The sequence below is a fragment of the Bufo gargarizans genome, chromosome 2 (genome assembly GCF_014858855.1).
Source record: "Bufo gargarizans isolate SCDJY-AF-19 chromosome 2, ASM1485885v1, whole genome shotgun sequence".
In the NCBI taxonomy this organism is placed as follows: Eukaryota; Metazoa; Chordata; class Amphibia; order Anura; family Bufonidae; genus Bufo; species Bufo gargarizans.
Window position 1 is genome coordinate 678,009,955 of NC_058081.1, and position 60,948 is coordinate 678,070,902.

General features: G+C 44.2%; 1 protein-coding gene across 1 annotated transcript; it reads left to right on the plus strand.

Moving 5' to 3' along the window:
• The first annotated feature begins 20,861 nt into the window (after positions 1 to 20,861).
• LOC122926941 (interleukin-18-like) lies at positions 20,862 to 60,008 on the plus strand. Its single transcript, XM_044278464.1, has 5 exons — positions 20,862 to 20,959; positions 34,077 to 34,127; positions 40,346 to 40,483; positions 48,418 to 48,551; positions 59,564 to 60,008. Exons 1-5 carry the CDS (start codon positions 20,941 to 20,943, stop codon positions 59,774 to 59,776), a joined length of 555 nt encoding a protein of 184 aa, XP_044134399.1. The 5' UTR covers positions 20,862 to 20,940; the 3' UTR covers positions 59,777 to 60,008.
• Positions 60,009 to 60,948: the final 940 nt, after the last annotated feature.

Below are 60,948 nucleotides of genomic sequence, written 5' to 3' on the forward strand. Positions count from 1 at the left end.
TTACTTCCATCATTTATTGAGAGCCAAAACCCAGAGTCAAGCCTATACAGAGATAAGCTATAATTTAAAGATTTCCTCCTGTTCTGTGTTTTTGACCCGCATCTAGTTCTCAGTATAACCAAGTGCAAGAGGTGCAAGTGTTATGTTTAAAATACAGGTGAAACTCCAAAAATTAGAATATCGTGCAAAAAATTATTTCAGTAATGGAAATTAAAAGGAATTGCATTAATGCAGCTTAAAATTTTAATTTTGTGAAAAGGTTCAATATTCTAGGCTCAAAGTGTCACACTCTAGTCAGCTAATTAATCCATACCCCCTGAACAAAGGGTACCTCAAAATTTAAACTTTGGGGTTTCATAAGCTGTAAGCCATAATCATCCAAATTATAACAAATAAAGGCTTGAAATATCTCACTTTGTATGTAATGAATATATAATCCCATATATTAGTTTCACCTTTAAAGTTGCATTACTGAAATAAATGCACTTTAAACGATATTCCGATTTTTCGAGTTTCACCTGTATAACCAGTTAAAGGGGTTGTCCCGCCATTATATGTCATATTAATTTTATAGATAATAAAACAATAAAAATAAAACTAGATGGTGTTGTTTCTGAAGAAACCACAGGATGTTGGATTGAAATCTGATTGGCTGTTTGTGGCTCCACCCACTTTTAAAAATTTTAACCCAAGTCACCCAATGACTTAATGTGCCAAATTTGAGGACCCTGCCATTAACAGTCAAAGAGCGGCAGTAATTAAAATTTTCCCATATAAAATAAATGGTTGAAATGTGATTGGCTGTTAAAGGCTCCACCCACTTTTCCTAAATTCTAACCACACTCACCCAGTGACCCATGGTGCCAGTTTGGGGACTCTGGCTTTTATATTGTAAGAATAACAGCTATTTAAATTTTCTCATTGAAGTCAATAGGGAAAATCTGATTGATTGTTTGTGGCTCTGCCCACTTTTTAGAGTCCCCAAAATGTGACAGAAATTTTCAGGTTAACCCCATGACTAAGTGACCCAAGTTTGGTGAGTTTAACTTCAAAGCTGTTCAAGTGGCAAAAGTTTAAAATTTTCCAATGAAAGTCTATGACAAAAAGTGGGGTCTTTGGGGGGGCTTGTGGGATCAGTTAACAAAGCACAAGCAACCTATTCGGGTATGTGCCGAAGAAGTGTGCAAAGTTTGGTAATTATACTTCTAAAACTGTGGGAGGAGTAGCGTATAGAAAATAGCTACATTGTCATTGGCCGTTGCTAGCTCTGCCCACTTTGGGTGTCCCCTCAAAATTTACCATTTTATTCGGGTTAACACCAACAATATGTGTTCCGAGATTGGGGACTGTAGCTTCAAAACTGTGTGAGTGGGAGCAATTTGAATGTTTTCCCTTTCAAAGTCAATGGCAGAAAATGGGTCTTCGGTGGTCTGCCGCAGGGGCCCCGAGGGTGGGATCGCTTATTAAAGCACAAGCAACTTACCTCACTATAGGTCGAAGAAGTGTGGAAAGTTTGGCGTTTGTAACCCCAAAACTGTAGGGGAGTAGCGTTTAGAAAAAGGGGGGCGGAGAAGAATAATAAAACAGAATAATAAGCTGAAACAATCGAAAACACGATGTTACAGAAGAACAGTATGTTACAGAAGAACAGAATGTTACAGAAGAACAGTATGTTACAGAAGAACATGTGTTACAGAAGAACAGGATGTTACAGAATAACATGTGTTACAGAAGAACAATATGTTACAGAATAACAGTGTGTTACAGAATAGCGTGTTACAGAAGAACAATATGTTACAGAATAACATGTGTTGCAGAAGAACAATATGTTACAGAAGAACAATATGTTAGAGAAGAACAGTGTGTTACAGAAGAACAATATGTCACAGAATAACAGTGTGTTACTGAAGAACAGTGTGTTACAGAATAACAGGATGTTACAGAAGAACAGTGTGTTACAGAAGAACAGGTTGTTACAGAAGAAAAGGATGTTACAGAAGAACAGGATGTTACAGAAGAACAGGATGTTACAGACTTTTTCAAGCCAACATAATAACGTGCCCGCCCTTCCACTGAGCTGTTCGCTGCTGGTCACACATGCTCAGTCACTCTCCCCACAGCCAGATCTCTGCATATTGATCCTCTGTTCACTGCAATACAGTATCTTTAGAGAACCTAAACCCGTGTAAATGGGTTGTGAACAACAAATGGCTAAAATTGAATACGTTTTTTTTTTTTTTGCTTTCTCACTTAAAATATTCTGTGACGTAGACTGTAGTTTATACATGTGTTAATTATCTGATGTCACTATTATACCCTGCACAACTATCATGTAATATGGTTTCATGGCATGTTCTTCTTTTAGTTACATTGGTACCCTGTGTGGTAACCTACATACTGGTCCATACTGAATGTTGTCTTTTCTCATATTTATTTGGAAAAAAATCTTTAATAAAAGCAGAATTTATATATATTAAAAAAAAAGAAAATTAGACCCGAACATTCAGCCCTTTATCATTAACTTCAATATCAAAAGAAGAGATCATCATGTCTATGAGCCCCAGAAGCACAGAAAATTGAGGGATATGCTTCAAAATAGAAAGAGTGCATCGGTAAAACCACAATCTTCCAAGGACACAATGGAAATCTTTAGCAAACATCAGGCTGGTACACTTGCTGATGCAATATATCCCCACAAAGACCAATTATTTGGATCTAATTCATGCAATGAGAGAGCAAATGCCTGAAAAAAACCAAAGAAGTCAATGTAGTATGTCTGAAAATCCAAACAGATGGACAAAATAAGGGTATGTTTACACACTAGATTTTCCATGCGGAATCTGCTTAAAAATTGTGGCTAATTTATATGGCGTGGATTTTTCAAAATATAAGGAATTTAAATTTGCATTACATGCAAAAAGTTGCCATGGTTTCCAGTTGGAGAGCAATTCAATGAATAAATGGTTGAATGAATAAATGAATATGGTCAGGTATTTTAAAATGGATGAAGAAATTGCAAGCAAAGTACAAAACACTACAGTTAAAGGAGTTGTCCAGATTACAGATATTGATAACCTATCCTTAGGATAGGTCATCAGTTTCAGATTGGTGGGGTTCTGATGCCCTTGAGCAGTATTCATGTCTCCCCATTCTAGTTATGGTGGCTGGAATGCAGTTGGACACAGATGGAACTTGTAACGAAAATACTTGCTAGTCTTATATGGGGCCACAAGATGGCTACAACAGTCTTACAGTGGGCTGCTGGCTTAGTGTTTACAGAGTTTCTTAAGGCAACAAGCGTATGGTTATATCTGGTTTGTACATTCTGGCTGCCGCACATGGCCGAAACACATGCGTGGTCTATGTGACGTCTTTCTACAACTGCATCTTTGCACTTTTATGCCTAGTGTCACCTCTCCTGCTAGCTGTCTAGATACAAGATTCTGCAGCGATTTCCTGCTCGCACAAGTGTCGTCTCTCTCTCTCCAATGGCTTTCTTGTGTATGACCATGAGGCCTGCCTTAAAATTTCCTCTGGGAACATGCTAGTTTGCGCTAGGACACTGTCATTGTGACCCTGACTCTGATTTCGGACTCAGCCCAGTCTCTGCCACTAGGGATGAGCGAATCGACTTTGAATGAAACATCCAAAGTTGATTTGCATAAAACTTTGTTTCAATACTGTACGGAGGGGGTGCTCCGTACAGTATTAGAATGTATTGGCTCCGATGAGCCAAAGTTAGTACCTCGCAAAGTCTCGCGAGACTTCGCATAATAACTTCAGAAATTGATTTATACTGTAAAAAAACATTTCCCGAACTCGGGTTCGGTTCCAAAGTACCACTTGGAACCAAACCCGAGTTCGGGAATTTATTTTTACAGTATAAATCAATTTCTGGAGTTATTATGCGAAGTCTCGCGAGACTTTACAAAGTAAAATCTTCAGCTCATCGGAACCAATACATTCTAATACTGTACGGAGCGCCCCCTCCGTACAGTATTGAAACAAAGTTTTTTGCGAATCGATTCGCTCACCCCTATCTGCCACTGCTACCAATGGTTCCCATATTACAGTGTTTCCCTCTGGAACCCTTGAATCAGTATTCATTATGGACCCACTGCAAATTCTTCTCAACAAGGCGTATTACTCCAAGATGCTGGGCCACTATAGCAGTCTACCCATGATGTCACAGCTGTGCATCCCCACCATGGCGACAATATATACAGTACATTTCACCCACAACAGAGCACATCATCTCTGGTTACCTTTCTGGCATCTCCCACTGGCATAGGTACATAATATGGCATATCACTTAAAGGGGTTCTGCACTTTGTTTTAACTGATTATCTAGATAGATCATCAGCTTCTGATCGGCGGGGGTTCCGGGTGCGGCCGCTGCCTTCTCACTGTTTACCGCCAGGCCCAGTGACATCACGATTAGTATCTACTAGCGTGGGCGGGGCTAAGCTCCATTCAAGTGAACAGAGCTTAGCCCCGCCCACGCTAGTTGATACTAGTCGTGACGTCACTCGGCCAGTGGTAAACAGTGAGAAGGCCACGGCGCTGCTGGAGCGCCGCTGCCGTCTCAAACAGCTGATCGGTGGGGGTCCCAGGTGTCGGACCCCGCCGATTAGAAGCTGATGATCTAGCCAGAGGATAGATCATCAGTTAAAATAAAGTGCAGAACCCCTTTAATATATAAAATGTGACGTATTATACCTTGGTGTAAAAAAAGGGTGTCAGTCAGCACATCCCAATGTGCAGGTGCACGCTGCCATGGCTAGAATCATACAGGAAAAAAAGAACAATGCAGCAGTACTCTGCAAACAGAAATAAAGTACAGTAATGCCATAATTATAGAAAACATTCTGGTCCTAATGCTACGCTTATTTTGAAAATTAGAGACTCTTGGCAAATACATTTTGTACAAAATTATTTAGGGCCCGTCTGCCAAACGTCAAGGCGATCTCTTATCAGACGGGAACCTAACACTAAATGCTATCTGTTGGGTGCCATAATGGCCACCATAAAATTCAGGGAGTGCAGGTTCCACATGCATGATGGGTCCACTCTTCTTTTTACCATTTTTGGTGTCATAACGGCCTCCATTAAATCCAGGGATGCAGGTACCAATATGCATGCCGAGCCCACTCATTTGGTATTGCACTCCTGACTAGCCTGTCTGCCCCATAGGCTGATTTTAATTAGAGTAAGTATAAAGCTGTAGCCTGCTCTAATTGTATTTATTGGAAGCCATTTGACACCAGGAGAGGTACAGAGTGGGCTTATCATGCATGTTGGTACCTGCATCCCTGGCTTTAATGGAGGCCGTTATGGCACCAAAAATCGTAAAAGGCAGAGTGGAACCTGCACTCCCTGAATTTTATGGTGGCCATTATGGCACACAACAGGTAGGATTTAGTGTTAGGTTCCCGTCTTGGCAGACGGGCTCAAATAATTTTGTACAAAAGATATTTGCCAAGAGTCTCTAATTTGCAAAATAAGCGTAGCATTAGTGTCACGGATGTAGTAGGGGAGAACACCAAAAGACAATCAAGAAGGAAGGGGAAAGACACTAGGCCTCACCGCTAGGGAAGGAAAAGGGTCACCACCTATAAAACCCTGCTCCTGGCCCTAACTCCTATCCGTATGGGCACCTCTCGATGGTAGAGATACCCATACACAGGAACCTAGAAAACCCTGGTGACCCTCAGATGCACTAAAGATGATGGCAGGGCAGAGAGCACCCGTTCCTTCCCTGGTGAAGGAATTAGCAACTTACTGAGGCCTAGTAAACAACCAGGGGGGGAATACAAAACACGACAAGCGGAACACTTAACTTCAGAGGATGAAGGAAGAACAGGACTTCAACACGAACCACACTCCAGCTCTTCCAAGACCAAATGAAGCTATCCCAAGCAAGGAGTGATGGGAAAAGTCAGACTAAATAGGGCGAGGTAAAGGTCACATGATCCACACCTGAACAGGAGGTGTGGACATACCAGCAACACACAAACAAAGTGAAACCAAAAGAGGCTGTCAGATCACTAATGAGTCTCCATATTAGGCAAATAAATTAGTATGTCATAAAGGTATACAATGACAAACCTTCCCACCAGATGGTGAAAGATGTAATTGACAAAGTGCTAAAAACTGCAGGAGCATTGGTTAACCCAAAGGGCATGACCAGGTTTTCAAAATGACCCTCAGGGGTATTAAATGTGGTCTTCCACTCATCCCCCTCCTTGATCCTTACCAGATTATATGCCCCCCTTAGATCCAACTTAGAGAACACCTTGGCATTGACAATCTGACTAAACAAATCCGGAATCAAAGGAAGGGTGTAAGGATCAAGGACGGTAATACGATTGAGCTCACGGAAGTCCAGGCATAGTCTCAGGGTACCATCTTTTTTCTTTACAAAGAAAAACCCAGCAGTCACTGGGGACTTGGATGGTCTAATATGTCCCTTTGCCAAACTCTCGGTAATATACTCTCGCATGGCCTTTATTTCGGGTTCCGAAAGATTATACAACCGAGATTTGGGCAATTTAGCTCCAGGAATAACATTGACGGGACAGTCATACTCCCGGTGCAGAGGCAACTTCTGCCACTCTCAGAGAAAAGATCAGAAAATTCTGAAATGAACGAGGGTACAGTTTTAGTGGTCACCATAGAGAATGATGCATTAAGACAGTTGTCCATGCAAAAATCACTCCAATCAGAATCTCGCTTGTCAGTCAATGTTAGGGTTATGTTTGCTTAACCATGGTAAGCCCAACACCAATGGAGCAGGCAGACACTCCAATACATAACAGGAGAGAGATTCCTGATGCAAATCACCCACTCTTAAATGAATGTCATTCACTACCTGTGACAGGCATTTTTGGGTGAGAGGTGCTGAGTCAATTGCAAAGACAGAAATACTTTTCTCTAATGCATTAGTAGTCAACCCTTGAATGCGTACAAACTCTTCATCAATCAAGTTAACTCCTGCCCCACTGTTGATAAATGCTTAGATTTTCACAGTTTTGGACTCAAGCGCCACCTCGGCAGACAGAAGAAAACGGGTACTACCAGTAAAAGACAAAAGTAGGTTTTCTTGCTCCCCATCCACACCACCATTAGTAATTTCAGGACTAAAAGTTTTTTTCTTTTTGTTTACAACTTGATGCTGCAAGTACGGACAAATATTCACAAAATGTCCCTTCTTGCTACAATAAAAGCAGACTCCTTTCACATGACCCAAGCTTTTGCCAGGAGTAGCTCCTAACTGCATAGGTTTATTACAAGGCGCAACTACCAGTGTCTCTCCACCATAAGTGTCAAAGGAAGCAGTACCCTTATTGGACAGTACGTCCTGAAGGTGAGGACCCCTAGATCTCTCCCTCAGGCGTCTATCTAGACATACAGCAAGGGACATAGCTGCCTCCAATGACACAGGATTTTTATGAAAGGCCAACGCGTCCTGCAGTCTCTCAGAGAGACTCTGACAGAATTGGCTACGGAGAGCAGGATTGTTCCACTCAGTATTGGTAGCCCATCTCCTAAATTCAGGGCAATAGGTCTCTGCGGAACGTTCTCCCTGCCGCAAACTCCGTAACTTAGTCTCGGCCTGAGAGATCTGATCCGGGTCATCGTAGATGAGACTCAAGGCTCTGTAGAACTCATCTACCGACCGGAGGGACGGTGGTCCGGTCGGCAGAGAAAAAGCCCAAGATTGGGCGTCCTCTTTAAGCAATGAAATAACCATACCCACACGTTGACACTCATCCCCAGAAGAGTATGGACGCAGCTTAAAGTATAATTTACATGACTCCCTGAACCAGATGAAATTGTCACTACCCCCGGAAAACCTGTCTGGGCGAGCCACCTTCGGTTCAGGACAGGCCTGGGACCCACCACCGGAACCAGCAGCCTGTGGACTCTGAATCTGCAAGACAGTTGCACGGAGGTCTTCTACCTCCAAAGTCAGATTCTGCATCTGTTCGACCAGTGCAGACATAGTATCCATAGCTGCACACTAGGCCTCACCGCTAGGGAAGGAAAAGGGTCACCACCTATAAAACCCTGCTCCTGGCCCTAACTCCTCTCCGTATGGGCACCTCTCGATGGTAGAGATACCCATACATGGGAACCTAGAAAACCCTGGTGACCCTCAGATGCCCTAAAGATAATGACAGGGCAGAGACCACCCGTTCCTTCCCTGGTAAATGAACTAGCGTCTCACTGAGGCGTAGTAAAAAACCAGGGGGGTGGAATACAAAACACGACAAGCGGAACACTTAACTTCAGAGGATGAAGGATGAACAGGACTTCAACACGAACCAGAAGAACTCCAGCTCTTCCAAGACCAAATGAAGCTATCCAAAGGAAGGAGTGATTGGTAAAGTCAGACTAAATAGGGAGAGGTAAAGGTCACATGCTCCACACCTGAACAGGAGGTGAGGACATACCAGCAACACACAGACAAAGTGAAACCAATAGAGGCTGATCACTAATGCGTAGATAATCTTTCAGACTTTCTGAGACCTGTCACAGATATGACAATTAGGACCAGAATGTTTTCTATAATTATGGCATTACTGTACTTTATTTTTGTTTGCAGAGTGCTTCTGCATTGTTCTTTTTTTCCTGTTTTATACCTTGGTGTAGTCACATGACACACTGGCTATGTACATCTTCGGGGGCAATTTTTTTTATGATTGCATTTTACTCATTTTGGGCTAAAAATCATATTTTCAATTGGTCTTTATTAAAAAATATTCAGCTGTTCTGTCAGAAATGGTCTAGCTATGTGAATTGTACTTTCACTTTGTGCCTGGTAATCTAATAAACCTTATCTCTAATTTATTAAAAGGTCATGAACAAAGTTATTTAAGCCACATTCTTATTGGTAAGATAAGAATTTAGCTATAATGAGTGTTTAAGATGTCATAGATCAGAGATAAGCAGCTGAACTGCCTGACAGAACAGAGTAAAAATACAGGGCTTGCTACTAGAGAATCTGAAGGCTGTATAGAGAAAGTGGCTCAAAATTCTTAGTAAAGACCAATTGAAACTCCTGGACCAACTCCAAAAGAAAAACAACTTCCAGCATCCAGGCCATAGTAAAAGAGCTCAATATGTACCCAGCTAGCGGCAGAGAGGCGGACTTGGGTGGCTGCTTGGGGCATCGGTACACCTTGAAATTTCCCTGTAAGGTCTACGGCCAATCATCTGGGATAGGCTGTCCACACAGGCTACATACTCTTGCTTCCATAATTCAGCAGCCTGGCAAGTGCAAAGAGAAAGCGTTGGACACCAAACATTTAAGCTTCCCATCTGGTCTTGCGGGATCCCACCGACCTCGCTCATCTGAGACCTGAACTGACCACAGTCTACACCAAAATGGCCCCAGACAAGTGAGCTGAAGAGGAGTTTCTATGCAACTGAACTAGTAAACACAGAGATAACCTCTGAAATTAATATTGATTAAGGCACCTTCCCACACTACCGGAGAAACACTCTTTAGTCCAGAATATCAAAGGCAAGAACCACCTTTCATTAGTGAATATCGAGCACCAAAGTATTCGGGTGTTCGGCCCGAACACATTGCTATATTCGTGTGCTCGGCCGAGCACCCGAGTATAATGGAAGTCAATGGGAGACAACCAGGCTCCCCCTGCTCTGAAGAGGGGAGGGTGCCTGGTCCATTGGAAAAAGGTCAGAAAGTGACAGAAACACCACCGAAATGAATCGGGAACAGCATGGGGACGATGTCTGGATGCATCTTGAACTCCCAGGTCGCTGCTGGTAACCATGTTGTCAGAGTTGTACGCCACTTTTACAGACTGACAAAAATACCCACAAAACCCCCCAAAAAAATCATTTTTACATGAAAAATTGTTAGGAAACATTCTTTCCTGTATATTTACTTGTATGTAAAGTGCAAGTGCTGCCAAAAATTACACGGAAGAGGCACTCCGATACAACCTGTATATCACATAAAGGAGGGCCTCATTCACATTGTGGTACAATTGTTCAGGTAGGAAGACTCCTACACTCATAAAGCCTATGTACTAAGTGAAAGGGCTGCCAAAAATTACAAGGAACCGGCACTCCAAAACACCCTTTGTTACACATGAAGGAGGGCATTATACATACCCTTGAAAAATTATGATTGATGGCCTGTTGGTGACCCTCAAAAACATTTGGAGCAAGGGCCTGCTGATCTGATTATCTAAAACCTGCTGCCACATTGGTGACCCTAGATAACCTCTGGGCGATTGCATGTCCCCGTGACGGCGACGATCCATTTGGATGTCTGCTCTATCAACTTTCGATGTTCTTTTCTGCGCCTACCATGGTGATCACTGATAACGGGGAATCGGGTTTGATGCCGTAGAGGGAGCTTGAGAAATGGATACCACATCCAAGGGAGGTCAATGGCTGAAATCTGATTGGCTGTTGTTGCCTTGCCCCTTTTTTTTCCTAATTGTGAACCACCCAGAGAAGGTGGGTCAAGTTATTAAAGCAGAAGTATGCAAGGAAGGCAGCAGGCATGCGGCAATTACTCATTCCCGACTCGGGGAGGTAGTGACGATAAATAACAATACAGCACTCCTAAGCGGCCCTGTTATTGGAATGAGTACACTTTCCGTTAACGAGGATCTATTGAAGGGCAAGTCTGGTGCCAGCAGCTAACTTGCTCCCGGCCTCCACAACGTTCACCCAGTGTGCCATCATGGTCAGGATTGTGTTGACCAGACTCTTGGCTACTGAGACTGGACTTGTAGGTGAGGGTCTGCTGCCCCTTTGTTGACTCTAGATAACCTCTAGGCGATTACATGTCCCTATTAACTTTGGAGCAATTTTTCAACAAGGACCTTCTGGTATAGCATGGTTTTGCCTGTACTCTCGACCAGAGAAATGAGAGATGAGAAGTTCTCTTTGTAGCGGGGGTCGAGAAGGGTGAACAACCAGTAATCCGTGTAGTCTAAAATGCGTATAACGCGCGGGTCGTGGGAAAGGCAGCCTAACATGAAGTCAGCCATGTGTGCCAGATTACCAACAGGCAAGACTTCGCTGTCGTCATCAGAAGGTGAGCTGACCCTGTAAAAGATTGTAGGTGAGGGCCTGCAGGTGAGCTGACCCTGCAAAACATTATATGCGAGGGCCTGCAGTTGAGCTGACCCTGTAAAAGATTTTAGGTGAGGGCCTGTAGGTGACCTGACCCTGTAAAACATTATATGCGAGGGCTTGCAGTTGAGATAACCCTGTAAAACATTATATGTGAGTGCCTGCAGGTGAGCTAACCCTGTAAAACATATGCGAGGGCCTGCAGTTGAGAAGACCCTGTAAAACATTATATGCGAGGGCCTGCTGCTGAGCTGATGTTCTAAAACATTATTGTCACAATGCGCTCTGTGTGGAAGCGGGGACGGCCGGGGCGCCCACTCCCATGGTAACCACAATAGGGCTGAGCGCCGAGCTGCTCACTCGTCGCTCGGCCGCATTAGAACTCAGGAATCATGTGACGTCCTTCCTGCTAGATATTCACCTAGTTTGTTGTTCCTGCTTGGCTTCCAATTTCTCGTCCGTCTCATCCTTTGGTCTTGGCGTTCCCTCCTGGTTTTGACTTCGGCTTGTCCTGACGATTCCCTGCCTGCTCCTCCGGTACCTTTCTGCTCTCTTGGTTATTGATGCAGCTTGTTTTACTTTCCTGTTACTTGTGTTGTTTGTCTTCCCTGCACTATCCTAGCTAAGGGTTTTTCGAACAGTTGTCCCATGTCGCTAGGACTTGCAAGGCAAGTAGGCAGGGACAGGGGTGCGGGTGGAGTTCAGTGGTCACTACCCCACCCCCTGTGTGTGTGACAATTATATGCGAGTGCCTGCTGGTGAGCTGACACTCTAAAATATTATATGTTAGTGCCTGCAGGTGAGCTGATGCTGTAAAACATTATATGTGAGTGCCTGCAGGTGAGCTGATGCTCTAAAGCATTATATGCGAGTGCATGCTGTTCAGCTGACCCTATAAAAAATTTGAGTTGAGGGCTTGCAGTTGAGCTGACACTATAAAAAATTTGAGTTCAGGGCCTGCAGTTCAGCTGACCCTATAAAAAAAATTGAGTTCAGGGCCTGCAGTTCAGGAGGAGAAAACAAGATTCAACCATATACTCTTTTTTTGTGGGGGAAAAGGTGCATGGGAATACACTACAGTAGATTGAGTACATTATAAAAGAATGAAATTGCCTTTATGTTCATCATCAACTCAGCTCTCCTCTGGTGGAGTTAAGAAGTCAGGGGCCATCAAGGCCTTGTTCAGGCAGTGGTGTGACCTGCAGACCCAGATTGTGGAACCAGACGTTCGGCCCACTTATTAGGGTGCTTAGATGCCATGTGGCGGATCATGCTGGTGGGGGTGAGGTTGCTAGTGTTCACACCCCGGCTCATTTTGGTACGGCACAGGTTGCAAACTAATACTTTTTTGTCGTCTGCACTTTCCTCAAAAAAGCCCCATAGTGTTGAACACCTACCCCTTGGCAAGGTAGATTTATGCATTGGGGTGCTCGGTGTAATGGTTGCCGGCCTCTTTGGTGTGGGCCGACTTCTCACTTTTGCAACCCCACTGCCTCTTCCAGCCTGTTGAGGTGCTGCGGATCCCTCCCTCTCTGTAATGCTGTCCTCGCTCGGCTTTTCACCTTCCCATGTTGGATCAGTGACCTCATTGTCAACCACCTCCTCTTCCACTTCCTCACTCTGCTCATCCTCCTGACTTGACCTAACCACAACCTCAGTGATTGACAGCTTTGTCTCATCATTATCCACCTCGTGAACGAATGATTGCCGTTCACCACAGTCATCTTCTTGAGACTGTTAGGGCTCAAGAGGTTGGGAATCAGAGCACAATATCTCAGGTCTCTCTTCAAGCGTGCTGAGCAGGGCCGGACTGGCCATAGGGCAGACCGGGCATTTGCCCGGTGGGCCGGGCCGCCTCAGGGCTCGAGTGGGTGTGCCGGGTATGGCCTAATCACACCCCTGTGCTCCGCCTCCTGCTCTGCCGCCTGCCAGCCTCGGCCGCACAGCTTAATCATGAGTGACACAAAGAAGACACATACTGACTGTCTGAGTCTGTAGAGTAGAGACAGTCCACCCCCACTGCTCCGCCTCCTGTGCTCCGCCTCCGTCACTCCATCTCCCGGCGGCCGGCAGCGTAACGTCACTCACTCCGACGTCACGCGCCTGCTCCGCCTTCATTAATAAAGTGGGAGGAGCATGCGCATGCGGCGTTACGTAGTGAGTGACGTCACGACAAGTTACGCTGCCGCCGGCCGCCTAGTTTGAATGTTGAAGAGCGGGACTGGAGCCATCAGCTTCTGCCTGCCCGCCCCAGTAGTGCCCAACTGGCTGTGGCTGCCGCCTGCCCATGCCCACAGTGAATGGATGTGGTGAACCGTGAATGACAGTCTTTTGTGCACTGCAGCACTGACTACTGTCTGTGAAAAAGAAAAACTGTGAATTGAACTTGTACTTGTGAATACAATCGGAGTCCTGACTGTCCAAGGCAGTAAGTTAGTGATAGTGATAGATTATTAGATAGTAACTTATGTAAGTAAGCTATTGAGCTTGTAAATAAACTTGTGCAAAGTATATGAGTAGTTACTAACTACTCATATACTTTGCACAAGTTTATTTACAAGCTCAATAGCTCACTTACATAAGGAACGGCGGGGTCTGTCTTACAATAGGGCAATAGGGAGGGACACTGTTATGGGGGGGGGGGATATCTGTGGATCATGTGGATGATGACACATATATATAGCACAAAATGCTTGCGCTGCCATATATGTGTGTCATCCACAGATCCCCCCGGCCACCCATAACAGTGTCATCCACAGATGCCGCCATAACAGTGCCATGCAATCCACAGATATCCCCTTAACAGTCTATTAAGGGGATATCTGTGGATGATACTGTTATGGGGGGGGGGGGGTCTGTGGATGACGTACTGTTAATAACAGTGCATCATCCACAGATGCCCCCATAACTGTGTGTCATCCACTGATGCCTATAACACTGGGGTGTCCTCCACTGATGCCCATAACAGTGCGTCATCCACAGATGCCCCCATAACAGTGTGTCATCCACAGATCCCCATAACAGTGTGTCATCCACAGATCCCCCATAACAGTGTGTCATCCACAGGTCCCCCATAACAGTGTGTCATACTGTCATCCACAGATCCCCCATAACAGTGCGCCTGCGCACTGAGGAGAGACAGAAAGGAGGGCAAATAATCAGTGAAAGCAAGCAGAGGACGGCACAGCAGACGACTGAATAGCTTCTTTTGTAAGTAAATTGTTTTATTATAAATGTAGTTTATTGTTTTTGTCTTTTATTATATTCTGGCTTTTGCTTGGTTATGTATGATGCTTTTTGATAATATGTAAATGTAGTGGTGATATAATGTGGACCCCAGGCCTCTCTGATGTCCTGCAGGCTGGGCTGGTGCTGTGGCAGCATACGGTTGGTCAGGCAGCAGAAAGGCTCTGGGGCTGTCATTGTGCTCTGGAACTTTTCCCTTCACAGCCACAGCTATCTCTCTCTCGTACAGTGCAGACTCTGCAAGAGGCTTTCCGTTTGCTCTCCGTCCTCTTAAAAGTCTATGGGAATCAAAACGGATCCATCTGGTTCCTGTTATGCAAGACGGAAAACAAAGTCCTGTCGACAGGACTTTGTTTTCCGTCTTGAATAAGGGGACCCAGACGGATTGGTTATGCTTTCTCATAAACTTCTATTAGGACAGAGCAAAACGGAATGCCTCTTAAAGGTTTCCGTTTTGCATTCTATCTGGTTTCAAACGGAACCTATAACGGAATGGCATAACGCAGATGTAAACCCACCCTGTACGGAATAGGTGGTATTTGCCAGAGTTGCTGGAGAGTGCGTGCTGTGAGTGCTATTTCGGGGGCACTGACCTGTACAGGGTGTGGAGGATGGGGTGGTTGAGATCCACTGAGGATATTATAAGACTTTTCTGTAGCTTCCTATATTGTTGCAAGATCTGTATGTTGGTTGTTGCAAAGCTTGTGTGTTGGCTGAAGCCTTCCTATCTTACTGGTGGCTGGCCCAGCCCCTCAATTGTGCTTCCGGGTTTGGCTCCGCCCCTAGACTGCAAGGGGGTGGGGCCTGTTGGGGGTCATGTGATTGGGCTGCTCAGTCAAAAATGCCCGGGCCTATTTTTTGTCCCAGTCCGGCCCTGGTGCTGGGTAGAAGGGCCAAATGTAATAGTGGCGTTGGAAAGAGCTCCTCGGAATATCCGAGTGTGGGATCACTCGTTTGGCAAGCCTCTCTATGGTGGGAGATAGGATGATCAGAGTGGGGATTCGGTTGACCAGACTGGACTTGGTGGAAGAGAGGGTGCTGCTTAACCGACTAGAAGCATTATCTTCAGCAATCCAACCGACCAACTGTTCACACTGGTCCGACTTGGACAGTGTTGTCCTGCGCCACCCAGCTAAGTTGGACATGAAGCTGGGTACGGTGGATTTGTTTTGTTTTCTGGTGCACTGGCAGCAGGCACAGTTTCATTGCGCCCAGGGCCACGGCCTCTGCATGCACCATCAGCATCACGCCTACTTCCCCGTCCCTTAGTGCTCGCCTTCTTCATATTAATGGTTTTGTCACTAGATGTGGCACAGATTGTTTTACAGTCCGCTAAAGACACAGTTTTCAGATGCAGGACAGTATACAGGTCCTTCTCAAAAAATTAGCATATTGTGATAAAGTTCATTATTTTCTGAATTGTACTGATAAACATTAGACTTTCATATATTTTAGATTCATTACACACAACTGAAGTAGTTCAAGCCTTTTATTGTTTTAATATTGATGATTTTGGCATACAGCTCATGAAAACCCAAATTTCCTATCTCAAAAAATTTGCATATTTCATCCGACCAATAAAAGAAAAGTGTTTTTAATACAAAAAAAGTCAACCTTCAAATAATTATGTTCAGTTCTGCACTCAATACTTGGTCGGGAATCCTTTTGCAGAAATGACTGCTTCAATGCGGCGTGGCATGGAGGCAATCAGCCTGTGGCACTGCTGAGGTGTTATGGAGGCCCAGGATGCTTCGATAGCGGCCTTAAGCTCATCCAGAGTGTTGGGTCTTGCGTCTCTCAACTTTCTCTTCCCAATATCCCACAGATTCTCTATGGGGTTCAGGTCAGGAGAGTTGGCAGGCCAATTGAGCACAGTAATACCATGGTCAGTAAACCATTTACCAGTGGTTTTGGCACTGTGAGCAGGTGCCAGGTCGTGCTGAAAAATGAAATCTTCGTCTCCATAAAGCTTTTCAGCAGATGGAAGCATGAAGTGCTCCAAAATCTCCTGATAGCTAGCTGCATTGACCCTGCCCTTGATAAAACACAGTGGACCAACACCAGCAGCTGACATGGCACCCCAGACCATCACTGACTGTGGGTACTTGACACTGGACTTCAGGCATTTTGGCATTTCCCTCTCCCCAGTCTTCCTCCAGACTCTGGCACCTTGATTTCCGAATGACATGCAAAATTTGCTTTCATCCGAAAAAAGTACTTTGGACCACTGAGCAACAGTCCAGTGCTGCTTCTGTGTAGCCCAGGTCAGGCGCTTCTGCCGCTGTTTCTGGGGAATGCGGCACCTGTAGCCCATTTCCTGCACACGCCTGTACACGGTGGCTCTGGATGTTTCTACTCCAGACTCAGTCCACTGCTTCCGCAGCTCCCCCAAGGTCTGGAATCGGTCCTTCTCCACAATCTTCCTCAGGGTCCAGTCACCTCTTCTCGTTGTGCAGCGTTTTCTGCCACACTTTTTCCTTCCCACAGACTTCCCACTGAGGTGCCTTGATACAGCACTCTGGGAACAGCCTATTCGTTCAGAAATTTCTTTCTGTGTCTTAACCTCTTGCTTGAGGGTGTCAATGATGGCCTTCTGGACAGCAGTCAGGTCGGCAGTCTTACCCATGATTGCGGTTTTGAGTAATGAACCAGGCTGGGAGTTTTTAAAAGCCTCAGGAATCTTTTGCAGGTGTTTAGAGTTAATTAGTTGATTCAGATGATTAGGTTAATAGCTCGTTTAGAGAACCTTTTCATGATATGCTAATTTTTTTAGATAGGAATTTTGGGTTTTCATGAGCTGTATGCCAAAATCATCAATATTAAAACAATAAAAGGCTTGAACTACTTCAGTTGTGTGTAATGAATCTAAAATATATGAAAGTCTAATGTTTATCAGTACATTACAGAAAATAATGAACTTTATCACAATATGCAAATTTTTTTAGAAGGACCTGTATGTCACGGAAACCCACCCACAGAATATACCCACACTATTTTAGGCCCAGATTATTTAAATTTACGCTAAAGAAACAGTTTTCTGATTGCGGACTGTATGTGTCACAGATAGCCACACACTATGGACACTAGATTAGTTAAATTTGCCCTAAAGAAACAGTTTTCGGATGGCGGACTGTATATGTCACAGAAAACAACACACTATGGACACTAGATTAGGCCCAGATTATATATATATAAAATTTACGCTATAGAAACAGTTTTTGAATGGAGTACTGTATATGTCATGGATGTGTATTACACGCACATACTACAGAGACAGTAGATGAAGACTGGCCCCTGAGTATTTAAATTTACGCTAAAGAAACAGTTATCGGATGGCGTACTGTATATGTCACAGATGTGTATTAAACGCAGACACACTATAGACAATAAATGTGGTGCTGATTATTTGAATTTATCTAAAATATCTTGCTGCTGTCAAACACACACACAGTAGTCCTTAAAAGGACTTTGGGGTCTTTGAAAAGCTTTTGATAGTAAAAACAGCAAATATCTCTCCCTGCACTATCTGTCCCTTCCTCAGCACGGATGTCCCTGAGACCAGTGGCGCACCGACAGGGGTGGTCCAGCGGGTCTGGACCCCCCTTAGAACAACCAGTGCATAATTTATTTTTTTTTTTAATCCCCCAGTGCCGCACCGCCAATCACGACAGGCGGCGCGGGCCTGCTTCTAATTGCCGGCGGCGGGGGGGGGGGGGGCAGTAGGAGATGAGCGTTTCCATTGTGGAAGCGCTCATCTCCATATTCATTTGTTTCGCTGGACAGATGACTGTGCTGCGGCGGGGCAGGGGAGGGAGAAGCGTCTCTGTTCCCTGCTCTTCTGATAGGCCGCAGGCACTAATGCCTGCAGCCTATCAGAGGCCGGCTCAGGCGGCACGATGACATCATTATAATCGCGCTGCCTGAGCCGGGCAGCACACAGCAGGGACACAGGCCGGAAGAGGCCGGCATTGCATCACTGTTGATGAAGATAAGTATTAGTGTTTTGCTTTTGTTTTTTTGTAGTTTTGTTTTTTGGGAGGGGGAGCTGGCACTATGGGGACATCTGGTATTTCTTACAGCCCCATTTTTGGGGGGATGGCACTCTGGGTGTATTTATTTCTTGATCATTTTGGAGGGCACTATGGGGGCTTTTCTTATTGGCACATTATGGGGGGAACCATGGGGGAGAGGAGCACTATGGGGGCATCTGGGGGCTCTAAAGTTTTTTTTTTCATTATTGGCACATTATGAGGGGGCACAATGGCATCTGGTGGCACTAAGGGAGCATTTTTTACTGGCACATTATGGGAGGCACTATAGGGGAGAGCGGCACTATGGGGCATTATTTGGGGGCACTATGGGGGACTGGAGCACTATTGGGGCATCTGCTGGGGGCACTAAGAAGGGGATTTTTTTTAATGGCATATTATGGGGGACACTATGGGGAAGGGGGAGAGGAGCACTATGACGGCATTTACTGGGGCACTATATAGGGGTATTTTATACTGGCATACATTATGGGGACATTAGCTCAACTGCGGGCACTAAGCAGGGGTATTTCATGTACTGTCATATTATAAGGAGAATTATTACTACTAGGGGGTATTATGGGGAGCTTTACAACTACTGGGGGGCTATGAGGAACATGATTACTAGTATGGGCACTATACGGGCATTGATACTACTAAGTGTGCTCTGGCAGAGAATTATTTCTATTAGTGGGATTTTGGGGAGGATTGTTACTTTGGGGGGAACCCTGGCACAGTGTCAGCTGCCTTTCCCTTCCTACCCTCTGCTCTCCCTGACTATGACTGATCCGAGCACGTGTCATCGGGTGCTATATAGCACCTGATGACGCCTTCCGGCAAGCCAATCACTGTAATGCCAGCAGCCAACATGGCAACTGGCATTACAGTGATGGCAGCACTTACCTGTACATTTATTGGCTGCTTAGCAGCAGCAAAACGTGCGGGGAGGAGACTCATGCATGGCGCTCGAGCACATGCGGTACTCGACCAAGTACCGCCATGTGCCGAGCATAGCGATGCTCGAGCCGAACCGGTATTTGGCCGAGCATGCTTGCTCATCGTTACCTCTCATGCATGAACAATAAATAGGGACACTCCCTACTTAATTTAGTTTAGCTGAAGATCCAGGCAAACACTGCTACATAAAAGAAACAAACCCTGGACACACTCCAAGGGAAATAACATGCATTACCGGCTATGATGAAATACCCAGAAGGGAGCCATAAGGCCATAACTAGGAATCACTCCAAGTGTCAGACCATGCATTGCAGTAGCCAAGGAATGTGTGAGATCCCTGTGCAGAAGAAAAAAACAGGTCTGTTCATTGTGTGTGGGGGCTTTGATAGATAGACAGACAGATAGGATATGATAATCACATGCCGTGCCTGCACAGTCAGCCTCAGCAATTACAGGGAGTCAGCATGTCACAATTCTGGCCTGATGGGACCCGAAGTGGTGGGATTCAGAGGAGGTGAGTATTTTTTTGTTTTACTCACATACCATGCCTGGCCATCCCCAAATGAATTGAAAAGTGTGGCTCGACTGGTTCCATACCTCCCATAAATTGCAGTAGAGAGGGCCATATACATAAATATGAGGTTATTTGGGGCCCAGTTCCCATCATTTTTTTTCGCCCAAGAAAATGAAGGTGCGCAGCCTTCAACTCAGCACTTCTGTCACTTTATTTAAGCGATTGGTGAGGGGTTCAGTACAAGGAACCCCCATCAGAACTTCTGAAATGTCACAATGACATGTCAGGAGTTTGTTCAAATAATAGATACCCTTTAAAACAGGGGCCCGAGGGCCACATATAGTCTTCGATACAATTCTGTGCGGCCCCCAACCATCTGGTAACAGACATGTCTATGTCTTGTGGCTGCTCCCATGTATATTTCATGTATTTCATTAGATGGGAGTGCTAGAAGTGTAACTAGATATTTATGATATATACTGTATGTTCAATATGCCATAAATATAGTATTTCAGTTGGTAATACCCCTTTAGGTTTTATTTTTAGCCCTTGGAATTGGTTCAGGCTGACAATGTGGCCCCCGACCAGAAAAGGTTGTGTACACCTGCTTTAGAATTATGCCCATGTCTGGTCTGAGGCACACAGGATGGGAGTTTTATGGAGGGCTCTGCCTGAGACATAGGGGGACCTCTGGTTTATAATAGGGACTCTAGATGGGAGGTTTATAAAGAAGGGTTGTTACATGAGAGACCTCTCAGACTTTTAGAGGGGCACACTGGCTGGCTGAGGCTTTTATGAAAGAACGCACTGGCTGAGACTCATGTTCCTGTCCAATCTCTCCCAGTTTCAGAAGTTGGAGTTATGTGATAATAAAAACAATAATAAGAAAACACATAGCAATTTGCAGAAGTTTGTTTTCCTTTCCTTGCTGCTGTGGGGTATAGAAGGACTTCCCCAAAGAACGTGCTAGGACATAACCACGTGACATGACCTCATTTTGTAAATCAAGTGGGTGGCACTGCATACAGGTGCTATATCTGAATGTGACTTGTGTCAAACACAGTAGGCAGAGCTATGGAAATGACTGCAGCAGGTAAGTGTGACCTTGGAGCCGTGGGTAAGTCTAACTTATACTGTATGTGAATGTTTACTTCGATATATAGGAAGTCAATATAAAAAGCTGTAACTGATAAACTAAACCTAAAGGTCAGAATCTGCTCAGCAGCTTCAAGGTCTCATATTTGTATTCGTAGATTCCTCAGTCCCAACACATCCAGGGTCCTAAGGCTGGGATTCCACATTCAGGTTTTTTGATGCAGTTTCTGAAGCCAAAAGTAGGAGTAAATTCAAAGAGGGGAGAAAACTCAGTCTCTCCTTTACACATGCGGTCCAATTGTGATCTGTGAGCTGGTTCTTCAAAAAACAGAATGTGAAGAACCAGCCTAGCGGGACAACAGACCTAGGGTCTGCTGTAATGTGTCTGTACACGTACAGCGCGGAAGTATGCAATCGATAGTTCCCTTGTGTACTTGTGTGTTCTGCAATAAGAATTACTGACAAGAGCTTCTGAAATATTCCAGCTTCCTGTTCTCACCAAACTCTAGTTCTTAAGACCTACATGAACTTATGTGTGACTGGTATCAGCTTGTCTTCAGGCTACTAAAGGGTATTTTAAGTTCTTGCTTTAGTTATGCAATGTACAGTAAATATATGAAATGTTATAATTAGAAAACTGCCCTGTAGTTATAAACTCAGTTTTTGCCATAAATATGACTCAGTGACCATAATGTTAATCACAACATAAAATTAAACAAGTTGTCCAGCCAATGTCAATTTTACATAGGCATAACTACAGCTAAAGAAACAACCAAACAGATACTCACCTCCCCAATACCCCACCACTCCTGTTTTGATGCTTACCAGGTCCCCACTGTTTTTGGGTTCCTGGTCCCTTTGGACACACAGAACATAAGTGGGCTTTGGGTTGCAGTTTTGGCACTTGGTCTCTAAACGGTTCGCCATCACTGCTTTAGAGGGTAGAGTCCTGACCAAGTTTTCACCCCCAGTGAAGAGGAGATGATCCCAGCTGGGCCCCCTCTTGCCCTGGGCCCCATAGTCGAATGGTCTGCCGCTATGGTAGTTACGCCCCTGCTCATATAATGCACCATATAAATAATACCAATAGCTAAATGTATTGTGTAAAGTCCTCAGGTACCCTAGACCACATTGCATTACTACTAGTTGTTAGTACAGGTACCTGAGAACGAACAGGAAAATTGTAAATTCTTCCAATAGCTTCATTTTTGACAAGGAGTTTAGATGTTGTATAATTATAAAAAAACATGTGACGAATTAGCAGAAAGTGTTAGCGTTAGAGAAAAATCTTTTTTTTAATGCCTCGAATGGTTTAAGAGTCCAATTTCTAAAAAACTGAGCCCTGTAGAAAATGCTATGCTGAGACCAAAAGTGCTGGGAATCTTCTATCTGATAGGAATAAAGATTCAGGGTGTCATTTACTATCCAGAAATATGCCTAAAATAGGAGTATTTCTGGCGCAGATTGCGGATCAAAGATTATTTGCGCCGCAATCACGCCAGGTTTAAAAAAGTGGTCTAGACGTGGGCGGGAAAGGGGACGGGCTGGTAGGCCCGTCTTATTCATAATTTTCTATGCCTGTTTTAAGCGTAGAAAACGGTCTAAATGGAAGACAGCAGGAAAGTTGGCTTATATTTAGACTGGCAGTGGATGTGACCAAGTTATGTAGAGGGCGGCGTCTCGTCATAACTTCGGTTATAAGCTATAGGGGTTATTAAGACCGGCGTCTAAAAGGCCGGTCTTAGTAGTTGATCCCCTCAATTCCCAGATAGGTGTGAAAGAAAGAAAATCCCTTATCCCTTATATTTTATATATTATATATTTTTATTTTATACTCTTTTATATTGAGGACCTTTCATCTTCAGGATAAACCCCCTATATTTGATCAGTGGAGGTCCGACACTCTGGCTGCACCCCAGTAGAATAGCTATTTGGGAGTAGCTCCAGCACCAGTGGGGTGGGGTGTCAAATATTGTCTATCCTGGGGTTAGATCATCAATATAAAAGATGAGACAACCCCTTATTCCAGACTTCTTGTATCATGTGAACAGGTTATTTTTTCATTCTTACCCAATAGACCAGACTCTAGTACTGAGTAAAGACTAAAAGAACGATGACAAAGACTTTCTGCTTGCAAGACAGTGTGCCTCAAGATATCATATTTGCACCCGATTGAAATGTTGTAATTACAATGCATTATGGTAATATTTAACGTCAGACAGGCTGTGTCTGTTGGTCTGATGAATGAGAAGACTATACACTACGTGCAGAATTATTAGGCAAATGAGTATTTTGACCACATCATCCTCTTTATGCATGTTGTCTTACTCCAAGCTGTATAGGCTCGAAAGCCTACTACCAATTAAGCATATTAGGTGATGTGCATCTCTGTAATGAGAAGGGGTGTGGTCTAATGACATCAACACCCTATATCAGGTGTGCATAATTATTAGGCAACTTCCTTTCCTTTGGCAAAATGGGTCAAAAGAAGGACTTGACAGGCTCAGAAAAGTCAAAAATAGTGAGATATCTTGCAGAGGGATGCAGCACTCTTAAAATTGCAAAGCTTCTGAAGCGTGATCATCGAACAATCAAGCGTTTCATTCAAAATAGTCAACAGGGTCACAAGAAGCGTGTGGAAAAACCAAGGCGCAAAATAACTGCCCATGAACTGAGAAAAGTCAAGCGTGCAGCTGCCAAGATGCCACTTGCCACCAGTTTGGCCATATTTCAGAGCTGCAACATCACTGGAGTGCCCAAAAGCACAAGGTGTGCAATACTCAGAGACATGGCCAAGGTAAGAAAGGCTGAAAGACGACCACCACTGAACAAGACACACAAGCTGAAACGTCAAGACTGGGCCAAGAAATATCTCAAGACTGATTTTTCTAAGGTTTTATGGACTGATGAAATGAGAGTGAGTCTTGATGGGCCAGATGGCTGGATTGGTAAAGGGCAGAGAGCTCCAGTCCGACTCAGACACCAGCAAGGTGGAGGTGGAGTACTGGTTTGGGCTGGTATCATCAAAGATGAGCTTGTGGGGCCTTTTTGGGTTGAGGATGGAGTCAAGCTCAACTCCCAGTCCTACTGCCAGTTTCTGGAAGACACCTTCTTCAAGCAGTGGTACAGGAAGAAGTCTGCAAGGTAAGAAAAACATGATTTTCATGCAGGACAATGCTCTATCACACGCGTCCAAGTACTCCACAACGTGGCTGGCAAGAAATGGTATAAAAGAAGAAAATCTAATGACATGGCCTCCTTGTTCACCTGATCTGAACCCCATTGAGAACCTGTGGTCCATCATCAAATGTGAGATTTACAAGGAGGGAAAACAGTACACCTCTCTGAACAGTGTCTGGGAGGCTGTGGTTGCTGCTGCACGCAATGTTGAGGGTGAACAGATCAAAACACTGACAGAATCCATGGATGGCAGGCTTTTGAGTGTCCTTGCAAAGAAAGGTGGCTATATTGGTCACTGATTTGTTTTTGTTTTGTTTTTGAATGTCAGAAATGTATATTTGTGAATGTTGAGATGTTATATTGGTTTCACTGGTAAAAATAAATAATTGAAATGGGTATATATTAGTTTTTTGTTAAGTTGCCTAATAATTATGTACAGTAATAGTCACCTGCACACACAGATATCCCCCTAAAATAGCTAAAACTAAAAACAAACTAAAAACTACTTCCAAAAATATTCAGCTTTGATATTAATGAGTTTTTTGGGTTCATTGAGAACATGGTTGTTGTTCAATAATAAAATTAATCCTCAAAAATACAACTTGCCTAATAATTCTGCACTCCCTGTATTAATAAGTTGGCAAAATATAACACAACGTTTTGATAGCAATAGCAGCTGGACTTTAGCTAAAATCTTAACCCTGAAAAATCAATTAATTAATACAGTTTTATTGTGGCAGGTAAGGCCCCTTTCACACGGGTGAGATTTCCGCGCGGGTGCAATGCGTTAGGTGAATGCATTGCACCCGCACTGAATCCGGACCCATTCATTTCTATGGGGCTGTGCACATGAGCGGTGATTTTCACGCATCACTTGTGCGTTGCTTGAAAATCGCAGCATGCTCCTCTTTGTGCGTTTTTCACGTAATGCAGGCCCCATAGAAATGAATGGGGTTGCGCGAAAATCGCAAGCATCCGTAAGCAAGTAGGGATGCAGTGCGATTTTCATGCACAGTTGCTAGGTGACGATCGGGATGGGGACCCGATCATTATTATTTCCCCTTATAACATGGTTATAAGGGAAAATAATAGCATTCTGGATGCAGAATGCTTAGTACAATAGGGCTGGAGGGGTTAAAAAAAATAAAAATAAAAATTAACTCACCTTAAACCACTTGTTTGCGCAGCCGTCATCTCTTCTGTCTTCTTTTGTGAAGAATAGGACCTTTGATAACGTCACTACGTTCATCATATGGTCCGTCACATGATCCATCACCATAGTGATGGATCATGTGACGGACCATGTGATGAACGTAGTGACGTCATCAAAGGTCCTATTCTTCACGAAACAAGACAGAAGAGATGCGGGCTGCGCAAACAAGTGGTTTAAGGTGAGTTAATTTTTATTTTTATTTTTTTTAACCCCTTCAGCCCTATTGTACTAAGCATTCTGCATCCAGAATGCTATTATTTTCCCTTATAACCATGTTATAAGGGGAAATAATACAATCTACACTACAACTAACCCAAACCTGAACTTCTGTAAACTTCTGTAAAACTGACTGCAATTGGGTTCCTACTCGCACGGGTTTGCCGCAATGCACCGGGATGCATCCGGACCTAATCCGTACACGCTCGTCTGCAAGGGGCCTAAGGATATTAACAGTTCTCTTTCATTCTGAATGTGGTTCTATAAGTTACAAACCTCATTTAGAGAAGTAACTCTAGGAAATGTTCCCACAACTGCTTGATTAGAAAAGCATGTTATGGTGATGCAATCACGACAATGATATATCCCCCAAATACAAAGAAAATAACCCCCCCAAAAATTATCATATCTGTTTAGGCATGCTTCAGAATCCGCAAGATCCGTTCTTTTACTGATACAGAAAAAACAACTTTTGCTTTCTCAGGTAAAAGGCTCATGCACACGACCGTATATATTTATATACACAGGCCTTTTTTTCTGGCGGAACACCCCGGAACGGCGTTCCGCCACCTATTTTCTCTGACTCGCCCCGCCCCCCTCATGGGCGTCCGCCCGCCGCCGCAAAGTTTAACTAACCCAGTACTAAGTTAAGTGAAATCCCCTGCGATCCTCTCCGTACTTACAAACTCAGTAGCAGGCAGGCTGGGCGGCAGCGTAACTCACGGACGTCACGCACCTGCTCCGCATGCTTCATTCATAAAGTAGGAGGAGCAGGCGCATGATGTCAGTGAGTTGCGCTGCCGCCCGGCCTGTCTGCTATGGGAGTTTGTGAGTACGGAGAGGGAGAGGATCGCAGAGGATTTCTCTTGTTTAATGCCTATTGTTGCCTACATTAATGCCTCAATATTACAGTGAGCGGGGCCCGGTGTAATAGAATACAGTGACTGCACCGGGCCCCGCTGCCATTACAACACCAGATGCTGGCCCCCAGACCCTGTATTGGGGATCATTACCTCACAGGGACACTGTTATGGGGGGATCTGTGGATGACACATATATAGCATAAGGTGATATACACTCACCTAAAGAATTATTAGGAACACCTGTTCTATTTCTCATTAATGTGATTATCTAGTTAACCAATCACATGGCAGTTGCTTCAATGCATGTAGGGTTGTGGTCCTGGTCAAGACAATCTCCTGAACTCCAAACTGAATGTCAGAATGGGAAAGAAAGGTGGGCTACAACAGCAGAAGACCCCACCGGGTACCACTCATCTCCACTACAAATAGGAAAAAGAGGCTACAATTTGCACGAGCTCACCAAAATTGGACTGTTGAAGACTGGAAAAATGTTGCCTGGTCTGATGAGTCTCGATTTCTGTTGAGACATTCAAATGGTAGAGTCTGAATTTGGCGTAAACAGAATTAGAACATGTATCCATCATGCCTTGTTACCACTGTGCAGGCTGGTGGTGGTGGTGTAATGGTGTGGGGGATGTTTTCTGGGCACACATTAGGCCCCTTAGTGCCAATTGGCCATCGTTTAAATGCCACGCGCTACCTGAGCATTGTTTCTGACCATGTCCATCCCTTCATGACCACCATGTACCCATCCTCTGATGGCTACTTCCAGTAGGATAATGCACCGTGTCACAAAGCTCGAATCATTTCAAATTGGTTTCTTGAACATGACAATGAGTTCACTGTACTAAAATGGCCCCACAGTCACCAGATCTCAACCCAATAGAGCATCTTTGGGATATGGTGGAACGGGAGCTTCGTGCCCTGGATGTGCATCCCTCAAATCTCCATCAACTGCAAGATGCTATCCTGTCAATATGGGCCAACATTTCTAAAAAATGCTATCAGCACCTTGTTGAATAAATGCCACGTACAATTAAGGCAGTTCTGAAGGTAAAGGGGGGTACAACACCATATTAGTATGGTGTTCCCAATAATTCTTTAGGTGAGTGTATATGTGTCACCCACAGATCCCCCCCCCCCACAACAGTGTCATCCACAGATCCCCACAACAGTGCCATCAACAGAGCCCCCATAACAGTGCCATCCACAGAGCCCTCATAACAGTGCCATCCACAGAGCCCCCATAACAGTGCCATCCACAGAGCCCCCATAACAGTGCCATCCACAGAGCCCCCATAACAGTGCCATCCACAGATCCCCCCATAACAGTGCCATCCACAGATCCCCCCCATAACAGTGCCATCCACAGATCCCCATAACAGTGCAGTCCACAGAGCCCCCATAACAGTGCCATCCACAGAGCCCCCATAACAGTGCCATCCACAGACCACCATTAGTTCAAAACCCACCAAAAGCACTCCTTTTGGTTCAAAATATCTTTTAATTTGGCTATTCCCCACCCCTCTTGTAATTGTTCCGCTACTTGTGGGCTGCGCGGGCATGAGTTCAGTCACTTCGTGTGCAATGCCGTCCTGCAGCGAGTGACCCGCCAAATTTTACTTGCATCCCTGTTCTCTAAAGGGGCGGTTTTAGAGGGCGGTCCTAGGGGTGGGTAGGGGCGTGGCCAGGGGAGGGGGGGTGAGTTCCACCACCTTTTCTCTGAGAAAAAAAGCCCTGTGTATACAGATGTAGTCCGTGTGCATTCCGTATTTTACGGAACAGCTGTCCCCTAGAACAGTCCTATCCTTGTCTGTAATGCGAACAATAATAGGACATGTTCTATTTGTTTGAGGAACGGACATATGGAAACGGAATGCACACGGAGTAACTTCCATCTTTTTTGCAGACACATTGAAATGAATGGTTCCGCATACGGCCCACACACAAAAAAAAAAAACAGACACAAAAAGAAAATACGCTGAAAAAAATTTGACCAAAAGCTGAAATCCTGTACAGCCTAAGACATCCTCATTCATATTTATTTTATTTTCAAGCATATGGATGAGAGAATCGTACCCAGAAATGATCTTCTTCAGAAAGTCATATTCTACAGGTGAAACTCAAAAAATTCGACTATCGTGCAAAAGTCCATTTATTTGAGTAATGTAAATTAAAAGGAAATGCATTAATGCAGCTTAAAATTTGAAATTTGTGAAAAGGTTCAATATTCTCGGCTCAAAATGTCACACTCTAGTCAGCTAATTAATCCATACCTCCTGAGCAAAGGGGACCTCAAAATTGTGACTTTGGGGTTTCATAAACTGTAATCCATAATCATCCAAATTATAACAAATAAAGGCTTGAAATGTCTCGCTTTGCATGTGATGAGTCCATCTTATATATTAGTTTCACCTTTTAATTTGCATTACTGAAATAAATTAACTTTGCACGATATTCTAATTTTTAGAGTTTCACCTATACTCTACAAACCTCTATAAAGCCCTCTGTTATAGCAATCTAAGGCTTAGTGCACATTGTGTGTCAGCCTCATGTTATATAGGGCATAAATATAGGGAAAATCCCCCACGGAATACGTCAAACATATTCATAGGGCACCATCAGATGGAGGCCAAAAGAACGTCCTTTTAGCTTCTGTTGGTATAGTATACGTTGCACCGAAAGAGCTTTCCTATACAGAGCGCCACCACAAGAAATGGCAAAATCTTTCTAACATATATCAATGAAGAAACACTCAGATTCAGTTTGTACAGAGTCAAAGACATGAAGGGGGTATTGGCTATCTGATGTCTGACCCCATCTAATACTCACCTGCCCCTTTTCCACCAATGCATCCCCACCCAGAACCTCGTTCCCCTTAACCTTAATAAAAACTCGGACACCAGGCTGGAATGAATCGGCCACAGCAGCCGCTTTTATTAACAACATAAATATATATATATATATATATATATATAAAACCATAAACTCTAATAATGAATTCCTTGCAAGGAGAGGTCCACGAAGCCCCAAATAACTGAATTACCCCACCGGGGTGCCATCTTGCCTCCAGCCGTTGCCCGCCAGCTCGGAAGTACCACTGAATGGCCCCCTCTTCAATTCCGCCACAACTGAGAGTCCAGACCCAACTGCGGAGCCCTCCCATCATCCTTACTAAAAAATAAAACCAACTTCAAGGACCTCCCCCCGCCACGAACACACAGACTTGACCCCTTAAGTCTGTGCGGCCCTCCCAAAGCCGTCTCGATACCTTCCTGTGAAACCAAACTCCACATGTCTAACCCGACTGCATTTAAATGTTCTCCATCTGACCTCCAAAAACTCCCAACTCCATTCTCAAGCTCCGTATGCCTCACTGCCACCGCCCCATTCCAGGCCAAAAAACGACCCATTGCCCGGTTCAACTTCACTCTTGTCCTATTCACCCCTTCCACCGATCTAGCCCCTTTCCACACCATCCTCGGTACAATGTCCGACCATACCATCACTAACTTCGGAAACAAAGCCCACAACTGTAACAAATCAAATTTCATGTCACGCAGTAGCTCCTGCAATGGCTGCGCCACCAAAACGTTGCCGCCAAAATGCAGCACTAAAACATCAGGTGCCCTAGCAAAAATCACACAGACTTTCTTGGATATGGGAAAGCATTCAGGTCACTTGGATTCACTTTCCCCTCTCCTTTGTGAACCTCTGTGAAAGATCAAGGTTGCCACAAATAGTGAAGCACAGTCACATGGGTTGAACTGCGAATGTTTTATTGTTCAAAACAATTAAATAATTCTCTGTATAGGATACTGGCCCCTCAAGTGCTGCAAATCTAAGGACACTGTGAGAAGGAGAGTCCACAATATATAGTAATGAAAAAAGGATTGCGCTGCTAGAGAAAGTTCTTTTACAGTTTCAGTCAAATCTTCTACTTGTCTATTCGGAAAAAGCCTTCAATTAAATGGACCACATACAAACATCTGTCCCAACAATAGCATGGAAACCTGAAAAAAATATATGAAAACCGCACTCTGGTGTAGTATGCATGCAAAAAAAATTTGTCGCACCTTGTGATTAAGTTATACTCACAAGACTCCACTACAAGTGCGCATGGATAGAAGTCCGGTCGATGTCATCCACAGGGGTGCTTCACAGGTGCAATGGGCGTGCGCCTCCAGCCGTCGGTTAGGTGGATATTACTCTACACCACGATAGAAGGGGGTGGATCAACTCTTAGCTTTCACTTCCAAAGGTAAGATCCCGAGAATATGCCACACTATATACTAGTTGAATGCTCTGTGTGTATAATTAACCCAAGCCAGGAGCCGTCAAATCAATAAGGTTCCGAACCGAATTGCAATCCCATCAGTAAAAGGCAGTCGTCAGGGGTAACACCAGATTCACACTTCCAACGATCTCAAGGGAAGGAGGTCACAATAGTGAAATACGTACCAATATATCACATAAAAGGTATTTATTATACTCACAAAAATACAGTTTTAAAAGCGTGTTTAAAACATTTATTAGTCAATAGAGCCCGGTTTCGCCGTGATGCTTCGTCTGGGGCGTTAATTACCAAATGGATACCACTGGATTTAAGTTATTGGAGAACCCCTCCCCTATCACACGTCATCTTGAGCTCTAATGCGCTCTTTTTCTTTAAAAAGGAAAAGTCTTCAAACTTCAGAACTGCTAGCAATTTGAAACCAAATGAAACAGTGTCTCTACCTATCTTAAATAAATGGGACATGACGCAGGACCTAAGTCTGAATGACCTGGGATCAGTGTTTAAACTATACAAGCATTCACATCGCATTCTATATTTAACCCCTGAGGCTGGATGGTGTCAAGTAAAAACATCCACTCTACCTCCTTTCTATTTATTAACGCAATGAAATCTCCTCCGCGTATGGGAGTATGAACCAGCTCTATGCCGGTAAAACGGAGACCCCTCGGATTTTTCTGGTGGTGAATTTTAAAATGCAGAGAGACGCTATGCGTCTCTAGCCCTTTCTTGATATTACGAATATGTTCCTGGACTCTGGTCTTAAGGCTCCTTGTAGTCCTGCCCACATACTGGAGGCCACATGGGCACTCCAGCACATAAATAACACCCACATTATTGCACGAAAAATTCCCTGTTTTATTGTACTTACAGGATAAAAGAAGGTAACAAGCAGAGTATAAAAATCAATCACCAGACCCGGGTTTCGCTTCAGAAAGCTTTGATAGGGGAATCTCCTCTGCCCACTTTAGGGCGGTCTTTATAAACCCACAGGTTGGGATCCACCACACCTCCATAAAATCGTCATAGCCAATACGGCGCATTACAAAAGTTAAAACCCTTATAAGGTACATAAAATACAAACTCATAAAATTTATCTCACATAAAAACCTCCTTTAAATCGCCTATTTCCATAATTCACAGGGAATCTACCTAAAAACCAGTTACATAGTAATCTCCCATTCAGAAGTATCCACCTCCCCACGTGACCCATATTCCATAGTGCCTGCAACCTATCAGAGGAACGGGGAAGTGAAACGCATATCCCCTGTCCTGCCACAGCAATCAACTGTTTTGCTGTCCTGAGGACAGCGATACAGATGAATGTAGAGAGATGAGCACTTCCACAATGGCCCTGCTGCCGCCCCCCACTTATCTCCAGGCCCGCGCCATCCGAGGCGATCTCCTCACCTTGCCTTATAGTCGATGCGGCCCTGACTGTATAGTGCTTCATTTGCCCTGTGATGGTGCTGTAGAAAAATAAAATCCAAATACTAGATTACCCCTTTAAGGTGCCCATACATTAGATGTTGTATAAACATATTGACAGCACTCCAAAGTTGCAGGTGAAGTATTATGTGATTTATTCAGCCGGACATCACTTTAGGTAACAAAAGATAAATCAATGTAAGGCAGCTCTCACCTGTGATAGTTCAATCACCCTCTGTGCACTGATGCCGCACCTGGATGCGGAAGGATAAAATCCAGCAAATAAAGAGAAGTAATCCAGCTCAGTTCAGGTGAAGCAATCTAGACTTTTATTCCAGCGATAAAAATTCCGTATAACAAGTGTATAGTTACTAGTTTCAGACCTCTTAAATATATGGGTCCTTTCTCATGACAAACATGGGGGGCTCATGTTTGTCATGAGGAAGGACCCATATATTTAAGAGGTCTAAAACGCGTAACTATACACTTGTTATACAGAATTTTTATCGCTGGAATTAAAGTCTAGATTGCTTCACCTGAACTGAGCTGGATTACTTCTCATCATTTTAGGTAACGTTTCGAGCTATATGTAGCCCTTCATCAGGCCCAATGGATATGAGCAGGTGATTGAGGAGCTGTGATCAACCGTATTTGACATACATATTAGATGAACGTTGGCTGAACCTGCTGATTTTGACAGGCCTGACTAAGCATTTTATGGAGATGACCAGACTCTTATGCAGGGGAGGACTGGACTATCCTACGGAGAATTTTCCCAATGGGTCCCTGCCCAAGGGGGCCGCCTGAACCCAACTCATCGCCAGTGGCCAGGTACATAAAGATCTGATGCTCTTAATGCTTGGAGCATCAGGTACTTATGCACCTGACCAGCAGCTACAGGTGTCCTCCTGAATTCAACTGTACCACTGTCCTCATTATTGTGGTAGAGCAGTATTTTATGCTGCACTACTGTATTTATGGTCCCGCCCACTTCAGTTGCCCTGCCTTCTGTCAATTTGGACTCTTTTATTTATTTATTTTTCCAGGACCTGTTTAAGTTCCCAGTCCACCCCTCCTCTTAGGCTACTTTCACACTAGCGTTTTAGTTTTCCGGTATTGAGATCTGTCATAGGGGCTCAATACCGGAAAAAAAGCTTCAGTTTTGTCCCCATTCATTGTCAATGGGGACAAAACTGAACTGAACAGAATGGAATGCTCCAAAATGCATTCCGTTCCGTTTAGTTGCGTTCCCAGACCGGAGAGCAAACTGCAACATGTTGTAGTTTGCTTTCCGTCCTGGGATGCAGAGCAAGACGGAATCGGCATGACCCCAATGCAAGTCAACGGGGACGAATGCGTTTTTTCTGCCACAATCTGCCACAATAGAAAACGGATCCGTGTCCCATTGACTTTCAATGGAGTTCATGACGGATCCGTCTTGGCTATGTTAAAGATAATACAACCGGATCCGTTCATAACGGATGCAGATGGTTGTATTATGAGTAACAGAAGCGTTTTTGATGAATCCTTCCGGATCCAGCAAAAACACTAGTGTGAAAGCCTCATAACGGATTCAGATGGTTGTATTATGAGTAACAGAAGCGTTTTTGATTAACCCTTCCGGATCCAGCAAAAACACTAGTGTGAAAGCCTTACCCAAAATTTTTAATCCCGACATTACCAGTCCTTTGTTTTTATCAGTATTAAGTAGCTAACGGTTAAGCACAACAGTGTATGGGAGGAAGGAGGGGGGGTGAGGAGAAAAAATTGTCAACCAAAAGAGCATTCAGCCAACAGCTATGAAAAGTGTAAAGCCACCTTTACTTACAAGTCTTCCCATGGAGGTCTCAGTAAGACGACATTTTGTGTTCAGCCGACTTTCATGAGACCCTTCTAACAATTATTTTCTATTTTTTTGCAGAAATCGACTTTGATATATGTAAGGTACTGGATGGAGTCTTACATTTTGAAGGTAAGTTTAAGTCAACAGAAACTTCACTATAACAATGGTCCAGAGTAGACTGCCACCCCAGTAAAGTTATGGCCGGGCTGGGGGCCGAGCCTTAGGGGAGGCCAGCATGACGGGGGGTTTGGCTCAGGGAGACCCCAGAGGTTAGGGATAGGCTAGTTAGTCAGGGGGGCGGGTTTAAGGGGATCATGGGGGGACAGGGATTGGGTAATTTGAGTTTAGGGGTGGGGGTCGAGGGGTTAAAAGACTGAGGCCAGGAGAAGAAAGGTGCCATTTTAGGTAGAGCAGAAAGGAGTAAAGAAGTCCACACTGTTCAGTACAAGCTTACCGGAATGGAGCAACTGGAGGATACCATTAGGAGATTGAGGGAGGCTGCGGAGGTTCGGGGCCCCGGCTGGGTTCAGGACCAGCTGCAGCAGCACCTCTGCGGACCAGACCGCCGGCACACTTAAGCCCACAGTCCTCCCCCGCGAAGACAGAGCCCTTCAGAGGACCCTCCACGCCGGGAAAAGCTTCCTCCCGCACTCCCCGTCGTGGGAGGAATCCGGCATGCAGGAGCGCAGCTAGGGGACAGCTGGTGGAAGCGTTTGGGTCTGAAGCTGTAGGATCAGCGCAGAGGACTGGACACCCGGACTCAGGATCTTCGGCTGATGGGGTCACAGCACCTAGGCAGCCAGGTGAGATTTCGTGGAGACCCTTAGTGCAGGTAGCGCCGGGTAATGGAGGGGGCGGTGGGCCCCCGGCAGATTTAGGTAGGGGCTTAGGGCAACTGTTGGGGGGATTAGTGGGCTTTTTAGCAGGTTGGGGTATGGGGAGGGGTGTCCCCGTTGCCGGCATGGGGGGTGGCGGGGGCCCTGGAGGGTGCAATATGGTGAGGGGAGGTAGTTTAGGGTTAGGGGGTAATGTGGCGTCAGTGCAAACGCAGGCATGGGGTGGCGGACGAAGAAACGGTGCGGTTGGATGACAAAGCAAGAGGGAGGCATATGTCTGCTTTGAGGGTCCGTTGGGAGCCCATTTAAAACAGGAGGTAAGGGACTGTATTTGGAAAGGTGAATATGTGGAGATTTTTTCTTTGCTCCAGTTGGATACGTTTAACCTGCATAGGTTACGGAAGGGAGAGGGTAAAAAAGAGAAAGAAGAGAAGCGTAGATATTGTCTAATACCGCAAACCTTTCAGAAATGGTTACAGGCGTTTGCGATATTAGCGAGTTTGATAGGGGAGAAGGTGCCGGAGTTCTGTTCGGCGTTGTTTTGTTATCTGGACGCAATCGGTGAGGCGTATCAGGTATTTGATAGGATAGCGTGGCTGCGGTATGACGAGCAGTTCAGGCAGCGAAAAGCGGTGCATCCAGAGATGAGGTGGGACCACAAAGATATAGCTTTGTGGCTGAAGGTGACTGCGCCCATTAGGTCAGGGCAGTCCTTTCGGGGGGAATCAGGAAGTGGGTGTCAATCCAGTGTCGCCGTTGTGTACGCAAAGGGCCTGTGCTTCCCATTTAATGATGGGCACTGTAAATTTGGAGCTAAGTGCAAATTCAAGCACAAATGCTCCGTTTGTGGGGGATCTCATGGAACAGCGCTGTGCTTTAGGGGAAATACACAAAAAGGGGGGTAGTAATAACTAAGGGGGAGATGCAAGTTTGCCTGGAAAGGATGGAGCCGTTCCTAGATGGATACGGGGGTGGCGGCATTGTTGTGCGGGGGTTCGCTGGGTTTTAAAATTCTGTTTGTTCCCGGGGATGCAGTGTTATTGAAAAGGAATTTGAGGTCGGCCAGAGAGCATCCGGAGGTAGTGGCAGAGAAACTTAAAAAATTAATTATGTTAGGTAGGATGGCGGGCCCGTTTTTGGATCCGCCATTTGTAAATTTGCGAGTGTCTCCACTGAGGGTCGTTCCGAAGAAGGAGGTGAATAGGTTTCGGCTTATTCACCACCTGTCTTTCCCAAAGGGAACGTCGGTCAATGACGGTATTGATCCGGCCTTGTGTTCCGTGGTCTATACCTCATTTGATGTGGCAGTTGCGTGGGTTAAGAACTTTGGGAGAGGGGCGCTGCTAGCAAAGACAGTCATCGAGGCGGCGTTTAGGTTATTGCCAGTACATCCGGATTGTTTGCACTTATTGGGGTGTTTTTGAGATGGGGGATTTTTTGTCAATAGGTGGTTGCCTATGGGCTGTTCCTTGTCATGTGCATACTTCGAAGCGTTTAGCTCGTTTTTGGAATAGACGGTGGTGGATTTGTCTGGTTGTGAATCTATCATTCACTACTTTGACGATTTTCTTTGTATCGGCCCTCCGGATTCGAGAGTGTGTGCAATTTTGCTGCATACATTGAGTATGCGTTTGGAATTCCATTGGGAACGGAGAAGACGGTAGGGACGGTCACGTAATTGAGTTTCCTGGGGATTGTCATTGATACCATTGAGATGGAGTGTAGATTTTCGAGGGACAAGTTGGAAGATTTAAAAGGGGAGGTAGTGAGGAAGGGTTTTTTTGTAGGAGGTTAGCAGGGGCGACGACGGGCGTTGTTTCACCACATCACTACATTTGTTTGGGTAAGAAATTGAGAGTGGACTTGCAAGTTTGGAGTTCTTTTTTGGAGAATTATAACGGTCGCTCGCTATTCATGGGTGAGGTGGTGAACTCGTTATACGAGCATTTCGCTCATTCATCGGATAATTGGCGACATCTTTTTATCGTCAGATAATAGCTAACGAGTTTTCCTATGAACACTTGTTAGTGATTATCTGGCCGATTCCCAGCATGTGTAAAGGGCCCTTAATTCCACCACTAAGCAGTCACCGGTTGATGTGCAAATTTGATATTTCAGTTTCAGAAATCTTTCAGTTTTTGAGGCCAGCAGAAATGTTTTACTTATTCAGTAAGATCTTGTCTTGTGACTTAAAGGCAGTTTGCCACCAGGTATTTCACCGTTACACCAGAAACAATGCCTTGTAGTGCTAGCACAACTAAAAGTAATGATACCTTTCACTGTTGTTTTATTCTGGAAAAATTCTGTATGCAAATGAGCAGGTAAGTTCACTGGGGGAGGGTCCAAGCCACTCTGTGCACCCTTGCTCCTATTGTGTCCTCTGTCAGACCCCCCCTCTCCTCCTTCTTTATTGACAGGACCAGGCAAGATCACTATATAGGAACCTGGCCCTGTCAATCATGGAGGAGAGGGAGGAGTTGACAGAGAAAGATGGGGGAGCACAGGTGCAAAGAATGACTTGGGCCCACCCTCAGTGCACTTAAAGGGGTTCTCACCACCACTTCCTGAGCTGCCTACAAGCTGCACTACTCTATAATAGTTGGTAATGATAAGATCCTGACTATGATGTGACATCATGGCTGAGCAGCCAATATGTAGTATATGTAAGTGCCAGAGCATTGTGTCTAGTAAGGCCAAATCTCTTCACCACCTAGGCAGCTCTGTAAGTGGAGGCAAACAGTCCTGCCCACATTCTAGGACAGGTTGCTGGCAGCCTTTTTAACTCATTCCAAGAGAACCCCCTTTAAGTGCTCATTTGCATATGGATCATATCGGCTGTTGTTATGCAGCAGCCTCAGGTTATTGTGCATATTCTAGGCAAATAATGCAAAAAAATATCAGTATATAAAGTGGGATGGAGTATATTACATAGAAAAAACTATTTGCAGGAATTTTCACTCACACACAAAAGCTATCATCATTGATTTCCTTCTCTATTAGGGCTCATGCGCACGGCCGTAGTAATTTTTGCGGTCCGCAAAACATGGATACGGGCTGTGTGCGTTTCACATTTTGCAGAATGGAACATCCGGGCCAAAATAGAACAGTCCTATCCTTGTCCGTAATGCGAACAAGAATAGGACATGCTCTATATTGTTGCGGATGTCACACGGTGTGCTGTCTGCATCTTTTACGGCCCCATTGAAGTGAATGGGCCCACATATGACCTGCAAAAATTGCAGATCGGATGCGGACAAAAAAAAAAAGTTTGTGTGCATGAGCCCTTAAGCTCTCAGAGTTCATGAATTACATTTTTTATGACCCTATTGGGATATATGGCTTATTTTATTTATGGCTAGTAGTGAGGGTTAAACATTCATTTTGATGGAGACGTTTATTACGTGTAAGTGTCAATACTGATAAATTCAGTGTAAATGATTTCTTAGACAGTCACATCTGGTTGTATATCTGGACTGCACCAGACGTAATAGCTTGGAGTTTCCAAATCAGTGACGGATAATGACCTATAATTCACTGATATGGAATCTCCAAGGTGTTATGTCTGGTGCGGTGCAGATATACAACCGGATGTGACTGTGTAAGAGATAAAACACGTATTACTAGATGAACCTGACAAATTGCCATCTCTCCAGATCACTGATTAGATTTCTACTATGCATAGTACAAAGGCATAACTAGTGGCCCTATTACACAGATAGATGAGCTATCCATTCATTTGTCTGTTACAATTATCAGGAAGGATTTGAATGATTGATCATTCATGCAATGATTTGTGCCCCTATACAGTATTACACCTGTATTACACTTGACGATTCTTCGGCAGATGATGGCTAACGAGCATTCGTATTAATGCTCGTTAGCGATCATCTGGCAGTGTAATACTGCCACCAATTGCTTGTTCATCGGGCATTCCAAATCTTTTGACATGTTAAAAACTCATTGTTTGCAGGCGGCAGATCGTGGTTTGCCGCCGGAAAACCACTATACAGCATGGGGTTTGGCCTAGCGATCACCCCTCCATACTGCGGAGGAGATCGCTGCATGTAATAGACGTGGTCTCCTCCCGACAATCGTCTGCCACATCGGGCTGTGTAATACCGCCTTTACATTCGTGCTGGCAGGATGCCCCCTATGTAATGACATTACACAATAATGAGTGTTTTGATCGAGGACAAACATGATCATTTGAATGATCATCACCTAATGTAAAACGACCCTAAGTCAGTCTACATATTCATTTTCCAGACAGGAACGCCAACAATGTCATTAAAGTGGCTGTCTTACAGCAAACATTTTTCATATGTCCTATCAGGGCAAATAGACATCATAGGGCAGCTGCTTTAGACCTCCCCCTATGAGTGAATATGGAGAGCTGCCTTGCTGTGACAGACCAGGCCCGCCTATGTATTGCATAGTCATCCATAGTATGAAGCAGAGGAACCGGCAAAATAAGCTGCTCACTGTGTGATTCAGAAGCTGTACATCCAAGGGTCAATTGTTCGCTGGGCGGACTTCAAATAAAACAGGGCTTGTCTAAATGAGACATCTCCTTTTACCACATACAAATGATAATACAATATGATTCAAAATGTATAGATAATAAATCCTACACAGGTACTTTGATAATCCTAATAGACTATTTGTAAAAAGAGCCCCAAAAAGAGCATTGCCGTTTATTCTGTGAAAGCTGTGGGCTCTGCTGCCCCCTATCTTCCTAATACCTAATAGTGGATTCTGGGATACAGGAATAAATAGGCTCAAGCAAAGGCTAAGTGAATAAGTAAATTACTGAATAATGGCAGTGATAGAAGACGCATACAGATACAGCAGCAGTTACACCGTATAAAGTAAAGCAACAGTCACTTAGCTCGAGTCAAATCTTGGTAAGGTCTTGTTTTACGCGCCACTGCCCAAAATGATGGATAACAAAGAGACAGGGTAGCGTGTTCAAGAGACATCCTATCTAGTGCTTACCCTCTGTGACATGCAGAGAGTCTTTATACCTTTAGTGCCCACACTGGGATGGGCACAGAATGTTTACAAAAATTGCTTGCAGGGCACATGTTCTAAATTATAAATTAGGAATGTGGCATAATGTCTATCTGCATTAGGTATAGATGTGAATAGTGATAACGTGTTAGAACCACTAAATTAACCCTTCCATACACATACAGGAATCAGTCTTTTATATACATGAGCCCGACACATAACACTGGTAGGGAGCCAGTGTTAAGGCTACGCTTCCCTAAAAATCAGCTGAAAACAATCGTTGGATCTGAGGTTAGGGCACGATCTGGGGACAAGTTCCTTTTGAAGAGTTTCTAATTCTGGGGAATATGGGTCTTTTGATAGTTCATGGCATAGCACTACATGACAGCAATATGAACAGTAAAATGCACAGATATCTCCATCGATCTGGGAATTACATGCAATGTTAGTTGTATACAGTATATTTATTGATTTGTAATATCTAATGCATTGATTTTACAGATATATGTAGCTTACAGACAGATGCATGGAAAAAGTCAAAGAAAAGTATAACAGGAGTTATTGAGAACTTTTTTAAGCAATGCTTGGAAGCTCATCCTGATGACCCTGATGGTGCAGTCTTTGGTAATCCAGGATCAGGTAGTGTGTCAAGTGCATTCGCCATGTTAGATTTTGTAGTGATCAAGTGGATTTGGTCCTTACTTCAAGTGTCTACAATCATAAGCTTGGCCCCTTGATGCATTATCATGTACATTTACGCCATTTGCGTGGGTTGTATGGAGCTGGTTCACACGCAGGGCTTCCTCCATAGACGGCAGGTGCGGGCTGTATAATACAGTTGAAACCTACCGGCAGTGACCACAGATTACCACAATTTTGGTAATTTAGTCCTTCAGATGCCTCTGTCAATAGCAACTGCAGCATCTGTGGGGTAAGACAGAGGGTGGGGGCTCCCTCTGTCCTCTGATCAGAACCCCCATCAGTTGCTATAACAGTCTGGGACCTTGTGGAGGCTCCCGGGACTGTCATAGTGAGCTACCCATGAAGCCGAAGCAATTGTACACATAAAAATAAACAATAAAAAAAAAAACATAATTGCCACATCTGAAAATGTCTGAACTATTACAATATAAAAATATTTATTGTGCACAATGATAATAATGGAAAATGGCAAAAGGCAAAAGGCTGTCATTTTTAGGACACATTGAATGCCATAAAGACTAAACAAGAAAAACATGGCTGAATTTTTTCCCATTCCCCAATACAAACTATGGTCAGAGCTGAACCCGGACATAACCCCTTCTTCCCTCATTCAGCATTTCATGCTCCCCCTTACCCTGCACTGTATCGCACAGGGCTAGTGCCTTTTCTTTAGATCCGGTGATGTACCGGGTCTCTATATGGGGAATGCTAGGGCAGCGCTATAGGTAGTGATGTATCTCTGTTTTGTGCTGCCCTAGGCGAGACTAAACTCGGGCAGCCCCCCTAATATAAATTTGACCCTCCTCTTATTTTTAGAATAATGATACAGGCAGCTATTTTATTTAATACATTTGTGCTCATTTCTGTGTTGGTTGGAGGGGGGTGAGGGGCAGTATTACACAATCACAATCTGTATATGTATAAAAAAATATATAAAGATTGTGTGATACTGCCCCTCACCCCCTCCTCCAACAGCATAGAAATGAGCACAAATACGTTAAATAAAATGGCTGTGTCATTATTCTAAAAATTAAAAAAGCACAACTTCTAACACAAATGTATTTTATAGATTACTTTTATTTTATTTTTTTAACAATGTGCAGCTAGAGATAGTACAGTATTAACCCCTCCCTAATTCTCCCCCCTCTTACCACCCAACGGGTCCCAACCCACTTACCCCATAAAACAACTAAGTAATAGATTTTTTTGTGAATTACTGTAATTTAAGTACTTACAGTTTTTGAAGACAGCAGGCTCAGGGATCAGTGCATTGGTGGCCGGGGCCTGGCCTCAGTGTTCACGGTGACCGTGTGCAGGATCCGAGGAGATAAGGCTCACCCTAGCGTTGCCGGCCCGTGACTCCACCTCCGTGTGACGTCACGACGACAACGCGCGAACGCAAAAGGCAGGGGAGGTCAGGAGGAAGTCAGGAGGAGGAGGAAGTAAGTCTTTCAACTCCTTCTCTATGCGGCGCCGGCGATGCCACTCGCATAGTGAAGGATCGGATCGGACAAGGGGCAAAAAAATATTTAGCATATTGTGTAACTATCACTAAGCAAACAAGGCATTTTGCCACCCCATTGGCAAGTGCCGCCCTAGGCAAATGCCTTGTTTGCCTCGTGATAGATACACCCCTGGCTATAGGCCACCAAGTAGTGCCGGTAACGCCACCGGGATCACTGCTAGGCAGAAGCCTCCACCTAGCATTGTAAAATTGTAAATAAAACAGCCCTTCCCCTGCGTGATGCAGCACAGGGCAATGAGGAGTATTGGAGCATGAAATGCTCCGATTCTCCACTCATAAGGGGTGAATGGGTGACGAAGGGGTTATGTCTGGGCTCAGCTCTTTATCCCTAAAAAAGGACAATTCATTATAAATCTGTCTACCTCGTGTGGTTCAAGCAACAAGAACTGGGGGGGATCAACACAAAGGAAGGAGGCAGAACAAGCTACTAAACTGCATAATATTCTTGCTCAAGTTAAGGGGCTCTGCCTGATTACATAGCAGTTACTAAACTATCGGCAACAAGCAGCAGGACCCTCAATTTCACTTAAACAGGAAATTTTATTTTGTGGCAAATTTATAAAGTGTGGTGTAACATATTATGACAGTGGTCACTTAAAGGGGTTGTCTTACTTCAGCAAATGGAATCTATTGTGTAGATAAAGTTACAAGGTACTTACTAATATATTGTGTAATGACCCAGAGTGTCATTACCACTCCGCACCCCGCTACTGTCTCCTATTGGTTAACCTTATGTCATCATGTGTATTTATATCAGGTCCTAAACACTGTGTATGTTTATTTCTTGTAACTGTTATTGTTCATGTAATTTACCTGGTTCACCAGAAGGTGGCAGCAAGCGTGGCAGAGCTACATTTGCAGAGGATGGAACCTTCTTTCCATTCTAGTTAGAGGTCAGTGGAGAGTACCCCTTGCTTGGGGAAGGAAGCAGGTCCACGTCTCTGCTGGACGTGTCCTGCCTAAGCCGGCTAAAGCACCTTCAGCTCTGCAGGACACAGAGGCCAAAGCCTGACGTCTCAGAAGCCAGAAGGAGTTTTCCCTGGACAAATCTAAAGTCAGACTACAGAGAGAAGTTACAGCATAAAGTAAGAAGCAAAGTTCTACAGAAAGCTTGTCAGCACAGCAGAGCCAGAGAGCAACAGATGTAGCAGAGTTGAGTTTGTTTGCCTGCCAGAGTTAATGCTAACGCCTGCTGGGAACCAAGACAAAGCCTGAAACTGTTGGAGAAACGTTTATTCAAGTAAAGCTGATATTGAACTTCATCATAAGGTCTGGACTAAATTTATTTCTTCAAATCCCTTGATTATTCCCCCTATTTGCTTTGCTTTGGACGACAACGCCTGGGTTCCAGCGTACCCAGGTAGGAGCACCGTGACACGTGCACTAACATAAAGGGACATTTAGGCCACCTTACACCACTCTGGCATTCCTACACCTGGGTACCATCTACTACATCACTAAAAGGGGCCCTGTGCCCTTGTTGCTTCACTGCAACTGGCATCACGAAAAACATTTGCTTTAAGGGACCCATGGCCTTTGCCGTGCATCACAATTGTGATTGTCCATATTGCTTCCTTTGCTTGCTAGACTCATTTTTCCATCGCATTATACACTGCTCATATCGAGGGGTTACGGCCACCCTGCAATCCAGCAGTGGTGGCCCTGCTTGCACACTATAGGAAAAAGCCCTGCCAGCCTATGTGCACTCCTTTGGTCCAGGCCACCAGAGAGGCTGGCGCTTTTTCCTATAGTGTGCAAGCACGACCACCATTGATTGACTGCAGGGTGGTTGTAATCCCTGGGAACAAGCCGTGTATAACGTGATGGAAAATAGGCAATACGGACAATCACAATACATTAGTAAGTGCCTTGTATTAACTTTATCTACACAATGGCTCATGCACACTAGCGCATCCATTTTGCAGTCCACAAATCGCGGATCCCAGCCGTGTGCATGCTGCCATTTTGTTTCACACTCCTCTAGAAATGTCCTATCTTAATCCACAAAATGGACAAGAATAGGACATGTTTTATCTTTTTTGCGGGGCCACAGAAAGGACATATCTGCGTTTTTTGTGGATTGGATGCGGACCTGTTCATTTCAATGGGGTAGCAAAAGATGCGGACAGCACACGGTGGGCTGTCCACATCTTTTGCGGCCCCATTGAAATGAATGGGTCCGCATCCGATCCACAAAAAATGCAGATTGGATGCGGACAGAAACTACGGCCATGTGCATGAGCCCAAAATGCTATTTGCTGAAGTGAGACAAACCGTACTGTCCATACATACATGCTACAGACATAGTGCACCAATCAGTAATATCTACTCAGACCTGCTAAAATATGAAGTTGCACATATTGCGCAAAAAATATGCACATCATTAGCGCTGATTTGAATTTATTGCGAATATTATGTGAAAAATTAGAGAAATATTGCGAAAACGAATATTGCCTATGCCGCTCATCACTACTCCACGCACCGTCTCCACTGTAGCAGCCGCGTAGTATATTTACAAATACTTGCTCCATTCATTTGAATACAAATGAATGGAGCGAGTACTCGTCATTACACTGCACTTCCGAGACAACGTGCGTGGTGATGAACAGGAAGGCTCCTCTTCAAACAATCAGAGGGGTGTCGGATGTCGGACCCCACCGTTCAGATACTGATTACTTATCCTGACGATAGGTCATCAATATATATGGCAGGACAACTCTGTTAAGTCTCAGAAAACCCCTCTAAGTGTTTAAACCAGTTTGTAGGAGATGGGACTAATTGCAAGTTACTAATATATTCTTATTATAAGCTCTACACCAATGTCTTTGTTAACAGTGATGGCCAGTTTGCAGTGTTCGCCAGCGAACACATGTGGGCTGCCATCTTTAGTAAGGTAGACTCACCCGTCTGGCCATGCACAGGCAAACCCTTACCTGTGCCTGTGCCGCGAGCCGGTCTGAAATCAAATGCACTCACCGGGAGCAGGCAGTTCCGAGAACAACCGCCGGGGGCCTTTATCGGGCTGTTAACAGAACTGCCTGCTCCCGGTGACCGCATTTGATCTCAGACTGGCTCGCGGCACAGGCACAGGTAAGGGCTTACCTGTGCATCGCCGGACGGGTGAGTCTACCTTACTAAAGATGGCAGCCCTCATGTGTTCGCTGGCGAACACTGCAAACTGGCCATCACTGTTTGTTAAGTCTGAGGAAAACTTCTCTGTGGCATTGGTCCAGTTCTCCTTGTTTTGTTGTTGACGTGTCGGGATATGGCATGTGACCGCTGCAGCCAGTGACTGTCCTCAGCGGACTACTGCAGACAATGGCCCTGGAGAGAGATATAACATGGTTTTTATTTTATTTCAAGCTAGTTTAGAGCTTGTCTGAATTTTTTTATTATCCCTTTAAATAAAAATCTATTAGTAAGGCCTCATGCACACGACCGTTGTGTGCATCCGTGGCCGTTGTGCCGTTTTTTTTTTTTTTTCGCTGACCCATTGACTTTCAATGGGTCCGTGGAAAAATCGGAAAATGCACCGTTTTGAAGCCGAGGCTGTGATCCGTGTATCCTGTCCGTTAAAAAAATATGACCTGTCCTATTTTTTTGACGGACAACGGTTCACGGACCCATTCAAGTCAATGGGTCCGTGAAAGAACACGGATGCACACAAGATTGGCATCCATGTCCGTGATCCGTGGCCGTAGGTTGCTTTCATACAGACGGATCCAAAGATCCGTCTGCATAAAAGCTTTTTCAGATCTAAGTTTTCACTTCGTGAAAACTCATATCCGACAGTATATTCTAACACAGAGGCGTTCCCATAGTGATGGGGACGCTTCTAGTTAGAATACACTACAAACTGTGTACAAGACTGCCCCCTGCTGCCTGGCAGCACCCGATCTCTTACAGGGGGCCGTGATCAGTACAATTAACCCCTTCAGGTGTGGCACCTGAAGGGGTTAATTGTACTATCATATCCCCCTGTAAGAGATCAGGGCTGCCAGGCAGCAGGGGGCAGACCCCCCCCCCCTCCCCAGTTTGAATATCATTGGTGGCCAGTGCGGCACCCCCCCTCCCTCCCTCTATTGTAATAATAGCTTGGTGGCCAGTGTGCGGCCCCCCCCCCCCTTCCTCCCTCTATTGTAATAAATCATTGGTGGCACAGTGTGCGCCCCCCATCGCCCCCCCTCCCTATATAGCATTACCAACATTGGTGGCCAGTGTGCGGCCTCCCATCTCCCCCCCCCCCCCCCCGATCATTGGTGGCAGCGGAGTTCCGATCGGAGTCCCAGTTTAATCGCTGGGGCTCCGATCGGTAACCATGGCAACCAGGACGCTACTGCAGTCCTGGTTGCCATGGTTACTTAGCAATAGTACAATAGTAGAAGATTCATAGTTACCTGCTGGCTGCTGCGATGTTCGTGTCCGGCCGGGAGCTCCACCTACTGGTAAGTGACAGGTCTGTGCGGCGCATTGCTAAATGAACTGTCACTTACCAGTAGGAGGAGCTCCCGGCCGGTCACAGACATCGCAGCAGCCAGCAGGTAAGTATGAATCTTCTACTATTGTACTATTGCAGTAGCTTCCTGGTTGCCATGGTTACCGATCGGAGCCCCAGCGATTAAACTGGGACTCCGATCGGAACTACGCTGCCACCAATGATCGGGGGGGGGGAGATGGGAGGCCGCACACTGGCCACCAATGTTGTTACTGCTATAGAGGGAGGGGGGGCCGATGGGGGGCGCACACTGTGCCACCAACGATTTATTACAATAGAGGGAGGGAGGGGGGGTCCGATGGGGGGCACACACTGTGCCACCAACGATTTATTACAATAGAGGGAGGGAGGGGGGGGGCCGATGAGGGGCGCACACTGTGCCACCAACGATTTATTACAATAGAGGGAGGGAGGGGGGGGCCGCACTGGCCACCAATTATATTCAAACTGGGGAGGGGGGGGTCTGCCCCCTGCTGCCTGGCAGCCCTGATCTCTTACAGGGGGATATGATAGTACAATTAACCCCTTCAGGTGCGGCACCTGAGGAGTTTATTGTGCTGATCACGGCCCCCTGTAAGAGATCGGGTGCTGCCAGGCAGCAGGGGGCAGTCATGTACACAGTTTGTAGTATATTCTAACTAGAAGCATCCCCATCACCATGGGAACGCCTCTGTGTTAGATTATACTGTCGGAAATGAGTTTTCACGATGTAACTCATATCCGACAGTATATTCTAACATAGAGGCGTTCCCATGGTGATGGGGACGCTTCAAGTTAAAATATACCATCGGATTGGAGAAAACTCCGATCCGATGGTATAAAAGGGACTCCAGACTTTACACTGAAAGTCAATGGGGACGGATCCGTTTGAAATGGCACCATATTGTGTCAACATCAAACGGATCCGTCCCCATTGACTTGCATTGTAATTCAGGACGGATCCGTTTGGCTCCGCACGGCCAGGCGGACACCAATCATGTCCGTGGATCCTCCAAAAATCAAGGAAGACCCACGGACGAAAAAACGGACACGGATCACGGACCTACGGACCCCGTTTTTGCGGACCGTGAAAAAATACTGTCGTGTGCATGAGGCCTAACTTACATTTCCTTTTCTTTTTTTTTTCCTCCCTGTTTTTCAAGAGCCATAGCTTTTTACCGGCACCATTTAATGTTCCATATAGTAGATAAAAATGAATTATTTGAGGAATGGAGATGGGGAAAAAAACTTGCAGTTCTTCCAATGTTTGTAGGGTTTTGTTTTTATGGGGTAAGTGACCTTTTTAAGCTAAGCACTGTTAGGGCATACGTAAGATTGCTTCTGGGGTCGGACAACCCCTTAATGTAAGAATTAGGCCTCATGCACACGACCGTTGTTACATTCCGTGTCCGTTGTTCCGTTTTTCATGATTTTCTGCAGACCCATTGACTTTCAATGGGTCAGTTGAAAACTCGGCTAATGCACCATTTGTCATCCGCATCTGTGATCCGTGGTTCCAGTCCGTCCCAAAAATATAACCTGTCCTATTTTTTTCACGGAAAAAGGTTTGCAGACCCATTCAAGTCAATAGGACCGTGAAAAAACACGGAGGCACACAAGATTGTCATCCGCGTCCGTTTTTTTCCAATCATTTGCATGGCAAACTTGACTTAGACTTTTTTTTTACTTTCCTTCATGTCTGGTGATCCTCCAAAAATAAAGGAAGACACACGGAAACAAAAACGGAAACGGATCACGGAACAACGGAACCACATTTTGCAGAACGGAACACAACAACGGTCGAGTGCATGAGGCCTTATTGTATGAACGACCCCAGACACTAAGATGTGTGTGCTCTGTTCTTTCCTTCAGACTGTCAAATCTTTCAGCTTCAGATCTATAAAACCACTAGTATAACTGATGGACTTTCTGTGGCTTTCACTATAAAACGTAAGGATGAGAAATACTACATGTGCTGTACAGAAGACATGAAGCTTTACTTCAAGGTAAGACGTATGAGAGAGTCGTATGAGCCGCTCCTAAATCGGCTACCCACGGATAAATTTGGGGGTCATTTATCAGACTGATGTAAAGTAGAGCTGGTTTAGTTGCCCGTAGCAACCAATCAGATTCCACCTTTTATTTTGCAATGGAGCTGTCCAAAATGAAAGGTGGAATCTGATTGGTTATCTGCTTACTTTCAAGAATCATTTTCAGGCAAAGGACACTTAAAGGCCAAACCCCCATAATGGCCAAGGTCCCCTCCAATAAATAGTGCTAATAGACTGCCCCCTCCCTCATGAACACTGCACAATGCCCCTTAAACCACGCTGCCAGCAGAGTGTTCACCATAAAGACCTGCTCTTTACACAGCCATAGGGAAGAGATGGCTTTATGGCCCCCATAGGCTATATTAACCGCCTCCGGACCGCCTAACGCAGGATCGCGTTCCGGAGGCGGCAGCTCTGCGCACAGTCACGCATATACGCGTCATCTCGCGAGACGCGAGATTTCCTGTGAACGCGCGCACAGAGGCGCGCGCTTTCACAGGATCGGAAGGTAAGCGAGTGGATCTCCAGCCTGCCAGCGGCGATCGTTCGCTGGCAGGCTGGAGATGCGATTTTTTTAACCCCTAACAGGTATATTAGACGCTGTTTTGATAACAGCGTCTAATATACCTGCTACCTGGACCTCTGGTGGTCCCTTTTGCTTGGATCGACCACCAGAGGACACAGGCAGCTCAGTAAAGTACCACAAAACACCACTACACTACAACCCCACCTGTCACTTATTAACCCCTTATTAACCCCTGATCACCCCATATAGACTCCCTGATCACCCCCCTGTCATTGATCACCCCCCTGTAAGGCTCCATTCAGACGTCCGTATGATTTTTACGGATCCACGGATACATGGATCGGATCCGCAAAACACATACGGACGTCTGAATGGAGCCTTACGGGGGGGTGATCAATGACAGGGGGGTGATCACCCCATATAGACTCCCTGATCACCCCCCCTGTCATTGATCACCCCCCTGTAAGGCTCCATTCAGACATTTTTTTGGCCCAAGTTAGCGGAAATTTTTTATTTTATTTTTTCTTACAAAGTCTCATATTCCACTAACTTAAAAATAAAATCTCACATGAACTCACCATACCCCTCACGGAATCCAAATGCGTAAATTTTTTTAGACATTTATATTCCAGACTTCTTCTCACGCTTTAGGGCCCCTAAAATGCCAGTGCAGTATAAGTACCCCACATGTGACCCCATTTTGGAAAGAAGACACCCCAAGGTATTCCGTGAGGGGCATATTGAGTCCATGAAAGATTGAAAATTTTGTCCCAAGTTAGCGGAAAGGGAGACTTTGTGAGAAAATACAAAAAAAAACAATTTCCGCTAACTTGTGCCAAAAAAAAAAATTCTATGAACTCGCCATGCCCCTCATTGAATACCTTGGGGTGTCTTCTTTCCAAAATGGGGTCACATGTGGGGTATTTATACTGCCCTGGCATTTTAGGGGCCCGAAAGCGTGAGAAGAAGTCTGGGATCCAAATGTCTAAAAATGTCTTCCTAAAAGGAATTTGGGCCGCTTTGCGCATCTAGGCTGCAAAAAAGTGTCACACATGTGGTATCGCCGTACTCAGGAGAAGTTGGGGAATGTGTTTTGGGGTGTCATTTTACATATACCCATGCTGGGTGAGATAAATATCTTGGTCAAATGCCAACTTTGTATAAAAAAAATGGGAAAAGTTGTCTTTTGCCAAGATATTTCTCTCACCCAGCATGGGTATATGTTAAATGACACCCAAAACACATTTCCCAACTTCTCCTGAGTACGGCTATACCACATGTGTGACACTTTTTTGCCGCCTAGGTGGGCAAAGGGGCCCACATTCCAAAGAGCACCTTTAGGATTTCACAGGTCATTTTTTACACATTTTGATTTCAAACTACTTACCACACATTAGGCCCCTAGAATGCCAGGGCAGTATAACTACCCCACAAGTGACCCCATTTTGGAAAGAAGACACCCCAAGGTATTCCGTGAGGGGCATGGCGAGTTCCTAGAATTTTTATTTTTTGTCACAAGTTAGCGGAAAATTATGATTTTTTTTTTTTTTTTTCCTTACAAGGTCTCATATTCCACTAACTTGTGACAAAAAATAAAAAATTCGAGGAACTCGCCATGCCCCTCACGGAATACCTTGGGGTGTCTTCTTTCCAAAAATTGGGTCACTTGTGGCGTAGTTATACTGCCCTGGCAATTTAGGGGCCCTAATGTGTGCGAAGTAGTTTGAAATCAAAATCTGTAAAAAATGGCCGGTGAAATCCTAAAGGTGCTCTTTGGAATGTGGGCCCCTTTGCCCACCTAGGCTGCAAAAAAGTGTCACACATCTGGTATCGCTGTACTCAGGAGAAGTTGGGCAATGTGTTTTGGGGTGTCATTTTACATATACCCATGCTGGGTGAGATAAATATCTTGGTCAAATGCCAACTTTGTATAAAAAAATGGGAAAAGTTGTCATTTGCCAAGATATTTCTCTCACCCAGCATGGGTATATGTAAAATGACACCACAAAACACATTCCCCAACTTCTCCTGAGTACGGCGATACCAGATGTGTGACAGTTTTTTGCAGCCTAAGTGGGCAAAGGGACCCACATTCCAAAGAGCACCTTTTGGATTTCACAGGTCATTTTTTACAGATTTTGATTTCAAACTACTTTGCACGCATTTGGGCCCCTAAAATGCCAGGGCAGTATAACTACCCCACAAGTGACCCCATTTTGGAAAGAAGACACCCAAAGGTATTTCGTGATGCGCATAGTGAGTTCATGGAAGTTTTTATTTTTTGTCACAAGTTAGTGGAATATGAGACTTTGTAAGAAAAAAATAAAAAATAAATAAATCATCATTTTCCGCTAACTTGTGACAAAAAATAAAAAGTTCTATGAACTCACTATGCCCATCAGTGAATACCTTAGGGTGTCTACTTTCCGAAATGGTGTCATTTGTGGGGTGTTTGTACTGTCTGGGCATTGTAGAACCTCAGGAAACATGACAGGTGCTCAGAAAGTCAGAGCTGCTTCAAAAAGCGGAAATTCACATTTTTGTACCATAGTTTGTAAACGCTATAACTTTTACCCAAACCATTTTTTTATTTTACCCAAACATTTTTTTTTATCAAAGACATGTAGAACAATAAATTTTGCGAAAAATTTATATATGGATGTCGTTTTTTTTGCAAAATTTTACAACTGAAAGTGAAAAATTTAATTTTTTTGCAAAAAAATCGTTAAATTTCGATTAATAACAAAAAAGTATAAATGTCAGCAGCAATGAAATACCACCAAATGAAAGCTCTTTTAGTGAGAAGAAAAGGAGGTAAAATTCATTTGGGTGGTAAGTTGCATGACCGAGCAATAAACGGTGAAAATAGTGTAGTGCAGAAGTGTAAAAAGTGGCCTTGTCTTTAAGGGTGTTTCAGCTAGGGGGGTTGAAGTGGTTAAAGGGGTTATCAAGGCTACAGGTATTGATGACCTATCCATAACCTGTTTCGGACATAGGGCGTACCGGTACGCCCTTATTTCCTGGTACTTATCGCCGCAAAGCGCAGGTCAATTCAGACCTGGGTTTGCGGCTTTTACCTTATGCGGCCGCGGCAATCGGCGGTGCCATCAGGTCCAGATGCGGCTGTAGGGGGGATCCGATGGCATGGAAGGCAGCGCGATGCCTTCCTTAGGCATCGGCACTGCCTTCCGGTGACGAGCCTGTGAGATCCAGCCCCCTGGATCTCACAGGCCGGAATCTGTATGAGTAATACACACAGTATTACTCATACAGCCAATGCATTCCAATACAGAAGTATTGGAATACATTGTAAAAGGGATTAGACCCCCAAAAGTTGAAGTCCCAAAGTGGGACAAAAAATAAAGTAAAAAGACTGTTGAAAAAAATAATGTTTTCCCTCCCAAAAATTAAAAGTTTCAAGTAAAAATTAACAAAAACTTAATTTTCCCCAAATAAAGTTAATTTTTTTTAAAAAAATAGGGCAAAAAAAATAGACATATTAGGTATTGCCGCGTCCGTATCACATGACCTAACCCCTCAGATAAACACTGTAAAAAAACAAACAAAAAAAAACTGTGCTAAATAAACCATTTTTTTGTCACCTTACATCACAAAAAATACAACAGTAAGCGATCAAAAAGGCGTATGCCCACCAAAAAATGAGCCCCTACCTAAGATAATCGCTCAAAAAATAAAAAAAACTATGGCTCAGAATATAGAGACACTAAAACATCATTTTTTGGTTTTAAAAAAGCTGTTATTGTGTAAAACTTAAGTAAATTTAAAAAAGTTTACATATTAGGTATCGCTGACCTAACCTTTCAGATGAACACCGTAAAAAAAAAACGGAGTAAAAAAAGCCATTTTTTGTCATCTTACATCACAAAAAGTATAATAGCAAGCGATCAAAAAGTCATATGCACCCCAAAATAGTGCCAATCAAACCGTCATATCATCCTGCAAAAATTGAGAGCCTACCTAAGATAATCGCCTAAAAACTGAAAACACTATGGCTCTCAGACTATGGAGACACTAAAACATGATATTTTTTTGTTTCAAAAATGATATTATTGTGTAAAACTTACATAAATAAAAAAATATATACATATTGGGTATCGCCGCATCCGTAATAACCTGCTCTATAAAAATATCACATGACCTTACCCCTCAGGTGAACACCGTAAAAAATAAAAATAAAAACAATGTAAAAAAAGTCATTTTTTGTCACCTTACATCACAAAAAGTGTAATAGCAAGCGATCAAAAATTCATATGCCCCTCAAAATAGTGCCAATCAAACCGTCATCTCATCCCGCAAAAAATGAGACCCTTCCTAAGATAATCGCCCAAAAACTGAAAAAACTATGGCTCTCTGACTATGGAGACACTAAAACATGATTTTGTTTGTTTCAAAAATGAAATCATTGTGTAAAACGTACATAAATAAAAAAAATTGTATACATATTAGGTATCGCTGTGTCCGTGACAACCAGCTCTATACCAATACCACATGATCTAACCTATCAGATGAATGTTGTAAATAACAAAAAAATAATAATAACGGTGCCAAAACGGCTATTTCTTGTTACCTTGCCTCACAAAAAGTGTAATATAGAGCAACCAAAAATCATATGTACCCTAAACTAGTACCGACAAAACTTCCACCCTATCCCGTAGTTTCTTAGATGGGGTCACTTTCTACTCTAGGGGTGCATCAGGGGGCTTCAAATGGGACATGGTGTCAAAAAACCAGTCCAGCAAAATCTGCCTTCTGAAAACTGTATGGCATTCCTTTCCTTCTGCGCCCTGCCGTTTGTTCGTACAGCGGTTTACAACCACATATGGGGCGTTTCTGTAAACTACAGAATCAGGGCCATAAATATTGAGTTTTGTTTGGCTGTTAACCCTTGCTTTGTAACTGGCAAAAAAATATTAAAATGGAAAATGTGCCCAAAAAGCATAATTTTGAAATCGTATCTCTATTTTCCATTAATTCTTGTGGATCACCTAATGTCTGAGAAATTTCAAGATTTACTTCTAAACTCCTAAGCCTTGTAACGTCCCCCAAAAATAAAATGTCATTCCCAAAATGATCCTAACATGAAGTAGACATATGGGAAATGTAACTATTTTTGTAGGTATTAATATGTATTATAGAAGTAGAGAAATTAAAACTTGGAAATTTGCTAATTTTTCCAAATGTTTAAAAAAAAATATATTTATTGTATAAATAAAAAAGATTTTTTTTTTTTACTCCATTTTACCAGTGTCATGAAGTACAATATGTGAGGAAAAAACAATCTCAGAACGGCCTGGATAAGTCAAAACGTTTTAAAGTTATCACCACTTAAAGTGACACTGGTCAGACTTGCAAAAAATGGCTAAAGAGTAAACTAGTAAACTTAAAGAGTAACTAAACTTTTTTACAATTATCATTTAAACAGTTTTAAATAGCCCAAAAATAATTTTGGTTAAATACTTTATTAATTCATTAGTGGTATAATTCAGAACCCAAAGTTCTGAATTATACCACTTTTTAAAATCATCATTCTGGCAGAGCGCTGGCTTGTTAACCCTGGACGGGTGTAGGCATTACTGGCTGCCGTGGAGAACGCTGCACAGGACGGAGCACAGATTGCTGCTCCTGGTAGTCTGGTAGGAGTACAAAACCCGGCATTCCCACTGATCAGGTTTTGCGGGCAGCCACAGTGCCGGAAACTACAATGTGTATGAAGCAGACAGCTCAGTACTCCCCTTCGGCAAGCTATGTGGTGTTCACTGTTTAGCAGGCACAGCGCTATACATTGTGTAGTGGTTGTACCTGGTATTGCATCTCAGTGCCATCCACTCCAAAATGTATGGAGCTGTGGCCAGCAAACATAAAGAGGCTGCAATACTCACTGCAGCACAGCAGCCCCTTTAATCAACTGACCGTGGGGTTCACAGGAGTCAGGGTAAAGAATAGGTAATCAATATTAACCTATTCAGGGCCAATTACATAGCTGGTAGGGGGCTTGTTTTTTTGCAGGTGAAGTTAGACAAATTTTTATTGGAACCTGTCGAGGGTCCGTGTGCTTGTGAGGGGGTCGGCAATGACAGGCACACACATTTCAAAGGTTAAAAGTACAAGCAGCTTTTATTTTCCATTTAACACAACGCAGTAGCATTTAAGTTCATTAGTCACTTAGTCACACATCCACATGTATGTGAAATAAACCAAAATAATTCACGTCGGCCATCTGAGCGCTAACTATACTTTAGCTTACGGCACTTACAGTAAATACTTCAGATCTAAACACAAGGGGCCAGATTTATCATTAGCTCAAGTCAGAATAATGGAGTGAAAAAGTCGCACATTTTTGCGCAATCACTAAAACTGCGCAAAAATTTGCGACTTTTTTCTGCTCTGCACTATGCTCGCCAGTTTTCTGAAAGTGGGCGTGTTTTCTTATGTAAATTAATCTCTAGACAGATTTACTATTGAGACTATTTAAAAAGTCGCAAAAAAGTCGCAAAAAAGTTGCAAAAAATTGCGCAATTTCACTCCAGTGAGGACCATGCTTATCTTATGAGACTTTTTAATAGAACATGCGACTTTATCGTAAAGACGTGCGACTTTTTCGTAAAGATGTGCGACTTTTGTAAAGCTGCTTACTGATGGATAAACTGCTACCGTCAAACCACATTTATTACAGTCTTAAAGGGCCAATAATAAATCTGACTTGGCTAAAACTGACTTTAGCCATATGTTAAAGTGGAGTGAGCTGTCAGAGTCATGATAAATCTGGCCCAAGGAGATTAGACTTTGCTCAGCCAACAGCTCATGCAGCTTCCAGGCATTGACACTGAATGGGGCTCTCAGCCCTGTACAGATCCCCACATTAATGAGCCCAGCAGGCACACCTAGGGTCATCTCAGGCTAGGGGAAAGTGCTGTACTGGAAGGGAGGGAATTGCAGGTCCCTCTGCCAACAGAATGCAACTGAAATAATGAGACAAAATATACCTACCAAAATGGAGCTAAGGACACACTGACATACCTTTCCCATACAAAGCTTCTTCTGGGGGTTTAATTTTTTTTAAATACATTTCATTACTTTACTTTTTAGTCCCTTTAGTGGACTTTAAAGGGGTTGTCTGACTTCAGTAAGTTGCATTTATTATGTATAGAAAGTTAATACAAGGCACTTACTAATGTATTGTGATTGTGCATCACTTACTTTGCTATCTGGATTCATTTTTCAATCACATTATACCCTGCTTGTTTCCATGGTTACAGACCACCCTGCAATTCATCAGTGGTGGTCGTGCTTGCACAATATAAGAAAAAGCATCAGACTCTCTGGTGGCCGGGAACATGGGAGCACACATAGGCTGGTGCTTTTCCTTATAGTGTGCAAGCACGACCACCACTGATGGATTGCAAGGTGGTCTGTAACCATGGAAATGTGATAGAAAAATAAATCCAGACTGCAAAGGAAGCAATATGGATAATAACAATATATTAGTAAGTGGCTTGTATTAACATTCTCTACATGATGAATGCCACTTGCTCAAGTGAGACAACCCCTTTAACACGGTCTTCTTATCGCTTATTCCATAGGCTGCAATAGCATACCATTGCAGTCTATGGAATGTTTACTGGCTGCCTATTAAGCCCTGCCACAGGCTTATTAAATACCTTACACAGAGCATGCTACGGATATATGTGAATCAGTCCTTATGTGCCTACTTTTATTTTCTACCCAGTGTTTCAGTCCCTCAGGTCTACTCACAGATATGTGCCCCCTCACAGTAGATATGCCAAGATATGCCCCCTTCATAGTAGATGTGCCAAGATATGTGCCTCCTTCACAGTAGATATCCCAAAATATGTGCCCCCTCACAGTACATATGCCAAGATATGTGCCCCCTTCACAGTAGATATGCCAAGATATGTCCCCTTCATAGTAGATATGCCAAGATATGTGCCCAGTGCCCCCTTCACAGTGGTTATGCCCAGATGTGCCCCCTTCACAGGAAGTGAAGTAAGCAAACAATAAATACTCCTCGCCTCAGTCACCTGGCTCCTCCCTTGATCTGCGCTCTGCATCAGCAGCAGGATACTGTGACACATCGCACTGCTGTGTAGGAGGAGCAGAGGCCGATTCCCAGCCTGCCCCGCTCCTCCTCCTACACAGATCAGCAGGACGATGTGTGAGGACATCGTGCTGTTGCTGCTGCTGTTGAGAGCTGGCGGCTCAATGGTGGAGCGGGGAGCAAATAGTTCCCTGCTTCAGTGTCGTGCCTACAGTGTTTGACACCCGGGGCGGGTCCTTTCTCTGGCACCCCCCTTCCCCCAATACTTTAAAAAAAATTGTACCCCCTCACAGTAGTATTGCCCTCATTGTACAACCTTCCAAGTAGTTTTGTATAGATGTGTGCCCCCTCACAGTAGTTATGGCCTCTATCATGCCCACTGTGCTTCCTTCACAGTAATAATGCCCACTGTGCCCCTTCATTGTAGTAATGCCCTCTGGCTCTGTGCCTCCTCCATAGTAGAAATGCCCATTGTGCCGTCATCACATTAGTAATGCCCTCTGTGCCCCATCCATAGTAATAAAGTCCTCTGTGCCCCATCCATAGTAATAAAGTCCTATGTGCCCCCTCCATAGCAATACAGACCTCTGTGCCCCCTCCATAGTAATAAAGATCTCTGTGCCCCCTCCATAGTAATAAAGACCTCTGTGCCCCCTCCATAGTAATAAAGTCCTCTGTGCCCCCTCCATAGTAATAAAGACCTCTGTGCCCCCTACATAGTAATAAGGTCCTCTGTGCCCCCTCTATAGTAATAAAGTCCTCTGTGCCCCCTCTATAGTAATAAAGTACTCTGTGACCCCTCTAAATTAAAAACAAAAAAACACAGTAACTACTCACCTTGTGCTGTTCCTGAATCTCACAGTCCTCTCTTCCCTGCAGGCACAGATCGCGCGGCAGTACTGTGTGGGCGGAGCTTATGCAGATTACCGGGCTGCGGGCTCCACCCACACAGGCCAGCAGCGCGATCCGTGCCTGCAGGCTGAATGGTTGAGCAGGGAGAAGTCTTCCTGCTCTACCATTCAGAGCGCCGCCAGCCTGAAGGAGGGGAGGAGTGCGGACCGGGCAGCTCCCTGCGCTCCAGCAATGAGCGCTTCTATCTGTATTGATGGAAGCGCTCATTGCTTCTGGCCTCTGGCACCAATGATGTATAGTGATGAGCGGCAGGGGCTATATTCAAATTCACGATATTTCACAAATATTTGTGCTAATATTCGTTATATATTCGCGAATTTGAGATTATTTTCTTGATTGAGAAAAATCGCCAATGTAATATTCGCATAATGCGCACGCAATACAGGCGTGGGTCACTTTTGCTATATTTTCCAAGCTGCTAGTAGTTTCCTGAGACTGGAGAAAATGGCTTTATATGCAGATAGAGTGCTCCAATAGATTCGCGATTGCGCTAATCGGCACTAATGATCCGAATATTTTGGCACAATATGTGAAACTTCGCATTTTATCAGGTCTGACTACATATTACTGATTGGTGCACTAAGTATTGTTGTGACATCACAGCACCATGTCTGTAGCATGTATGTATGGACAGCAGAACCTGTCAGCTACACTATATCAGGATCTAACCTACACTGACTATCTCCGGCTATCTCTCTGTATTATATATATATATATATATATATATATGAGCTAACTAACTATCTAATGTAATGTGGAAAGCACAGAGCTCAGCAATGACACTGCTGTTCTCTCAGAACTTTAAAACACTGTAGAACATGGCTGCTGGGGAGGTTCTTATATAGTAAGGGGTAGGCAGCTTTCCTATTGGTTGCTAGGGATGTTGCTAAGCGCAGACAAAGACATTGCAGCCTTCTCATTGGCTCACAAGCAAGAAGGGAGGTTACTGATGAAAAAAAATCTAGAATATTCGAAATTACAAATATATAGCACTATATTCTAAATCAGGCATCCTCAAACTGTGGCCCTCCAGCTGTTGTAAAACTACAACTCCCACAATGCCCTGCTGTAGGCTGATACCTGTAGGCTGTTCGGGCATGCTGGGAGTTGTAGTTTTGCAACAGCTGGAGAGCCACCGTTTGAGGATGCCTGTTCTAAATATTTGCGAATTCTGGAAGTGTTGATATTTGAAATTAATATTCACGGTTCTAATATTCGCGCCTAACACTGATGATGCACAGTTACGTCAGAGATTGTGAAGAGGTTTAGGTCCTGGAAAACCCCTTTAACTCATCAACTTGTCCAATCAATGAGAGATTTCCCAAACTAATTAAATGATGCCAACCTTCAAGTGTTGATGGATCCAATGCACGAAGAAGTGGAAAGGGGACAAAATGGGGGATTTGGGATTAGACACGCACTCTAACGTACCTGTTCATTTTACCATTACAGAAAGGAGACTGTCCCGACGTCATTGCAGGAAACCGCAGTGAAATCATCTTTTTTCAGAAAGAATTCAGTGAAGGAAACAGCTACTTCAAGTTCCAATCATCCTTACAAGCGGACTATTATTTAGCAGTCAGTGACGAAGGTGGAAAACAGAAACTAATCCTCCAGAAATCTGAGGGGTTCAATGAAAGACAAAAGTTTAATATAGAATGGTAAAAGTTATATATGCTAACCGCAAGCTCAGTACCATATGCTTTCACACTTGCGGAACTGCCTGCCTGATCCAACAGGATCCTGATCCGTCTTTATGCCGGCTCTGTCTTTCCCGTGTCATCCGGAAAAACGGATCCGGCATTTATTTTTTTCACCTTTTTTTCAGTCTGCATGCGCAGACCAGAAGGACGGGTCCGGCATTGCGGTATTTTGAATGCCGGATCCGGCACTAATACATTCCTATGGAAAAAAATGACGGATCCAGCATTCCAACAAGTTTTTGGGGATATAAAACCGTAGCATGCTGCGGTATTATCTCCGTCATGATCAGTCAAAAAGACTGAACTGAAGACATCCTTAACGGATTACTCTCCATTCAGAATGCACAGGGATAAAACGGATCAGTTCTTTTCCGGTATTGAGCCCCTAGGACGGAACTCTATGCCGGAAAAGGAAAACGCTAGTGGGAAAGTACCCTTAGGTGTTATGGTTTTCTGATGTGACCTTTATTTGTGACATTGGAGGGGACATGTAATGCTTCATACTGAGCGTCCTAATAATGAAGGCTTGCTGACACGTTTACAGGTGCGATAACCGTTTGTCTATGTCAGTAACAAAATGTGCGTGGCTGTCAGTAGCCTGCACCATATCACTCAAGAGGTGGGCAGCTTGCTAGTAGATATGGCACATGATACCAAATGGAAGACCTTAGTGTGGTCTAACTATGCCAGTCTTCCTTCTGTATTTATGATGTACTACACCGATAATGCGATACTATAACTATCAATTCTCTGATTAGCTCTATTTATTGCTGCTTTGTAATAATTCCTTCATGTAGTTTATTCTTCAGTCATTTGTCTAATACATTTTTTGTAAATAAAAAAATGGAGTATATAAAGCAGAGCATATGGAAAAGGACCTATGGAAAGGCACTACTCCATCTATGCCTTTCACCCTTCCCGATCCCCCCAAGCCCAGGCATCCTCACTGTTCCAACACCTGGGCCTGAAATTCGTGCATACGCCGGAAAGACTACAATCAACAAATGCACAGCTCAGCTCCCAAAGCGGTGGCCGCCGAATGAGAGTCACTGCCCATGCGCCGACTGTGCTCTCAACGGTGCATGTTCAAGATTTCGGGGTCAGGCACCTGAAAAAGGGCTCTGCCCCTATTAA

What these genes read in the sequence shown, in the direction of transcription:
- LOC122926941 (XM_044278464.1), top strand. An exon ending in TGGAGTCTTACATTTTGAAG is followed by an intron (nt 34,128 to 40,345) that starts GTAAGTTTAAGT and finishes TTGATTTTACAG; the next exon opens with ATATATGTAGCTTACAGACA. An exon ending in ACATGAAGCTTTACTTCAAG is followed by an intron (nt 48,552 to 59,563) that starts GTAAGACGTATG and finishes TTACCATTACAG; the next exon opens with AAAGGAGACTGTCCCGACGT.